The sequence below is a fragment of the Aethalodelphis obliquidens genome, unplaced genomic scaffold (assembly GCF_003676395.1).
Source record: "Aethalodelphis obliquidens isolate GAN/ISIS:26980383/991018 unplaced genomic scaffold, ASM367639v1 scaffold135, whole genome shotgun sequence".
In the NCBI taxonomy this organism is placed as follows: Eukaryota; Metazoa; Chordata; class Mammalia; order Artiodactyla; family Delphinidae; genus Aethalodelphis; species Aethalodelphis obliquidens.
In genome coordinates this window covers 476,751-548,119 of record NW_020838079.1, presented here as the reverse complement: position 1 = coordinate 548,119, position 71,369 = coordinate 476,751, and the positions used below count along the sequence as shown (strand labels likewise).

Here is a 71,369-nt window from a genome sequence, read left to right as displayed (position 1 = left end):
TAGGAATCATTTTCCATTTTTTACAATTAAAATTGAAATACCAAACAAAGGTGGTATTCCCAAAACAAGCAAGAGAGATCAAGAGTTGCTCCGGTCGGTCTAAACTCATCAAATTGTACACAGTAAATATGTGCAGCTTTTGGTCTATCAATTACACCCTCAGTAAAGCTGTAAAAAAAAAGAAAGAAAAGAAAAGAAATACACCAAGATATTAACTGAGGTGGGCTTCTGTGGAGGAAGAAGGTATAAAGATGGTTTAATTTTGGTTCTTTCTACTTTTCAATATTTTCCCAATTTTCTCTAGTAAGCAGGGTCTAGTTTTGTAATTGGAAAAATAAATACATAAACTTTTTATTAAAAGAATTGATCTGCAGATAAAGTTACAGATCAAAGTAAATTCAAGACACCCACTGAGGAAGAGTTTGTGCTCAGGCCCTGGGACTGTTCTAACCACCCAGGAGGTTCTGAGCTGGCAAGGAAGACTGATCCGGCTAGAGGGTTCCTGATTTACAATTCACTCAGCTGGAGAGGGTCTTTTTAGATAAGGTGGCTTGAGGGCGGGGCAACTTTGTACCCAGTGTGAGCCTGCCTTCCCTTCAGGAAACAGACGCCTTTGTGCCCGCAAGGACCAGCCATCATAACCATAATAATAATGCAAAGCAAGCATTGGAATATGCCCCATTTTAAAAATCGCTTTTATTTAGAGTATGTCACTATCCACCCTGCTGGGTGGGTATTATCTTCTCTACTTTATAGATTAGCAAACTGAGGCCACAAACTGTGAAGTAACTTGCCCAGTTGTCAGTGGCAGAGCCAGGAAGCCAACCCACCTGGAACTACAAGTTCCCTTTTCCCCCTGCCCACACCGCATGCCGCTGAAATATTTTTAAACTGTGACTTTGGAGTAAACAACTTTCTTTTTGCTTCCAAAGTCCAAGCTGGACCAAGCCTCATGCTGCTCTCCGGCCCTCCCCACACAACGACAACAGTATGTAGTTGTGTGCTTCTCAGCAAGTTACTCGACCTTTCTGGGTCTGTTACCTTATCCCTGTAAAGTGGGGCACATACATAAAAAGAAACAAAATTGAGTTATTTGTAGTGAGGTGGATGGACCTAGAGTCTGTCATACAGAGTGAAGTAAGTCAGAAAGAGGAAAACAAATACCGTATGCTAACACATATATATGGAATCTAAAAAAGAAAAAAAAATGGTTCTGACGAACCTAGGAGCAGGACAGGAATAAAGATGCAGACGCAGAGAATGGACTTGAGGACACGGGGAGGGGGAAGGGTAAGCTGGGACGAAGTGAGAGAGTGGCATGGATTTATATATACTACCAAATGTAAAATAGATAGCCAGTGGGAAGCAGCCGCATAGCACAGGGAGATCAGCTCGGTGCTTTGTGACCACCTAGAGGAGTGGGATAGGGAGGGTGGGAGGGAGACGCAAGAGGGGGGATTTGGGGATATATGTATAGAGATAGCTGATTCACTTTGTTATATAGCAGAAACTAACACACCATTGTAAAGCAATTATACTCCAATAAAGATGTTTAAAAAAACAAAAACAAACAAACAAAACCAAAAAGAATATATATATTGGACATGCCTATATTTGCATAAAACACCTTTGGAAAGATACACAAGAAACTGGGACACCTCAGTTCCCTCCAAGCAGGGGAACCGGGTGGCAGGTGGCAAGGGAGTAAGGAAGACTTGCACTGTGTTCCTTTTTGTACCTTTTGAGTTTTGAACCATGTGAATGTATTACCTGATCAAAAAAAGTAAATAAATATATTTTTTGAAAGCCAATGGAAAAATCCCAAGCCAGTTTCCCTTTGGGGAGGTGGATCTGCCTCTGTTGCCTTCAGTGTGAGTGGTCTCAGAAAGAGGGGTATATTTCCACTTCTATATTTAAAAGACTCTTTCTAAGGCAGAAAGACTTCTTTATAAGAAAATCAACTATTGTCATTCAACAAAAAAGGAAGAAGGAGGAAGAAGAGGAAGACAAGGAGGAGGAAGAGAAAGAAGAAAAGCAAACAGCCATCAGGCCGAGCAGGTTTTGACATCTCTAAGCCCCTGCACAGAAAGCTCCAGCAACTCCTCCTCACCTGTCTTTGCTAAGGACGAGTCTCCAAACCTTCTCAGTGCTGGGCCCCAAGCTGACCAGCAGCACATATGCACTTTGGCCTCAGACTGTCTGGGTCTGACTCCCCTCCCTGTCACTCACTAGCTTTGTGACATTGGCCAAGTAAGTTACTTTCTCTGAGCCTTAGCCTCCTCATCGATCAAATGGAGATAATCCCTGTACTTACTTCATGGGGTGGTTTTGAGGGATCAAAGAGATCATGAAAGGAAGCACATAGTAGTGTACATATTAGCTGTCAGTATTAGACACTGTTCCTGCCCTAAATGAGAGCCCAGTCTAGGCAAGGAAGCTTCCTGACATTCTCTGGCTTCAGGAATTAGGGGAATAATATACAAATTCATGTGGCTGTGCATTGGTATGTTGTTCTGGGGCAAGGAACCATAGCCATTATCAGATTCTCAACACTCAAAGGGGTTTTCATGATTCCTCGAAAGGATGAGAGCTACAAATGTAGAGGTAAAGACAGACATATATAGAGCCTTCGAAGATGGGGGCCTTCTAAGACCCTCACCTTTTAGAGTCTCTGCACAGGCTAGTACTTCCACCTGGAATGCTCAGATCTTCCCCAGACTGGCTCCTTCTAGCCGTGCCATCTAAAGTAGCCACCTTGCTCTCTTTATTCCAAAACACCATTTATTTTTATACCATTTATCATTATCTTATTTTTATTCCTACACACACACATACACACACACACACAACCCCTAGGAGGGGGGAATTTGGGCAGTTTAATTGTTGTACCCCAGTGCCTGGCATGGTACCTGGCACCTGTAATTCTCCATACATACCTAAGGAATGGTGAAACTACACACTCAGACAAAGCAACGCCTCACGCTCTGGGTATTATGGGACACAGAGGCGGGACAGGCAATCTAGACTGGGGGCAGACATTCCTGGCAAAGGCACATGAAATTTAGGGAAGTGACAAGCAGTTTGGTGCTGCTGGAACACAGAATATTAGAAAGTATTCAAGCAAACCAACTATAAAAAGATATTTTTCAGACAATAGGACAAATTTGGACAGGGACTAGGTGATGTTAAGAAATTATTGATAATTTTGTTAAGTATGATAACAGCATGGTAGTTATATATTTATCTAAGTCCTCAGTTGTTAAAGATGCAAAGTGAAGTATTTACAGGTGAAATAATATATCTGGGGTTTATTTTAAAATACTCCAGAGGGGGACAGTGTATGGGGGTGGAGATAACTGAAACAAAATTTGAAAAATGTTGATCATTGTTGAAGCTCGTTTGATGGACACATGGAGGTTGAATGTACTATTCTCTCTACTTTTGTGTGCTTTTAAATTTCCATAAGAAAAAGTTGTGATATACATTAGTGAATGACAGGAAGAACAATAGCAGGGGCCAGATCACAAAGGGCTTCCTGTGCCAGGTAGAGGAGGCTAGACTTAATCCTGCAGGTAAGGAGCCATCAAAGACTTTTTTTTTTTTTCTTTTTGCGGTATGCGGGCCTCTCACTGTTGTGGCCTCTCCCGTTGCGAAGCACAGGCTCCGGACGCTCAGGCTCAGCGGCCATGGCTCACGGGCCCAGCCGCTCCGCGGCATGTGGGATCTTCCCGGACAGGGGCACGAACCCGTGTCCCCCGCATCGACAGGCGGACTCTCAACCACTGTGCCACCAGGGAAGCCCCATCAAAGACTTTTTAGCCAAAGAGTGGCTTGATCAGATTTGCATTTTAAAAACATCGTTGTAGCCGCTGGGACAACAGAAATGAGCCTGCTGAGGCCCAGCTCCAAAGTGGCTGACAAGCCTCTGTTTACTCCTGATGGATTGAGTCCTAGTGCCTTCCTCTCTCAGCCTGCCCACAGTGCCTTTCTTACTTGGTGGGGGGGGGGGGGGGGGGGGAGGTAATGGAAAGACTTTACTTTTTTTTTTGGCAATAGACGCTTGAAGTACAAACATTCAAACAATAAGATAATGGTTCCCTCATAACCCCATACTCAGCAATCACCACTGTTAGCAGTTTGGAGTTTATATCTCCAGACTTTTTTCATTTAGTCCATAAATTTTTATTGAGCACCTACTATGTACCATGCAGCATGCCAGGCACTGGGGTTATATCTGTGGACAAAACAGACAACAATCCCTGACCCCAGGGAGCTGGCATTATGCATATATGACCATTTGACTTTTTTTTTTACATGAATGAAATCATCCTTTCTGTTAACCTGACTTTTCTCACTTTGTTATATGCCATGGACAGCTTTCCATATCAATCCACAAAGAACTACCATATTATCTTTTATGACATATTTCAGACATACCAAAAAATCTGGATACCATAAAGTGGTCACATTATATGGATGCTCCAAAATTTGTTTAACTTGTCCCCTAATGCTGAACATTCAGAATGCTCTCATTTTTCCTTACAAATAAAAACACTGCACAACAAAAAAACTACTAGAGCTAATAAACAAATTCAGCAAAGTTGCAGGGTACAAGGTAAACGAGCAAAAATCAGTGTGTTTCTATATCCGGGAACAACCTGAAAAGGAAATTAAGAAAATTCTATTTACAATAGCATCCAAAAGAATAAAATAGTTAGAAATAAACCTAGCCAAAGAGGTGAAAGACTTGTATATTGAAAACTACAAAATGTTACTGAAAGAAAATGACACAAGTAAATGAAAGACATATGTGTTCATATTGGAAGACTTAATTTTGCTACAGTGTCACTACTACCCAGAGTTATCCACAGATTCAATGTAATCACAATGACCTTTTTGCAGAAATAGAAAAATCCATCCTGAAATTTATATGGAATCTCAAGCAACCACAAATAGCCAAAACAATCTTGAAAAAGAAGAACAAAGTTGGGGCGTCCCTGGTGGCACAGTGGTTAAGAATCGGCCTGCCAATGCAGGGGACACGGGTTCAAGCCCTGGTCCGGGAAGATCCCACATGCCACGGAGCAACTAAGCCTGTGCGCCACAACTACTGAGTCTGCGTACCACAACTACTGAAACCCCTGCACCTAGAGCCCATGCTCCACAACGAGAGAAGCCACCTCAATGAGAAGCCGGTGCACCACAATGAAGAGTAGCCCCCGCTTACCACAACTAGAGAAAGCCCACGCACAGCAACAAACACCCAACACAGCCAAAGATAAAAATAAATAAATTAATTAATTTTAAAAAAGAACAGGACTCACTGTTCCTGATTTCAAAGCTTACTACAAAGCTACAGTAATCAAAACAGTACGTTAATGGCACGAGTATAGACATACAGACCACTGGAACAGAATTGAAAGTAGAGAAATAAACCCACACATTTATGGCCAACTGATTTTGGACAAAGGTGCCAAATCTATTCAATGGGGAAAGAATAGTCTCTTCAACAAAGGGTACTGCAAAAAATTAAAATATTAAAAAATAAACCACAAAGTTGGACCTCTACCTCACACCATAAATAAAGATCAACTCCAACTGGATCATAGGGGACTTCCCTGGTCGTGCAGTGGTTGGGAATCCGCCTGCCAATTCAGCGGACATGGGTTCGATCCCTGGTCCGGGAGGATCCCACATGCCACGGAGCAACTAAGCCCGTGCACCACAACTACTTAGCCTGCACTCTAGAGCCCACGAACCACAACTGCTGAAGCCTGCATGCCTGGAGCCCGTGCTCTGCAACAAGAGAGGCCACCGCAGTGAGAAGTTCGCACACCACAATGAAGAGTAGCCCCCGCTCGCAGCAACTAGAGAAAGCCCACGAGCAGCTACAAAGACCCAACACAGCCATAAAAAAATTAATTTATTTTCTTTTTAAAAGTAGATCATAGACCTAAATGTAAGAGCTAAAACCATGAAACTCTTAGAAGAGAACATAGGGGTAAGTCTTCATGACCTTGGGTTTGGCAATGGATTCTTAGATATGACACCAAATGCAGAAGCAGCAAGAGGAAAAATAGATAAATTGGACTTTTTCGAAATTAAATACTTTTGCTGCTGCAAAGGACGTTATCAAGAAAGTGAGAAGACAACCCACAGAATGGGTTAAGATATTTTCAAATCATATATCTGATAAAGATCTAGTATCCAGAATGTATAAAAAACTCAGCAGCAAAAAGACACACAGCCCCGTTTAAAAATGGGCAAATAACTTGTTTAACCATTTCTCCAAAGACACAAAAATGGACAATGAGCAGATGAAAAGATGTTCAAATCATTAGTCATTAGGGAAATGCAAATCGAAACCACAATGAGTTGCCAGTTTATTCCTATTTGGATGGCTATAATAAAAATAAAACAGAAAATAAAAAGAGTCTATGAAGATATGGAGAAATTGGAACCCTCATATATTGCTATGGGAATGAAAAATGGTGCAGCCACTGTGGAAAACTGTTTGGCAGTCCCTCAACCAGTTAAACATAAAATTACCATATGACCCACCAATTCTAGTCCTAGGTATATGCCCCAAAAGAATTGAAAATGGATGTTCAAATACTTGTACATGAATATTCATAGAAGCAGTCTTCATAATAGCCAAAAGGTGGAAATGACTAAAGCGTCCATCAATAGATGAATGAATGAAAATATTGTGGCATATGCATACAGTGGAATATATTCAGCTGTAAAAAAGGAATGAAGTACAGATACATGTTACAGTACTCGAAAACATCATGCTAAGTAAAAGAAGCCAGACACCAAAAGTTGCATAGTGTATGATTCCATTTATATGAAACATCCAGAATAAGCAAAAGCATAAAGACAGAAAGCAGATTGGTTGTTGTCTGGGCAGAGGGGGAAATGGGGAGTAACTGTTTAATGGGCATGGATTTTATTTTGAGGTAATAAAAGTGTTTTGAAACTAGGCAGGGGTGATGATTGCACAACATTGTGAATATACCAAATGCCATTGAGTTATTGACTTAAAAATGGCTAATTTTATGTTATGTGAATTTTGCCTCAAAGAAAAATTATTGCAATGAAGATCGTCTCACTTACACCCTTGCATATTTGTTGTATTATTTCCTTATGATACCTTTGTTGAAATGGAACTGCTGGATCAAAGGGCGTGGACATTGGGCTTCCCTGGTGGCGCAGTGGTTGAGAATCTGCCTGCTAATGCAGGGGACACGGGTTTGAGCCCTGGTCTGGGAAGATCCCACATGCCGCGGAGCAACTAGGCCTGTGAGCCGCAACTACTGAGCCTGCGCATCTGGAGCCTGTGCTCCGCAACAAGAGAGGCCGCAGTAGTGAGAGGCCCGCGCACTGCGATGAAGAGTGGCCCCCGCTTGCCACAACTAGAGAAAGCCCTCGCACAGAAATGAAGACCCAACACAGCAAAAATAAATTAATTAATTAATAAACTCCTACCCCCAATATCTAAAAAAAAACACGTGGACATTAAAAACAAACAAAACAGATGATGGATTTTGATCCCCAGAAGTGTTCATTGTTTGAATTTTGGTTGCTGTGATTTTATTAGTGAGATTGGACAAGTTTTTATATGCTTAGCAGTAAGTTATTAACTATCTGTCTCTTCCATTACACTCAAGACCTTTCCCACCTGTTCATGTCAGCACTCCTGACTGGCACATGGTAGGACTTTAGTCGTAGTGGTGAGGAGCTGAAGGGAAAGCAGTGACTGTCAGCTCTTCCTGGTTCCCCCAGGTGCCAAGGCTAGCTCTCGACGTCCAGTGCAGTTCTAACACACATTCCCCCAGAAGTCACCTAAACGCTGTTGGGATTCACACTGTGAGTGGCATGGAGGGCATGGGTTTGTATTAGTTGGAAATGGAGATAAAGACAGAATAAGGGTGAGAATGAGGGTTAAACTGCGAGGTGGGAATAATGTTTACATGTGTCTGTGAATGGAGACAAACAGAAGAGAAACCACCAAAATCACAGCTATATACTGGGGGCAGGGGGTGTCATTTGTCAAGGCCTTCTCCAGTCTTCCCTGGCTGGCTTCTCTGCCAGGCTTGTGGCCGCTGCCCTGAAGCTTTCCTGCCAGACTGGACTTCCTCCTCTGAAGGCACCTGTCAGCTCCATGGCGTGGTCCTGGGGTCACCAGCCTAGAAGGCGGGAGAGAGGGGCAAATGCCATCCTTCCAACCCTACCCACTCTGTCCCTGAGTTACTGGGCTCTCCTCTACCAGCCTTCATCTGATTTTCACTCATATTCTTTTCTCCTTTGAGGAATATTCTGCAGAATCTGTTTCATATTCCACTCCTGAGCCCATGTGGCTAATCTCTGCCCCATCTCACTTCTGACTCTCCTGCCACTTCTCTCTCCCACACCCAGAAGTTGGACTCTCCAGCTCAGCCATTCCTTCATTCAGCAGATATTTATTGATAGCCTGCTATGTGCCAGGCAGTATACTAGTCATCAGAGATACAGAAGTGAACAAAACACAAAAATCCCTACCCTTGTGGAATGTGCATGGTAGCTGGACAGACAGAACAAATATAATATGGCAAGTGGTGATGAGTCCTATGCAGAAAAATAAAGCAAGGTAAGAGTTGAGAGTGACAGGATTGCTGTTTTAGATAGGGTGCCCAGGGAAGGCCCATGTGAAGAGGTGACATTGAGCCAAGACCTGAATGCAGTGAGGTGACAAGCCATGTGGCTCCCCTGTAAAGTGTTCCAGGCAGAGGGAACGGCAAATGCAAAGTGCCTGAGACAGGAACCACCTTGTCACATGTGGAAAACATCAAGGCCAGTGCTCCGGAAGCGAAGGGGATTTGGGGGAGGAAAGAGTGCAGAGAAGTAGGAGGGCCCAGGTCCTACAGGCGCTGTAAGGACCTCGACCTTTGCCCCTGGGGGAGATGGAGCACTGTTTGAGCCTCCTGAGTAGAGAAGGACAGGATCCCTCTGGCTGCTGCGTGGAGAACAGACTGGAGGGCATGGGGGAGCAAAGAGACCAGTCAGGAAGCTGCAGCAGTGATCTAGGTAAGAGATGACAGTGGCTATATATGTATAACTGAATCACTTTGGTGTGCACTTGAAATTAACACAGCACTGTAAATTAACTCTACTTCAGTTTTTTTTAATTAAAAATGAGAGACAGAGAGAGAGAGATGACAGTGGCTTGGACCAGAGTGGTGGCTGTGGAAGTGGTGAGAAGTGGTTTGGCTCCTGGATGTACTTTAAAGAGACAGCTGACAATCTGCTTATCAGCTGAACATAGGGTGAGAGAGAAAGACAAGGTTTAGGGCCTGAGAAACTGAGTGAACAGTGGTGCCATTTACTGAGCTTGGGAAGCTGGTGTGGGTGGGGGTGGGATGGGGGACGGGGGATCAAGTGCCTTACTGGCCTGAGTTCAGGAGAAAGGACTGGGATCTCTCCTGGAAGCTTAGGGCTCAGCTCAATTGCTTGCTGGTGGGGGTGGAGGGTGGATGGAGAAAATGGAGGCAATGCACATGGTTTACTGAGTAACAAACTGTACCAGGCTCCACGTATAATCTGCCCGCGCCACCTTCAGTGAGCACATCAAGGCTGAATTTCTTAACGTGGCATCCTTACTGACCCCATCCTGTGCTGCTCTCCTAGTTCCCATTAATGCCTTTGCACATGCTGTCCCCAGCACCTGGTGAATGCTGGCCCTCTGCTCAGATGTCATCTCTTCTTATCTCCCGCTTGATTTGATCTGTCTGCTTTTCTATCTCCCCCACTGTATTGGGAACTCCTTGAGGGCCAAATTGGCACCGTGGTCCCCTCTGAGGCCTTGGTGACCAAAACGGGGACGAGCAGGGGCTCAGCTCATGTCTGTGGCCTGAAGGAACAACTATGTAGGAATAGCAGCAGCCCTGAGCCCACCCCGATGGGTCGGGAGGCTTGACTTCCCACACAGGCATATGTGACAATGAGGAAAACAGGGCCAAGGAGGTGAAGTCAAGCTTGGAACTGGACTTGGATTGGAAGTCTGACTCCATCCCCCAAGCAGCAGGGAACAGGGGTCAGAGAAGAGTAATTACTCACATGTGTACAGCACTTGAGAGTTTATAGCCACAGACATTATCTCATTCAACCCTGGCACAGCCTCATGAGGTAGGTATTCTTACTTTTCCCACTTTACATGGAAGGAAACTGAGGCTCAACGAGCTAAAGTCACTTGCCCAAGGTCACACAGCTAGGAAGTGGCAGCCTCAGTTCTTGAACAAAGGTCAATCTGATGGCAGAGCCCCGGGCTCTGGACCTCAGACTAAGTCAGGCCTCGAGCTGGCTGGGAAGGTGACCAGTCGGGTCTGCACAGCCGTTTCCCCCTCCCTATCTGTCCCTCCTGTGTACCAAGCTGGTGGCAGTATGAATTGGCATTTACCCATCCCCTCAGACCAGGCGAGGCCAGGGCCAGACAGCCTGGGATTCAGATGCAGCAGGGATCATCCAGAGTCGAGACTCCAAAGGTATCACTTGGTAGAAGTTTGAAGAAAATGCAAAGAGGCTATGGGAACCTTCCTTCCTCTTCCCAAGGAAGGCTTCAGGGGTGAGCCCCATCAGGCTGGCTGAGAGTCTGTCCCAGCCCAAAGCCCCTTCTTTCTGGTTGGGTGCGGGGCCCAGAGAGTTCTTGGCTGGCAGCAGCTGGGCCCTTGCACCTGTGGGTCTGGCTCCCCTGCTTCACAAACACACGCCCCCACCAAGCTCGGTGCTGCTTCCAGATGGCCGGTCACTTATGCCTTCACCCCACTTTGGGCCTTTCTCTTTCTCATTTGATTTCTTTTCCTTGCCTTGTTTTTTTCCCAGGCATTCACCCTCTTGCTCTTTTGCTCTCTCCTTCTCTCTCCGCTGAATACATTTCTTTCTGCTCAGTCTGTCTGTCTCTTTTCCTCTGACTCTAACCAGGTAGCAATGCAGTGCTAGCTTCCTCCTCTGTAACAGTGTGAGGTTCAGATGAGGTCATCTTTCCAGGCCCCACTGGCTCTGACATTCAGTTTTGAGGAAAGGCAAGAACCTTGGGGTGGGGGGTAGCTAGAGAGCAAGAAAGGGAGATAGAAGCAGGCAGAACTGGATTCAAATCCCAACATCCTCATTTGCTAGCTGTGTGACCTCAGTAAGGTTGCCTCATCTCTCTGAGCCTCCTTCTGTAAAATGGGATTGATAATAATAGCGATGAGTCAGTGGGGGAGAAGGGGCTGTGAATCGACCCTGCTCACGGGTGGGAAAGTCCTTTAGGAACTATAAGGGGCAGGTCCCAGCAGACATTACGTTACTTAGCAGAGAGTGAGGCCCACTGGTCCCTAGCAGAGGCTCTGGGGCCTGGTTTGAATCTTCAGGCCAAAACTAACAGGGTGTAGGACACAGGCAAGCTGCCTAACATCTCTGTGCCTCAATTTTCCTATCAGAAAAATAGAGATGAGGTAACAATAGTAGTCGCCCAGCACCTCAGGTTGTTGCGGGGATTCGAGGAGAGAATAAATATGGAACACTAAGAACAGTGAGGGTCTGTCACCTAGTAAGTGCCCAGGAAACGTTACCATTGATGTTTTTCATCAGAGCTGGGAGGGATAAAACTCTCCTGAGGTGGCATTCTTTTTTTTTTTTTTTTTTTGCGGTATGCAGGCCTCTCACTGTTGTGGCCTCTCCCGTTGTGGAGCACAGGCTCCGGACGCGCAGGCTCAGTGGCCATGGCCCACGGGCCCAACCGCTCCGCGGCACGTGGGATCTTCCAGGACCGGGGCACGAACCCGCGTCCCCTGCATCGGCAGGCGGACTCTCAACCGCTGCGCCACCAGGGAAGCCCCTGAGGTGGCATTCTTAGGGGTGCTAGGCCACTGCAGGAACATCAGCCATGTGCTCATCCAGGCTCATCCCTTTGCAGGGCTTCCGAATATGTTTGTTCAGATCATACCCCACACAGGGATCCCTGAAATTCAGCCTGTGTTCCTCCTGCAAAGCCGCGTGCCCCGGGGTGAGGGTTGTGTAAATCCCAGAGGGAGCAGCACCTGTTACTAATTGGTCCTCCCAGAGGAGGTGCCTTTTTGTGATTGGCACAAGGAGCCTGGATGTGCTGGCAGAGGGCATTGTCTCAGTGTGGAGCCAGCAGAGGGACCTTGGGTCACTGGGCCTGTGGTCCTCTCCTCGTGGCTGGCAGCAGAGTCTGCACCCTGACCCCCTGAGCTACCTTAGATCCTCCATCTGTCTCCAGCTCTGATTGCTGATCTCCAAAAGGATAAGCGTCTGTGGCTGTGGGGATCCAGGGAAACCTTTCCAGTCCCCCAGGTTGTACATGTGAGATGCACCCTAACCACATTCACACAGCCATGTTTGTCTGAGCCAACCCCAGAGGCAATCAGGGAAGTCACCCAAGCTGGGAGACTTCTCCATGCCAGCAGGGCTCTGACTAGAGGAATAGTGGGGTCCATGATGGATCATGAGTGGAAGTCTGAGGTCTCAGATGCGATTGAATGTTGGGAGGCTGGGAAGGCAGGACCCCAGAGCCCAAGAGAGACAAGGGCAGGGTAGTACTCCCAGCACAGACATGAGATTGGGGGCCAAGGGGCTGCCACATCACTTCAGGGCTCAGGTGAGGGGAGCAGTTTCAGCCTGATGCTGCAGGAATCAAGGCCAGACTAAAATGGCCTCACCTTCTGAAGGATGAAGTCAGCTGTGCTGACCTAAAAGTGGCGGGTGGCAGAAAAGAGAGAGTACACAAGACCCCAAAGACTTGTGTTCTAGAAGCTGAAGTGAATTGAGGGAAGGCCTGGTATGTTGAGGCCCAGCCAAAATGTATTTAGCAAAGTAAGATGAGGCCCCTGTCACTCCGTGGCATGGGGAAATTTATGGACTGAGATCCCTTCACAGCGCCCTTTAGGGATTTGAAGCCTGTAGCACGACTGTGCTGGGCTCTAGGGTCTGCGGTGAGCAGAGGAAAGGAGCACTGAAGTGAAGCACCAGTGTCCTGCGCCTGAGGAGAAAGCCCCTCTCTGTGCTTGCGGAGAGACGCAGGGGAACGTTCCCCCCAGTTTGGCCGAAAGTCATCCTGCCAATTGCTCTTTCTGACACAACCTCACACTTTCTTTCCAGTCCTATATTCCTGGCTGTGTGCAAGCTATTTCCACTTGGATGTTCTGCCAACAGCTTAAACCAAACATGCTTAAAGCAGAGTTTCTCTTCCCCCACAAAAACCTCACACCTTCCCAAGGCCTCCAGCTTCACTGCTGTCACCCAAACAGCCCAGGGCCTGGCTGGCCCAGCTGTGTCTCTTTCTCCCCGACATCAGCACCTTTCTCCCTCCCTGCCTTTGAACCTTGTGCTTTTCCCTAGATAATATTTTTCAGAGTCGTCTTTGCCATCCTCGGGCTGCAGCCCTCTCCCAACCCACACCTCATCCCTGGAGACTGTTGCCGCAGACCCTAACTGGGCTCCCCCCTCAAGGGTCTCTCCCTCAAGCTGGGCCACGAATACCTTCTGCCCCACACACATTGACCACCAACTGCAGTGGGAGAGGCCGAGCATCCGTTCTAGAAGCAAGAAGAGCATAGACACCGATAACAGAGGAGCAGGGATCCTAGAGGGAGAGTTTGGCCTTAGGGGTGAGTCCCACTCTGTTGTGCATCTCAGCTCCGCTGCTTACTAGTTTTGCAATCTTGGGCCTGTTATTTCACCTCTCTGGGCTCAGTGCCTTTCTCTCTAAAATGGGGTGATAGTGCTGACTTCCTAGGCCTCTTGTGAAGTTAAATGCCAAGAGGGAGCACAGAGAAGGGGCATGTACTGGAATGACATCCCCAAAGCCTGAAGTGGGCGGAGCCATGAAGGATGTGAGAGGCTGGGTGGCCGAAGCTGTTTGCATATATTTGAGGTTTTCCCATTATGTACAAATAACAGGAAATCAAGTAGGGAATCAATTCGACTGGCCCCAGTTGTTGGCCCTTTCCAAACTTCCCCCACCCCCCTGTGTAAACAGGAAACCAAGGCTACAATCTCTGAAGCTGACTGGAGTGCCCAAGGATGCCCTGTTATCTCCCTGCTCTCTTCTGTTTTCTGTTTCTCAAGGCCATTTCCCCAGGACTAATCTTGTTCCCTGTTCCCCTCTTCTTCTTCATCTTCTCTTCTTTTCAATTCTCCTCCTTTTTTTTTCTTTTAACACAGGAGCAGAAGCGAGTGCGGGTCCAAGCCCGCTGGCCTGGGGCAGAGGAATGCGACCGCTCCCTCGGCGCGGGGCAGCCAGGCCCAGGCGCTCACTCAGGCTGGCAGCGGCAGGCGAGGCGCTGGGGAGGCTCCGGCACCTTGCTCCGAGGGGCTGGAAAGCGCTACAGACGTTAGCTCATCACTCCCTGGCAGAGGCTAACCGGTCTGCTATTCTCACTAGCATCTTCCAGATGGGGAAATGGAGGCACAACCGCACTCGGTGTGGTTGCAGACTTGCAGGATCCCAAGGGGGCTTCTGGGCAGGATCTCCAGATGAAATAAGGGGAGAGAGGCCACCCTGACTTCCCAAATGGACTTGTAGTCCTTGAGATCCTACAGGAGAAGGAAGAATACAGGAAAGAACTGTGATCCAGACTGCAGTATCTGGAGGGGGCACGAAGGAAGGATGGGAGGCGGTGGCTAGGACTCATCATCTCCTGAGCCCCTCACACATGATGGGGTCCCCAAACAGCTGCAGCTTCACTCACTAGCCCATTAGGAATGACTCACCACTCCTACTGCATTTACGATGTTTGCCCCACCCATTACCTCTGGAGTAAGAGACAGCAGGGATAAAGTCTGCATGACCAGACACCAAAGGGTCTTTCTATGATGCCGGTGGGTTATGATGTTTTCCTCCTGGTGCTTTTCTGTTATTTCCAATTTCTGTGCAGGGAACAATTATGACATTTATCGCCAGACGAAATGTTAATTTTTTTAAATTGTTATAAAGAAGCAGCAACTGGGATGTGGTGGGGAGCCCTGGGCTTGCAGTGAGGAGCCCCAAGTCAAGCCTACTGTCTCACTTCCCAACTGTGTGACGGGTTGGGCAAGTGACTTCACCTCTTGAAAACCTCTGGTTTTCTACAAAATGGAGATAATCAACCCCACAGGGTTGGCATAAGATTATAAGATAATGGATGTGAAAATGCTTTTTAAAAAGTATTTATGGAACTTTTCAAACATAATCACAAGTAAACATTATAATGAAGGCCCATGTACCCCTCTTCAACAATTATCATCGCATTTTTTTCTATATCCCCATCCACTTTTCTCCCATCCCCACTGGAATATTTTAAAGCAAATCCCAGACATGCCCTTTTTTCCCATAAATACTTCAGTATTGAATTCTTTTTTACATTTTTCATAACTAAAAGATAATACATGATAGCTGTAAAAAATTTGGAAAATGAAGAAATCCTGTATAAAAGACAAAACAGTACAGCTGAAACTAACACAACATTGTAAATCAACTATACTCCAATAAAATTTTTTTTAAAAAGAGAGAAAACAAAAATCACCCATAACCCTACCACCCGGAGACAACCACATTTTGGAGTAGTCTATTATTTATTCTATGCACACCCACATATATATACATTTTTAACAAAAGTGGGATCCTACTGTATACGCCATTCATAAGTATTCATTTTATTTTAACTATAAAAGTAATAAAATCATATTAAAGAAGAATCATAATCCTTTACCACTTAATATAAAAACTGTTAATATTTTAATACATTTCCTTCCCATTTTTTTCAATTTACAGCCATACTGTTAACACCAGCGGGATTGTACTGATTACGCACTTTTCAAATTATGAACCTGTTTTAATTGTAAGAAAATAATATAATCTTATAGCAGAAAAATAAAGGAAAAGAAAAATATCATCCATAATCCCACCATTCAATTATAATCACTGTTAACATTTTGGTGTTCTGTTTGTTTTTTTCTAGGTTTTTTTTTTTCCTTAAGATACTTTTTTGGGGGGGGGTGGGCCACACCCCGCAGCATGTGGGATCTTAGTTCCCCAACCAGGGATCAAACCTGTGCCCCCTGCATTGGAAGTGTGGAGTCTTAACCACTGGACCACCAGGGAAGTCCCTATTTTGGTGTATATTCTTTCAATATTTTTTCTATGCACAAATAATTTTAACAATAGTAGAAGCATACTGTTTACACAGTCCATTAACTATAAACTTATAGTAAATTATAAGAATAATATAATCATATTGCATAACAGAGAAAAGAGAAAAAAAATGCCTCACAATCCTACCACCCGCCTGACACTGTTGTTTTCCTGACCATTGCTTCATTACCCATATTCATACATGGTTGGAAACAGTGAGTACTTAATTTTCTGCTCTTTGTGCCCTTTGCAACTTGGCATCATATTTATGCAACTTTGTACCCTGTGTCTTTTTTTTAGTTAATATTTTGTTGTGAACATTTTCCCATGAATAAAAGAGTTTTTGAAATCAGGATTTAAAAACAATGTTTTTTAGTATCAAGGTACCAAGGGCCGCTCCTTCACCATGGACATTTAAATTGCTTTCCATTTTTCACTATTACAAACAATTCTGCTCCAAACATTCTTAAACAAAGACCTGTGCTTTTATGGGAGATCCCTGGTGGCCTAGTGGTTAGGACTCCAGCCTCTCACTGCTGTTGTCCGGGGTTTGATCCCTGGTCGGGGTTTGAACTGAGATCCTGCAAGCCACGTGGCAATGTGTGCTTTTTAACTTTTCTACACACTTATTGTATATGTTTCTAGAGACCACTCTGTATGCATACGGGCTGTCCTGTAAAAAGTCATGGTCTTTTTTTGCTCCCTAATTTGCTCCCATCATAAGGCTCAGACAGCCCTTGGTTCTGGAAGGTGGGATTTTGAGAACAAACCTGCATTTTCCTCTTTCTCCCCTTCCTGAGTTTATAGACCTGCTTCATCCCCTCACAGCCTGGTTTTTAAATTAATCAGTCAGCAAGTATTATTGAACCTGAAGTGTGTAAGCTGAGGCAGGACTAGGAGGCAAAAGGAAAAGAATCAGAAGGCACAGCATTTGTGGACCACTTACTACACAGCAGGCATCAACCCAAGCTTTTCCTTTGATCCTTGCAACAAGCCCACGGAGTTGCTCCCATTATAATCCCCATTTAACAGATGGGAAAACTGAGGCCTGAAGAATGAAGCCATTTGGCTTAAGATCACAGAGCTAGTAAATGGCAGAGTAGGGATTTAAACCCAGGAGGACTGACCCCTGAACCTGTACTCTTGACCACAGTTTAGATGCCCCCTTACCCTCCCAGGCAGCAAGGTGCAGGGGTGAGGGTGAGGACTCTACACTCAGCCTAACCTGGATTCAAACACCGGACCTCCTGGCTGTGTGAACTTGAACAATCTCTGGGACTCCTTTTCACCTTTGGTAAACCCTACCTCACAGGGCGTGGGAATTAAGTGAGATGATGGTTGGGAACATGCCAGGTCCAATGCTGGAGCACAGAAGGTTCTTGCTGGGTGATCATCCCTGTCCTCTCCTTGGTTTGCGAGCTCGCAGTCTAGTTGCCAAGTTAGAGATAAGAGTTCAGCGGAGAGCTCTGAGCTCTGCTGGAACCGACTGGGAAGTCAGTGATCCAGGGCATATTTGCAGAGAAATGCAAATGTCTCCTTTGCTCTCTCCCTGCCTCTGAGACTAACCTCCCCTTCCATCTGCCCCCCAAAGGAAAAGGGTGGCTTTTGTGCTCCAAAGCTGAGTGCCCGTAGCCCCTCTCTTTCCTGCTCCCAAGGAGGTGGACAGTGGAGATGACAGGAAGTTACCAGTGGGGAGACCCTTTCTGGCATGTGGGCAAAGAGAAATGTGGCGGAGGGCGCTCCTTTTTCTGCCCTTCAATGGTCCGGATGGGGGAGGGGGCTGGCTGTTGAGCAACTGCTCCGGAGACACTCCAGAAGCCGAGATGAACATATGCCTCTTTCTAACAATTGGCCTGGGAGCCATCCAATAGATGGAGGGCGGATCCGCCACCTCCCGGATCCGGAGCCTTCCGCAGAGACGCTGTCGCGGTTTCCAGACCCTCTCCCGAGCGGGGGCTGAGGGGGAGGGTAGGTCGGAGGTCCAAATTAGCAAAACACAATTCGAAAGCCCGGGGTCGCTCACGTCAGGCAAACACCAAGATGGCTTGAGGGTGTATTTCACAAGCAAACTTTGTAGGGTTTTAGGGTCCCGATAGATCCCGCCTTTTATCAGAAGGAAACTGGGCACGACCTACAATCTTTGTGCAAAGTGAGAAAGTGCAAGGATGGTGTGTGGGATGTGATTGTTACTGGGGTTTGTGTTGAGGCAGGGTGAGGGGAAGGAAGGGAGACAGGCAAGATAGCTTTGGGGGCTGGGGAATGGGTTTACCTGGCGTCCAGAGCACTGGCCCCAGCTTACTCCAGGCGTCAAGGAAGGGCCTTGATCTGTCCCTCTGTTTGCTCCTCATCTTTACGTCAGTAAGCCAGTCAGTCCATCGACAAACAGAACTTTGTTCAAAGAGCAAATGCAGGGCACTTTGGGGTACTAAAGAAAAAGAATAAGAAAGAAAGAAAAGAAGAGAAAAAGTGGGAAAGAAAGAAGAAAAGGAAAAGACCTTTAGGTCTTCAAATCCAATTAAGAAGACAGAACACATACACAGTGAAAATGACTTCATGACATTCCCTCCCCCCTTTTTTCTTAACATCAGGACTTTTAAAAAAGAGCATGTTTTATAAACACTGTAAACTGAGTAGTTATTGCTGAAAGGGGCCAAGAAAAGAGAGTTTGGTAGAAGGGTAGTCCTGGTGGCCTTCCTGTAAGAGGCGAGATGGGAGCTTGTTGGCCAGGAGGAGCATGACTGAAATGAAGCAGAAGACCCGGACCGAGGAGATTTGTAAGATAACATCCTAACCCGAGAAAGATGTGCTCCTAATGCAAAATGTTATTCTTATTACCTGGAATGATTATATAATGATAATAAAATAACTTGGCATACTGGGAACGCAGGAGTCGTCCCCGCGAGCCCCGGGGCAAGCTCTTCATACCCTGCTGCCTGCTCTTGGCCTTTCGGCTGTGCCTCGTGAGCTGCACCTGGCCCCACGATCCGTGACTTATCTCCACGTCGCAACCCGCCAGCCTCCTTCAGCCCTGGATAACCACAAGAGAGAATCCCTTGAACCCAATCCCAGCTCAGGTCTTCGAAGGAAGCCACCGCTGCGGGACGGATAGGCCCTCCAAGAAGCTCTGCCTGGAATCTGGCGACTTTAAGGGGAAAGGGACCCCCAGCCTCGGCCCTTCAACCAGGGAGATGGTGCAGCCCAAAGGGAGCAGACAGACTCCGAGAAAGCCCTGCAGAAAACCCAAATCGTGCCCCTTGGACCCCGTCCCTTGTTCGTCCTCCTCCCCCAGGTCATTTCCTGAGCCCATAGCTCTCCCCCCAACTCCCTGAAGCCCGCTCTGACCACCCTCTAGATTTAGGTCAGAAAACAGACACTAACAGCTCTCCCTCGCCTCAGCGAAATTACTAAGTGGAATTTATTGGGCAAGTCCATGCAGGGCGGTGGGGAGAGACTGTGCCCGGGGCCCGGGCCCCCGCCCGCTTTAGAAGCGCAGGCGTCGGCCGGGGGCTCGGGGCTCGGGGCGACCACGGCCTGGGCCCGCCAGCCGCACCCCGGGAGCCGTGGCCGGTCCCCGGCGCCGCCGGACCCGCGGAGCCGCTCGGACTCCGTTCCCCAGCCGGCCCTTCGCTTTCACACGATCCGCGGTGACTGCACCAGCTCGAGCGCCTTTAAAGGGCCACACACGCCAGCCGCCGCTATAAAATGTTCCCAGCGGCACAGCTGCAGAAGGGGCACCGCTGAGCTGCCGAGAAGAGGCTCGCTCCGCCCGGCTGCCCGCCCACAGCCCGCCGGAGAAGGGTCGTTCCTGGCGAGGAGGAAGAGGGCTGAGGAAGGCGCAGCACCCGCTCTGGCCCTCGGTGAGTATCCAGTTCAGATTTTGCCACCAACTCGCCCACGAGCCAGGACATGTGCTAATAATGCCCTAAGCCGGTTATAAAGACGTGGAAATTGGGAGGGGGGGAGAGAAAAAGGGGGAAAAGGGTCTGTCCTTCCTGGGATTCCTAGCCGAGGCCAGCCTGCTCCCGTGTGCGTGTGCGTCAGGGCTCTCCGGGCGGCAATGGGGGCTTGAGACCCGGTTCCCCCGCGCCGGGAAGGGAGCGCGGTGGCTGCTACCGCCACCGCCACCGCCACCGCCCCGGAGTCAGGCGCCGAAGCTGCGGGCGGGCGGGCGGGCACGGGCGCGGGCCGGGGCTGCTTGGCGCGGCACGGTGAGGTGCGGCGGCGGCGCGGCGCGGTGGTGCGGGCTTTTCCCAGGCGCCCCGGGGTCGGGTGGCCCTGAGCGCGACCGGCTCGCGGCGGCGGTGGCGGCGTGCGTGCCAGGGGCTGGGGGCTCCGCCGCTGCGCCCGCGGCTCACCAGGCTCCGCGCTTCCCTCTCTCCAGGGCAGGCGGCTTCGCGGAGGTAAGCCGGGCCGCCCGGTAGGGCGGTGGGCTGGGCGGCTGGGCCGGGGACTCCAGCGGAGCGGGCGCAGGGAGCGGGCGGGGGCCGGGCGGGCCGGGGGTCTTTGGGGGACTTGTTTTCTGTTTGAAAGCTGCTCTGCTGGGGGGGCGGAGGGGCCGCCGCCCGCCCGCCCGCCAGCCAGCGAACCGGCTCGCTCGCCAGCGCGCCCGCCTGCCGGCCGGCCGGGCCAAGCGCCCGCTTCTCCTGGGGAGACAGCAGCACCTTTTCTCCCCGCGCCCGCGCTTTCTCCAGCTTGGCTTCCACCGACTTTGCTAATCGCCCGGACCGCATGTGGACGCTCCGGCTCTGGGGCTGCACAAAGCTCAGGTTTCCTTCGGGGTCTGAAGGCGAGAGGGGCTTTTCGGACCGAGTTCAGCGGAATTGAGGGATGGAAGTTAGAGAATTTGGGCAACTTGCCTCTACTGCCTGGTCGACCTCTGCTCTCCCCCACACTCACGCCCCCCTCCCCTACGCACACACACGCACACACCCCTCTGCCTATAAACGCCGGCGGCGGGGCCGGGCCGCGCACGGACTCCCTGCCTCGCCAAGCGCCGGACTTGGAGGCAGACAGACCTGGCTGCGAATCCCGGCTCCGCCACTTTCTAGCGCTGTGACCTTGGGCAAGTTACCGAACCTCTCCGAGCCTCTCACTCTTCTCGTAGCGGAGTGATAGCACTGACCACAGGCGACTTGGCTAGGGGGTAGGCTCAGCCCGCGGCCGCGTCGGGTGCTCTGCGGGCGCTCAGTAAGTGTTGGTGAGGCGCGGGAGTGGCCGCAGCCGGCGCCGGAGTGCGCCCCCGCGCGCGGTAGCACCGCGGGGCCCCAAACTCGCCGGGGAGGCCGAGACCCCGGGCCCCTCCCCGCCTGTCTATCCTGTCTCCACGATCGGTTCCTGATACGGCACTCGCGGGATCGGACGCTCGGGGCCCTGGCGGCCTGGGTGCTCGCGGTCCACCGTTCAGGGATGCTCCCGGCCGCCCCCAGCTCCAGCGGCTCCACCTGGGATGTGGCGAGGAGGGCGGCCGAGCTGTCCGCAAACAACGGGCCTTTAGTTTTCAGGTGGCGAAACTGACTGGTCTGGTTAGAGCGCATCCAAGCCAAGCCGCAGTACTGTTTGGATTTTTAAATTTCTCCTGAGTGAGAAAATAGCAATCGAGATGGAGCCATCCGGTTGGTGCCATTTTAACTTTTGGTCCCCCAACAGGTCAAAGACGCGACCCCCCTACCTGCCTCTCCCTTCTCTCTTCTTCCTCTCCCTTTCCCACCCTCATCTAGGCGATAGGGGGCTGCCGGCCCACGGGACGGTCTGTGAAGGAGGGCGGGCTGCGGGACCGGGAACTGGTGGCCCGGGCCCGCGAGGCACCCGCAGGAGACGAGGCACTTGTTGCTCTGGGTTGCCCAGCCGTCTCTCGCAGCTGTTTCGCAGTGGTCGGCTCGAGGCTTGGAGAGAGAGCTGGGACGTTTCTGTGCTGCCACGTTTTGCCTTCGAATGGGCTGGGTGGCAGAGGGGAGACGAAATCGGGGAAGCAGGGGCAAGGATTCCGATCGAGATGCGGTTGCCTCTTCAGACGGATACAACAACACTTACTGAGCGCCTATGGAGCACAGACCCAGGCCGGGGGTCGGGGCTGGTGGAGGGGGAAGCGGCGATGGGAGGCAACAGATCTGAATGGAAACAGGGTCCTGCCTAGGGGAGCTCACAGCCTGAAGGGGGAGACGTGGTAAAATGGTCTTCCCCAGGAACTGATATCAGAACAGAGATACTTTTCTCTTGCACTCCCTCTCTCTTTTTTCCTTTTTCTTTTTTTCCTCCTCTTTCTGTTTCTTTTTGTTGTTGCTGCTGTTTGTTTGTTTTTTTCTTATGCACATTCGGGTACTTGGTAGCATAAAGAAAGAAGAAAGGCTGGATAGGAACAGGAAAGGATGGACAGCCACCCCCCTCCCGACATTTTTCTTAGGACATGAAAATTGCTTGATACTGAAGGTGCTGGGCTCTTGAAGACGACATGGATTAGATTCCTTGTCTTGTAATCACTGGCTTGAAATATTCTCTGGTTGCCTCAGAGAAGAAACAGGGCTCCAATCAAGCAGTGGTGGCAGACCCAGCAACCGATTGTTTTCTTGTGTTTTCTGCCCCCCTTCCTTTTTCTATTTTTCTTGCCTCCCTCCCCTACAAGTAAGCGGTGCAGAGATGATAAAGAGGGGTAGTAAGTGCCCACTTTCTAGAAGGGTCTGAGCAGATTCTTAATGACCACTGGGGGAGGGAGGTGTCACAGAGAATTCTAGCCTTGTTGGAAAGATTAGAGACTTTTGAAGATGCTGAAGATTCTTTGGGCCAGGAGGTATTTATAAATATGACATTCTACATCTCTAATTCATCATGAAGGCTAGAATATATGGGGCTTTAAAAAAAAGCTTCTGGGAAAATAACTTTAGAGTCTTCAGAGATTGTTTATTATTATTATTTTCTGGTTTGGGGAGATTCTTTTCCCTTCATCCCCTTATCTTATCCCTTTGGCATTTGACCTAGGGGATCATTTCTTCAGGAGCCATTTGAATCATTCTAGGTATGATGATTTGGCCAGCGGTCAGATGAGGCATGTGGGCACAGGAGTGCTGGCTCCTGCTCCCTTAGCCACTGCCACCTGATGGGAAAGCTGTTGAACCTCTGTACCTCAGTTTCCCTCCGGGAAGAATTATGCCCACCTGTCACTACAGATGAGTGTGTCTGGGCTCAGAGCAGGTGTCCTGGGAAAACCAAGTGCTGCTGCCAGGTCTGTCTTGGAGGGGGCTTGTGGTGTGGAGGAAATTGAGACATCTCTAGCTGCTCTCTGGCTACTTCAGAGCCCCCAGACTACCCTGATCATCCCAGCTTCTCTCACACGAAACCATGGCTGAGGCAGGACTTTGGAGCCCCATGACATTTGCTTTGGGGACCTATTCCTTCTCTGGGTAGCAGCCCCCAGCTTTCTAGGTCTTCCTCGCCCTGACGCCTTCCTACTTTCTCCCAGTTCTGGTGGAGACCTAAATGCCTCCAATCTGAATGCCTGTGGCCCTTTGAGACAGTGTGCTACTTACTCAGGGACATTGCTGTCCTCAGAATCAGGAAGAGTGCACCCCACTTGGGGCTCTGACATCACTGGCATGAGGAAACGGTCATATGTGTCCCCTCTTGGTGATGTGGGTAGCTGGCTGTCTGGGCAGCACCTGGCCAAATCTAGCACCTTTCCTGCCTCAGGCAAAAGTTCCAACTGGATCTCCTCCCTCTGCTCAGGTGGTCTCTGGTCTTGGGTCTAACCCGTCACCATCCTTGCCTTGTAGCTGTGTGGAATGGCCCAGCTTTGGGCTTTGCTAGTACCTGCTTGGTCAATAAAGCCTTTGCCCTTATTACCTCTTCTCCCTCACATACAGCACAACAGCTCCAGCTGGCAGCATCACCTCCCACCAATTTATCCAACTTCTGCCAAGGCTCTGAAATGCCAACTATGTCGAGGCCTGCACTTGATGTCAAGGGTGGCACCTCACCTATGAAGGAGGTAACTTTTGCCATTTTACAGTCGGAGACACTGGAGCCGGAAAGACAACCAGGCCAGGGCCGCGGCCATGTGGTAGGCCCTCCTGGCTGGGGTATCTGGTGTCCTTTAGCAGACTGGAGACAGCAGGGCTTTCTTGGGAGAGAATGAAAATAGCTTCTACTTAAACATGGTCACTTTGAACCCACTAGGGGTATTGAAAGATGGCAGAGAATGGAGCAGAGAAGCAGAATTTGAAAAAAACTGCTCCATTGTCTCAATGGATTAAAGTGAGGCTGAGAAGAGGGACAATGAGATCCCATTTGTAGAATGGCGAGCTGAAGGCAGAGTCGGGGGACGGAGACGAAAGCAGTGAACTCATTTAGGATGACGGGTGCCCAGCATGAGGACTTAGGCCTGAGCACAGTGCTCGGAGCCAAGGTGGCAGGAGGATACTTGAGCCTAACTCAAGCTAGGAAAGGAGCCTACCTTTCCAGGGGGCCTTCTTGCTACTTCCCCACCACTAGCCCCTGATGAAGCACTTTTTGGGCCTGATGAATGGTGAGGAACAAAGCCTGGAGCAGGGGTACCATACTCTGCCTTTCTCTGTCTTCTAGGATGCCAACCCAGAGATGAGCTCTCTGGCCTACTCTAACCTGGCGGTGAAAGATCGCAAAGCAGTGGCCATCCTGCACTACCCCGGGGTAACCTCGAATGGAACCAAGGCCAATGGGGCTTCTGCTAGTTCCTCGGGATCTCCATCTCCAATAAGCTCTCCTACTGCCGCCCCTCCCACTAAACCCCCACCCTTCAACCTGAACCCCGCCCCTCACCTGCTGGCCAGTATGCAGCTGCAGAAACTTAATAGCCAGTATCATGGGATGGCCGCCGCCACTCCGGGCCAACCTGGAGAGGCAGGGCCCCTGCCAAACTGGGGCTTCGGGGCTCAGGCGGGAGGGGCGGGGTCACTCTCTCCTTCTGCTGGTGCCCAGAGCTCTGCCATCATCGATTCAGACCCGGTGGATGAGGAGGTGCTGATGTCACTGGTGGTGGAACTGGGACTGGACCGAGCCAATGAGCTTCCGGAGCTGTGGCTGGGACAGAATGAGTTTGACTTCACTGCAGACTTTCCATCTGGCTGCTGATGCCAACTGTTCCTAAAGATGGAGGAATAAAGCCACCAATTCTGTTGTAAATAAAAATAAAAGTTACTTACAAGAGATGGTCCAACTGGAGGTGCTCTTCATTGAGGTCTAATGGGGTGTGGCATGGTCTGACATTCTTTTAGCAATTCTGAGACCCATGGTGTGGTTGCCTGAGACCCATGGTGGGGTTGCTGGTGAATAGCTGGGAGGGAGCTGGGCTGGATGGGAGGAATGGGGAAGACCGAGGTGGGGTCGGGGGGTGGGGAGGGGAGGCTCCTCACTGAATTCCTGCTGCCACTGCCATCACCACTGCCATTATATCTCCAGGAGTCCAAGTACCTAGCCTCACTGCCTTAAGACCCCAGGAACACTGTCCTATTCGAGGTTGATGACAGGGGCTGGTTGGGAGCATTCTTGGAAGAAAGGCTGATCCAGACCCTTCTATAGCATCCTGGCCACTTGTGCATCCAAGTCTAAAGGGTTGCCCTAGCCACGTGGCACATGCTTCACCAACTCTAAAAGGCACCCCCACCCCATCTCTAGAACCAATCCAGATGATGCAGTAAGGCCACTCCTTGCCTTTTTGCCCTTGGGCAATAAGTATGACCCAAGAAGGATCCTATGACCTGGGAGCTCAGATTTCTCTGGAAAATTGCAAAAGCTACAGACCGTTAAACTGAGATTTTAGATGCCTTCAAGTCCTTCAGACAGTTGCTCAAGCCCCACCTCCATGCCTGGGACATGTGTCCCCTAACTCTGGCCCACACTGTATGGGGACAGCCCATTTCTCTGAGCTGGCCTCCATTTTAGAGACATAGATCGGAGCTGGGCTCGACAAGGTCAACATTTGGGGATATATCTGTTGCCCTTAGATTAACTGCTGAGGAGGCAGTAGCTTTAGAAGCATGCCAAGTGACAGGACGGCAGCATTGAACTGGATCCCCGCCTTGAGGTGGAAGGGGGCAGGTGGGGGCATGGGGCTGGTGTGGAATCCAGCCCTGTCCTCATTGACACAACCGAAGAGCCTAGAGGCTCCTCTACCCACATTTCAGACTCCCAGAGACATTCTTCCTTGGACACTGTGAAAACTAATCAGCTTTTCAGGACTAGCATGGGGCCTGTCCCCTAGAAAATGCTTTCGAAGGAGCCCACCGAAAGAGGCAAGGCATTGGACTGAGCATTCCCTGAGCATCTGCTCTGGGCCAGGCACTCTGCTAAGTATCAGGAGCATAAATTAAGGTTTGTACCACTGAGGGAGTCCCCCATCTAGAAGGAGGAAGGCATCAACAAATTACAATAAAACAGTATTTCCTATAACACAGGCGGAAGGTCCTATTCGATCCCAGAAAAGGAAACAGCTCCATCTGCCTGGGAAGTCTGGGGAAAGCTTCCTGGTATTGAACTGGTTCATTTGTTTGTTTTGATATCTCACAAGTAATAAATACATGATCCAATCTCTTTGTGAAAAGTAGAAACTCTACAGATAAAGCGAAAATACCCTTTGACCAGCTCTCTCCCTCAATCCTGATCGCCTCTTGCCCTCCACTGAGGTAGCAACTGTTTATCTGTTTGTGGTGCATCCTCGCTGGCCTTGCTCTGTGCCTTTACACAAAGACTTATCTACCCACAAAAACAATTGGGTTTAAAAACAAGACCAGAGTCAGCCAAAGAAAGAATGAGTGAGGGGTAAAGCTGTTATGTAAGTGCATGTTCATGAAAGGGTCTGTACTAGCTACACAACTGGAGCTTAGCAAGCAGGGTCATAGGGCTGGGACGGGGTGTGAGAGGAGGGGACTAGAAAGAAGTTTGCAAGAGGCTGGGCTCAAAGGGCCTTCTAGGCCAAGCTGGGAGTGCGCCTTTATCCTTGGTACCACCAGCCCTGTGGCTTGTGGAGCCTCTCTGGAAATTTGCAGGAAAGCAAAGAATTAACCAACTTTGATTTTTAGAATGATCCTGCTGAAGGTGTATGGTTAGATTTGTCTAAGGCTGTGAACAGGAAGACATGGGGTCCTAAGGGATCTGGGGAGGCAGGGTGAGCGTGTAGGGTGGTAATCGTTTATTGCTGGAGAAGGGGCATGATGGGGGGGGGCGGACATCACAGAGTACAGTTGGGGGAAGGCAAGGAAGCCTCTGCCCCTGCCCCACCATTTCATGTTCAGGCCTCTCACAACAAGACCAGGCACGTTCATTAGGTCTCCAGGAAATTCCTGAGCCAACTCCAAGCCTCACCCTGGGCCAGGTCCTAGGGGCTAGGAAGCAAGGTTCCCAGATACACACAGGTAAGGAACGTTGCCTACCCACAAGGAGCTTGTAGCCTGGGAGCAGGTGAGGATGTGTAAGCAAGAGTGCCTCCTAGAGGCCAGGAGCTGTGCTGCTCCCTGGGGACAAATGTGGGGGACCCTGTTCCAGCTCTCAAGGAACTCACAGTCCAGTGGCAGAGACAGCCATGGTCTCGAAGGATACATTGTATTTCCATAAGGCAGCAATTGTGTTAGGGGACTGAGGGGAGGGCATGGCCTTCAGGCACAGGGAACAACTAGAGCACAAACTAAAAGATAAATCAGGACATGGTGTAAACCAGAACCAACCGTTAGGAAGCCCATGGCTTTTTCAAGGAAGGGCAGAAAGTGCAGCAGCTTGACTTCCTTGAAGGGCAGAAGGCTGAGAGAAGGTAAGTTAGGATCAGATTTTGCAGTTGCTTCTACTTTATTCCACAAGCAAGGGGAGTATCATTCCACAAACATGGACTGAGCACCTACTATATACCAGGCATGCACAAAGCATCTGGGCATAGGCGACGAGCACATTGCCCTTGCTCTCATGAAGCTTGAAGTTTAGCAAGGAGATCAACAACAGTCAAATAATCATGCAGATCATTAAAACCATAAATCCTGAGAAGTGACAGGAACAAAAGGTATAGGTGCTACGAAAGAGTGCAATGGGGAATTTAATTTCTTTTTAAAAAAATTTTATTGAAATATAGTTGATTTACAATGTGTTAATTTCAGTTGTACAGCAAAGTGATTCAGTTACATATGTAACTTTTTCAGATTCTTTTCCGCTATAGGTTATTACAAGATACTGAGTATAGTTCCCTGTGCTATACAGTAGGTCCTTGTTGGTTACCCATTTTATACATACATAGTACTGTGTATATGTTAATCCCAAACTCCTAATTTATCCCTCCCACCCCTTTCCCCTTTGTTAACCCTAAGTTTGTTTTGTATGTCTGTGGGTCTGTTTCTGTTTTGTATATACATTCATTTGTATCATATTTTTTTAGATTCTACATATAAGCGATATCATACGATATTTGTCTTTCCTTGTCTGACTTACTTCACTTAGTATAATAATCTCTAGATCCATCCATGTTGCTGCAAATGGGGGACTTAATTTCAATTGCAGTATCCAAGAGGGCTTCTGAAGATTTTGAATAAAGGAGTGTTGTGGTCAGAGCTTGCATGAGGAAAATGAATCAGGCTACAGTGTGCATGAAAGATTGGAATTATGGTGATGCTAGAAAGCTGTTACAATGGTCCAGGCAAAAAATAACAAAGACAGGAAATTAGTCTATGATGAAAAAGTAGCATTTCAATGGGAAGTTGTTGTTCAATGATTAGAGAGCTTCACTTTTGATTTTTTTTTTGGGGGGGGCGCTGTGTTGGGTCTTTGTTGCTGCGCAAGGGCTTTCTCTAGTTGTGGCGAGCAGGGGCTACTCTTCATTGCAGCACATGGCCTTTTCATTGCAGTGGCTTCTCTCGTTGCGGAGCACGGGATCTAGGCGTATGGGCCCAGTAGTTGTGGCGCACGGGCTCAGCTGCTCCGTGCCATGTGGGACCTTCCGGGGCCAGGGCTCAAACCTGTGTCCCCTGCATTGGCAGGTGGATTCTTAACCACTGCACCATCAGGGAAGTCCCTAGAGGTTCACTTTTGTAAGATAAAAAAGTTCTAGAACTCTGTTGCACAACAATGTGATAACACTACTGAACTACACACTTAAAAGTGGTTAAGATGGGAATTCCCTGGCGGTCCAGTGGTTAAGACTTGGCATTTTCATTGCTGTGGGCCCAGGTTTGATCCCCAGTCGGGGAACTAAGATCCTGCAAGCTGCGCAGTGCAGCCAAAAAAAAAAAACAAAAGGTTAAGATGGTCAATCCTTTATGTGTTTTTTTACCACAATTTTTAAGTTAGCATTTCAAAGTAGAGAGGAAATGAGGAACTATTCAATAAATGCTTTGGGATGACTGGATGCACTAGCTCATACTGGACACCAAAATTATTTCCAGATGGACCAAAGATTTAAAAATAAAAAATGAGGGACTTCCCTGGTGGTCCAGTGGCTAAGACTCCACGCTCCCAATGCAGGGGGCCCGGGCTCAATCCCTGGTCAGGGAACTAGATCTCACATGCCACAGCTAAGGGTTTACATGCCAGCCACTAAAGATAATGCATGCCACAACTAAAGATTCCAGTTGCCGCAACTAAAAGATCCTTCATGCCGCAACTAAAATAATGATCTTGCATGCCACAAGGAAGACCCCACACACGGCAATGAAGATCCCGCGTGCTGCAACTAAGACCCGGCATGGCCAAATAAATAAATATATATTTTTTAAAAAATGAAACCATAAAAGTACTAGAAGAAAATATGAGGGGATTTAAAAAGAAAATCTTGATATGAGGAGACCTTTCCAAGAATGACACAAAACCCTACATCGAAAAAAAAAGTTTATGGCAAAAAAAAAGAAACAAAAAAAAGTTAAAATCAAAAGGTAAGTGACAGGCTTGAGAAAATATATGCAACTCATAATGAATATGAAAACAACTCTTACAAAGCAAGACGTCAAAGACCTTCAACCCAATATAAAAATGAGCAAATAATAGCAAATAATAGCAAAGTGAAATACAGAAAAAGAAATTTAAATGACTTTAAAACTTATCAAAAGATGCTCAAATTCACTCATACTAAAAGAAATGTATTTTAAAACTACACTAGGGGACTTCTGGTTCCAGAGCAAGATGATGTAGACTCACTTTTCTCTGTTCCTCTTCTTCAAATAGAACTGTACATGCTAGAAATTATTCAACAGACAATGACGAAAAGGCTCTGAAAGCAGGAAAGCAGGCTAGAAACTTCAGGACTTGAGGAATGACAACATGGTGAGTTTCCTCAGTTGTTTTTTTAATCTTCCACATACTGGGTGCCAAAGAGGCCTGCAATGGCAAACCACCAACAGCAACCCCCCCCCCACAAACACACACACACACACGCGCACACACACACACACACACACACACAGGAATTGGGAAAGGAGAAGCCCAACAGAGACCTAGTTGGGGGACCTAAGCTCTGCTCCACAACCAGAGCTCCAGGTGGTGGTCTGATCTGCTTGCAGCAGCAAAGCTTTGGACTGTCTCAGTCCCCACTCCAGAACTGGGAAACCAGCAGGAAGCCTGATTTGCGTGCAGTGGTAGCAGTAGCCCTGTATCTTCCTACCCTCCACTGAATCAGTGGCATAAGGAGACGCAGGTACAGTGGCTTCAGCAACTTCCTCTTCCCTCAGAAGATCACCCAGCAAAAACAAGCAGCTCAGGGAAGTGCCTTCTGCCACTGCAGATAGCACCAGCAAGGATGGAGCAGGAGCCCCACAGACAACAGAAGAATGAAGTAGACAAAAATAGCATTGCAAGGGCTTGGAAAACTAAACTGTCACTTGAACTACAACCCACAGAAGTAGACTAAAACATACATACTAAACCTAAACAGGTAACTGCCTACTAAAATAGAAGATTGAAATGGGATCAAGAGTCTCCTAACATAACCAAAATGTTCAGGATACAATAGAAAGTCACTCATCATAGCAAAAGACAGGAAAACCACAATTCGAATGAGAAAAGACAATCAACTGACACCAATACCAAGATGAATCAGATGTTGGCATTACCTGACAAGGATTTTAAGGCAGCCATCATAAAACTCACTGGATAGACTCAATAATGGAGTGGAAATGACAGATGGTAGAATCAGTGACCTTGAAGACAGATCAATAGAACTTAGTCAATCTGAACCCACTAAAACAGCAGTAAGCTATGATAAGTTATGTGTGTTTATGATACTACCTAGAGCAAGTACTAAGAAAACTAAACAAAGCACTATACAGATTCAGAATCATTATAAGTAAATCCAAATAGAACTCTAAACTATGTTCAAGTAACTCACAGGAATGCAAGCAAAAATAAACAAAAGATATTGTAAGTCAACTACACTTCAATTTAATAAATAAATTACTTGAATAAACAAAAGAATGAGACACGGAAAACAAAATGTCTGACTTAAGCCCTGACATACCAATAATCACTTAAATGTAAGTAGACTAAATATACCAATTAAGAGAAAGAGAAAAGTAGAGTGGAAAACCACACCATCCCACAACCCAACTATATGCTGTCTAGAAGAAACATAGCAACATATGTAGGTTGAAAGTAAAAGGATGGGGCTTCCCTGGTGGCGCAGTGGTTGAGAGTCCGCCTGCCGATGCAGGGGACGCGGGTTCGTGCCCCGGTCTGGGAAGATCCCACATGCCGTCGAGCGGCTGGGCCCGTGAGCCATGGCCGCTGAGCCTGCACGTCCGGAGCCTGTGCTCCACAACAGGAGAGGCCACAACAGTAAGAGGCCCGCGTACTGCAAAAAAAAAAAAAAAAGTAAAAGGATGAAAAACAAGATATATCACGCAAACATTAATTTTTTTTGGCTGCACGGCTTGTGGGATCTTAGCTCCCCACCCAGGGATTGAACCCGGACACTCGGCAGTGAGAACATGAAGTCCTAACCACTGGACTGCCAGGGAATTCCCAACATTAATTTTTTAAAAAGCAGAAGTGGCTATATTAATATCATATAAAGTAGACTTCAGGGCAAAGAAAATTACTAAGGACAAAGAGAGACACTATGTTATGTTAAATGGGTCAATCCACCAAGAAGACATAGGAATCCTAAATGTGTATGCACTGGCAACAAAGCTTCAAAATACATGAAGCAAAAACTGGGAGCTCTGCAATGCAAGAGACAGATCTGCAACTAGAGTATGTTCTCCAGCTACAGTGGACTCAATCTAGAAATCAATAACAAAGATAACAGAAAATCTCCAAACACATGGAAACTAAACAACGTACTTCTAAATAATCTATGGGTCAAAAAGGAAGTCTCAAAGGAAAATTTTAAAAGACGTATTGAGCTGAATGAAAATGAGAATATGACATATCAAGATTTGTGGAGGGACTTCCCTGGTGGTGTAGCGTTTAAGAATCCACCTGCCAATGCCGGGGACACGGGTTCAAGCCCTGGTCTGGGAAGATCCCACATGCCGCAGAGCAACTGAGGCCGTGCACCGCAACTACTGAGCCTGCATGCCACAACTACTGAAGCCCGTGTGCCTAGAGCCCATGCTCCACAACAAGAGAAGCCACCACAATGAGAAGCCCATGCACCACAACGAAGAGTAGCCCCCACTTGCCGCAACTAGAGAAAGCCTGCGTGCAGCAACGAAGACCCAACACAGCCAAAAAATAAATAAATAAATTTATATAAAAAATAAAAATTTGTGGAGTGTAGCTAAAGCCAAGAGGGAAATTTATAACACTAAATGCTTGCATTAGAAAAAGAGGGAAGGTTTCAAACCAATAGTCTATTCTTACCTCAAGAACCAAGAAAAACTAGAGCAAAATAAACCCAAACCAAGCAAAAGAAGGAAATAATAAAGTTAAGAGAAGAAATCAATGAAATTGAAAATGGAAAAACAATGGAGAAAATCAATGAAACAAAAAGCTAGTTCTTCAGAAAAAAAATCAATAAAATTGACAAACCTCTAGCAAGACTGACACAAATAAAAAGAGAGAAAACATAAATTACCAATATCAGGAATGAAACAGGGGCTATCACTGCTGATTCTGAAGCTATTAAAGGGATAATAAGGGAATACTACAAACAACTTCATGCTCATGAATTCAATGTAGAAGAAAAGGACTAATTCCTCAAAACCCAAAGCTACCAAAACTTGACCAAGATGAAATAGATAATCTTAATAGTCCTATAACCACTAAAGAGATTGCATTTGATTAATTAAAGAGCTCCTGGAAAAGAAATCTCTAGACCCAGATTTTTTTCACTGAACAACTTTATGAAATATTCAAAGAAGAATTAACACCAATTTTACACAATGTCTTCCAGAAAATAAGAGGAGGAAATACCTCCCAAGTACTACCATGATCCCAAAACCAGACAAGGACAACACACACAAGAAGAAAACTGCAGACCAATATCTCTCCTGAACTTAGTTGCAAAATTTCTAAACAAAAATTTAACAAATCCAATCCAATAATATATAAAAAATATAATACACCATGACCAAGTGAGACTTATTCCAGGTAAGCAAGGTTGGTTCATCATTCAAAATTCAATCAATGTAATTTACCATATCAGCACACTAAAGAAGAAAAAACATATGACCATATCAGTTAATGCAGAAAAAGCATTTGACAAAATCCAACACCAAATCATGATTTAAAAAGAGAAAATTACCTCTCAGTACACTAGGAATAGAGTAGAATTTTCTCAACCTCATAAAGAGCATCTCATAAAAAAACATAAAAACCCTACAGCTAGCATTATACTTAACGGAGAAAAACTAAATGATTTCTCTCTAAGATCAGGAACAAGACAAGGATATACATTCATCGTTCTTATTCAACATAACACTGGAAGTAAGGCAAGTGCAGTTAAGCAAGAAAAAGAAATAAAAAGCATACAGATAGAAAGAAGGAAAGAAAGAAAAGAGAAAGGAAGAAAGAAAGAAAGAAAGAAAAAATTTCCCTATTTGCTAATGGTATGATTGGCTATGTAGAGAATCCCAAGCAATCTACAAAAACACTCCTAGAACTAATAAGTGAGTTCAGCAAGCTCAAAAGATACAAGATCAACACAAAAAAGGCAACTGCATTTTTATATATTAGTGATGAACACATGGAAGCCGAAATTTAGGGCGTGACAGTACCATTTACAATTACTATCTACTATGTATGAAACCTGGTCAGGATCTGTATGCTGAAAATTAAAATATATTGGTGAAAGAAATCAAAGAAGATCTAAATAGGTTTACAAATTTCATGCAATTTCTATCAAAATCTCAGCAAGTTTTTTTTTGTAGTATTTTTTCATACTTATTCCAAAATTTATAGAGAAAGGCAAAGGAACTAGAGCGGCTAAAACAATTTTGTTAAAGAAGAATAAAGTGGGGAATTTTCCGGCAGTCCAGTGGTTGGGACTCCGCCCTTTCACTGCCGAGGGCCCGGGTTTGATCCCTGGTTGGGGAGCTAGGATCCCACAAGCCGCGCGGTGCGGCCAAAAGAATAATAACAACAATAATAATAATTAAAGAAGAAGAAAGTGGGAAGAATCACTTTAATCGATGTTAAGACTTACTATATAGCTACAGTAATTAAGACAGTGTGATACTGGTGGAAAGAGAGACACATAGAAAGATCAATAGAACAGAATAGAGAACCCAGAAATAGACTCACACAAATATAACCAAATGATTTTTGACAAAGGTGCAAAAGCAGTTGAAAGGAGGAGGGATAGCCTTTTCAAAGAATGCTGCTGGAGCAATTGGATATCATATACAAAAATTAACTCAAGTTGGTAACTGATTAGATTGTAAAACATACTGCACAATTTTAGGAAAAAAAACATAGAAAATAATCCTCAAAACTTAAGGTTAGGTGAAGAATTCTTACTTGACACCAAAAGCACAATCCATAAAAGGAAAAATTGATAATTTCAATCTTGCCCAAAGTAAAAACTTTTGCTCTGTGAAATCTATGTGAAGAGGATGAAAAGACAAGCTATAGACTGGGAGAATATACCTCTAAACCACTTTTGACAAATGACTAGCACCTAGACTACATAAAGCACCCTCAAAATTAGCATATGTAAAGAATCCCCCAAATTTGACAATAAAAAAACAAACAATCCAATTAGAAAATGGGCAAAAGACTTGCACAGATATTTCACTGAAGAGGATATACAGATGGCAAATAAGCACACGAAAAGATGTTCAGTATCAGCCATTAAGGAAATGTAAATTAAAACTACAGAAATATAGATCAATGGAACAGGATAGAAAGCCCAGAGGTAAACCCACGCACATATGGTCACCTTATCTTTGATAAAGGAGGCAGGAATGTACAGTGGAGAAAGGACAGCCCCTTCAATAAGTGTTGCTGGGAAAACTGGACAGGTACATGTAAAAGTATGAGATTAGATCACTCCCTAACACCATACACAAAAGTAAACTCAAAATGGATTAAAGACCTAAATGTAAGGCCGGACACTATAAAACTCTAAGAGGAAAACACAGGCAGAACACTCTATGTCATAAATCACAGCAAGATCCTTTCTGACCCACCTCCTAGAATAAGGGACATAAAAACAAAAATAAACAAGTGGGACCTAATGAAACATAAAAGCTTTTGCACAGCAAAGGAAACCATAAACAAGACGAAAAGACGACCCTCAGAATGGGAGAAGATATTTGCAAACGAATCAATGGACAAAGGATTAATCTCCAAAATATACAAGCAGCTCATGTAGCTCAATATGAAAAAACCAAACACCCCAATCCAAAAATGGACAGAAGACCTAAATAGACATTTCTCCAAAGAAGATATACAGATTGCCAACAAAAACAACAAAACAAAAACTAACAAAACAAACAAAGATGCTCAACATCACAAATCATTAGAGAAATGCAAATCAAAACTACAATGAGGTATCATCTCACAGTGGTCAGAATGGCCATCATCAAAAAATCTACAAACAATAAATGCTGGAGAGGGTGTGGACAAAATGGAACCCTCTTGCACTGTTGATGGGAATGTAAATTGATACAGCCACTATGGAGAACAGTATGGAGTTTCCTTAAAAAACTAAAAATAGAACTACCATATGACCCAGCAATCCCACTACTGGGCATATACCCTGAAAAAACTTTAATTCATAAAAAGACATGTACCACAATATTCATTGCAGCACTATTTACAATAGCCAGGACATGGAAGCAACCTAAGTGTCCATCGACAGATGAATGGATAAAGAAGATATGGCACGTATATACAATGGAATATTACTCAGCCATAAAAAGAGACGAAATTGAGTTATTTGTAGTGAGGTGGGTGGACCTAGAGTCTGTCATACAGAGTGAAGTAAGTCAGAAAGAGAAAAATAAATACCGTATGCTAACACACATATGTGGAATCTAAAAAAGAAAAATAATGGTTCTCACGAACCTAGGAGCAGGACAGGAATAAAGACGCAGACGTAGAGAATGGACTTGAGGGTACGGGGAGGGGGAAGGGTAAACTGGGACGAAGTGAAAGAGTGGCATAAACTTATATATACACTACCAAATGTAAAATAGATAGCCAGTGGGAAGCAGCCGCATAGCACAGGGAGATCAGCTTGGTGCTTTGTGACCACCTAGAGGGGTGGGATAGGGAGGATGGGAGGGAGACACAAGAGGGAGGGGATATGGGGATATGTGTATACGTATAACTGACTCACTTTGTTATACAGCAGAAACTAACACACCATTATAAAGCAATTATACTCCAATTAAGATGTTTTAAAAAAAACTACAATGAGATATTACTACTCACCTGCCAGAATGGTTAAAATAAAAATTAGTGGGCATCCCTGGTGGCGCAGTGGTTAAGAGTCCACCTGCCAATGCAGGGGACACGGGTTCGAGCCCTGGTCCGGGAAGACCCCACATGCCACGGAGCAGCTAAGCCCGTGCGCCACAACTACTGAAGGCCATGCACCTAGAGCTGGTGCTCTGCAACAAGAGAAGCCACGGCAGTGAGAAGCCCGTGCACCACAATGAAGAGTAGCCCCCACTCACCACAACTAGAGAAAGCCCGCACACAGCAACGAAGACCCAACACAGCCAAAAGTAAAATAAATAAATTTATTTAAAAAATAAAATAAAAAATAAAAATTAGTGACAACCCCAGATGCTGAAAAGGATGCAGAGAAACTGGATCACTCACACATTGTTGGTGGGAATGTTAACTGGTACAACCACTATGACATAGAATATGGCAGGTTTGGGGTTTTTTTTAATTAATTAATTTATTTTTGGCTGCGTTGGGTCTTCGTTGCTGTGCATGGGCTTCCTCTAGTTGCAGTGAGCGGGGGCTAGTCTTCGCTGCAGTGCACGGGCTTCTCATTGTGGTGGCTTTTCTTGTTGAGGAGCACAGGCTCTAGGCACCCAGGCTTCAGTAGTTGTGGCACATGGGCTCAGTAGTTGTGGCTTGCAGGCTCTAGAGCACAGGCTCAGTAGTTGTGGTGCACAGGCTTAGTTACCGGACCAGGGCTCGAACTTGTGTCCCCTGCATTGGCCGGTGGATTCTTAACCACTGCGCCAACAGTGAAGTCCCGAATAGGGCAGTTTTAATCAAAGTAAACATGCCCTTACCATACAACCCAGCACTTGCAGTCTTGGACATTTGTCTCAGAGATATGAAAATTTATGTCCACACAAAAACCTGTACACAAATGTTTGTAGCAGCTTTATTCCTAAAAGCCCCAAACTGGAAACCACTAAGATATGCTTCCCTGGGTTAAACAAACAGTGGTACATCCATACCATGGAATACTATTCAGCAATAAAAGGGAATGAACAACTTGGATGAACATCAAGGAAATTATGCTGAAGGAAATACAGCCAATATCTAAAGGATACATACTGCATGATTCCATGTATATAACATCCATGAAATAACATAATTATAGAAATGGAAATGGAAAACAGATTCCAGGAGGCTAAACAAGAGCACAGACAAACACTGGAATTAGACTGGCTTCTAAATCCAGCTCCACCGTGAGCTAGTGGAAGTTTGGGTGAATTACTTAATCTCTTTGAGTCTTGATTTCCACGTTCATAAAATGGTTTGGGTTTTGTTGTTGTTGTTGTTAGGCCCAAACACTTAGTAAGTATTTATTTCCTAAAAAATTAGTAGCTGTTTTGTTAAATACACACAAAAATATCATATATAAACTTTTTTTTTTTTGGCCGTGCAGCACTGCATGCAGGATCTTGGTTCCCTGACCAAGGATGAACCCAGGCCCCCTGCAATGGAAACATAGAGGGTTAACCACTGGACTGCCAGGGAAGTCCCCATAAAATTGTTTTCATTCATTTATTCAGTCAGTCAACAAATACTTAGTTCCAGGTGTTGAGGAAAGCAATGAACAAGACAGACAAAAATCTTTGCCCTCATGGAGGTGACACTAGTGGGGAGAGAAAGGCAATAAACAAACATACTAATTAATACATATCAGCAGAGAGGATACTATCAGGAAAACTAAAGCAAAGTGAGGTGAAGAGAAAGCATATGGAGTGCTTAGCAGAATGCTAGAACATATTAAATATTCAATAAATATTAGTTGTTACACACTGTTATTAATAATCAGTAAAAATGCTATTTTTAAAGTTTTACATGTTAGTAAGGGTGAAGGGAAATGAATACTCTCATACACTGCTGATGGGTGTGCAATTCATACAGCCTCTTTGGAGGCCAATTTGGCAGGTCTTTAAAAATACCCATGCCCTATGACCCAGCAAACTGAACTCTGGAACCAAACTATCTGAGTTCAAATTCTGGCCCTGCTATTGACCAGCTGTGTGACCTTTGGTAAATTGTTTAACCTCTCTGTGCCTTGGTTTCCTAATCTGTAAAACGAGGATAAAAACATGGGCTTGTTGTGAGGATTAACTGAATTCATATATGTAAAGCATTTAGAAGAGAACTTAGCATACAGTAAGTGTTATATATGTATTTGTTGCATAAATTCCCCTTCTCGATATCTACCTAGGGAAACACACATGTGCGCCAAAAGCAGGTTCAGGGATGCTCATCTACAGCATTGTTTGTAGCAGTAGAAAAAAATGAAAACTACCTAAATATTCATCAATAAGGCGATGGTGAAACAAAGGAAGGTATAGTGGTACTATGGAATCCTATGAAACAGCTTAAAAAAATGAAGTAAATCGCTATGTTCTAACATGGAAAGATCTGTGACAAGTGTTTTTATGTACCAAAAAGCTAAATTCAGAATGATACATATAGGATGATCCTATCTAAACATACAATACTGCATATATATATACACATATACATATACAGAAATTTATCTCCATACATAGAAAAAGACCTGGAAGGATACACTTCAAATTGATGTCATTAGAGCTGTTACCTGGTGGGGAGTGTTGGGGGGAGCCTGATTGGATATAAAAGTGGTCAAAAATGATTTTATATTTTACAAGGAGAATATATTCATCTGTGACTTATGTGATTAAAAAGAACTGTTTTACGTAAGGTGGATAGCTGGTGGGAAGCAGCCGCATAGCACAGGGAGATGCTTTGTGACCACCTGGAGGGGTGGGATAGAGAGGATGGGAGGGAGAGAGATGCAAGAGGGAAGAGATATGGAGACATATGTATATGCATAACTGATTCACTTTGTTATAGGGCAGAAACTAACACACCACTGTAAAGCAATTATACTCCAATAAAGATGTTAAAAAAAAAAGAAAGAACTGTTTTAAAGTTTAATGAAGAAGTAACCAAAAGTAACCAAAGGGAATTATCTTTTCAACAAATAGTTCTGGAACAATTGGATATCCATAAGAATAAAATGAACCTCTATCCATATCTTGTTTCATATTAAAAAGTTAACACAGGGCTTCCCTGGTGGCGCAGTGGTTGAGAGTCCGCCTGCCGATGCAGGGGACACGGGTTCGTGCCCTGGTCCGGGAGGATCCCACATTGCCGCGGAGCGGCTGGGCCCGTGAGCCATGGCCGTTGAGCCTGCGCGTCCGGAGCCTGTGCTCCGCAACGGGAGAGGCCACAACAGTGAGAGGTCCGCGTACCGCAATGTTCACAGCAGCACTGTTTTAAAAAATTTAAAAAAAATTTAAAAAAATTAAAAAATTGGGGATCAAAGAACTCCAGGCAGTGAAAAACAACCCACAGAATGGGAGAAAATATTTGCAAATCATATATCTGATAAGGAATTAGTATCCAGAATATTTAAAGAACTCTTACAACTCAACAATTTTAAAAAACAGACAACCCAATTCAGAAATAGGCAATGGACTTGAATTAGATATTTCTCTAAGAAGATATACAAATGGCTAATAAACACATGAAAAGATGCTCAACATCACTAATCATTACGGAAATGCAAATCAAAATCACAATGAGGTATAATTTCTCATCCATTAGGGTGGCTATTTTTTTTTTTTAATGGAAAATAACAAGTGTTGGTGAAGACGTGGAGAAATCTGGAACTCTTGTGCATTGCTGATGGGAGTGTAAATGCCATTATGGAAAACAATTTGGCAGTTCCTCAAAAACTTAAACATAGAATTACCATATGATCCAGCAATTCTGCTTCTAGGTATAGACCCAAAAGAAATGAGAGAAGCAACTCAGATACTTGTACACCAATGTTTATTGCAGCAGTATTCATAATATCCAAAAGGTGGAAACAATCCGTGTCCATCAACAGAGAATGGACAAACTGCAGTGTATACAAGCAATGGAATATTATTCAGACTTAAAAAGCAGTGAATGTGGGATAGGGAGGGTGGGAGGGAGGGAGACGCAAGAGGGAAGAGATATGGGAACATGTGTATATGTATAACTGATTCACTTTGTTATAAAGCAGAAACTAACGCACCATTGTGAAGCAATTATACTCCAATAAAGATGTAAAAAAAAAAAAGCAGTGAAATTCTGAAACATGCTACAATACGGATGAACCTTGAAAACTTTTTTTTTTTTTTCAGAATACTCAGACTTGTTTTATTATAGTACATGGGCTGGGAATGATGGGAGGGGGTGGATGTTGTGGGCAACCACTGCCCTGATTAGCACCGGATGCCCATCCCAATGGCCATGAATGTGCCAAAGGTGCCGCCACTCTGCATCATGGTTTTCCCGATGCCGCCCATCAGCTCCCGACCCCGCATTCTGATCCTGAGACAGGAAAAGGTGCTGAAGAGCGCCCCGGCTGCCATGCCCATGGCGCAACCCATCACAAAGCCCATCTTCACGCGGTCGAAGCAGCTTGGCTGTGACTGTCCATAGGGGCCCACGGCCACCGGCATCTTATTCGCGGCCTCAGTCGCTCAGCTCTGCGTCTCGAACCTTGAAAACTTTATGCTAAGTGAAATAAGCCAGATACAAAAGGACAAATATTTTATGATTCCACTTATATAAGATACTTAGAATAGGCAGATTCACATAGAAAAAGTAGAATAGAGGTTACAAGGAGTTTAGGAGAAGGGGGGAAAGGGGAACTACTGCTTAAGGGGTACAGAGTTTCTGTCTGGAAAGATGAAAAGGTTCTGAAAATGAATAATGGTGATGATTTCACAACATGGTGAATGTATTTTTTTAAAAAACCTATTCAAGTATAGTTGATTTACAATGTTGTGTTAGTTTCTGGTGTACAGTAAAGTGATTCAGTTATATATATATATATATATTCCTTTTCATATTCTTTTCCATTATAGGTTATTACAAGATTTTGAATATATTTCCCTGTGCTATACAATAGGACCTTGTTGTTTATCTATTTTATATATAGTAGTTTGTATCTGCTAATCCCAAACTCCTAATTTATCCCTCCTCCCACTTTTCCCCTTTGGTAACCATAAGTTTCTTTTTAATGTCTCTGAGTCTGTTTCTGTTTCAGAAATAAGTTCATTTGTATCATATTTTAGATTCCACATATAAGTGATATGATATGATAGTTGACTTTCTCTGTCTGACTTACTGCACTTAGTATGATAATCTCTATCTAGGTCCATCCATGTTGCTGCAAATGCTATTATTTCATACTTTTTTTTATAGGTGAGTAATATTACATTGTCTATATGCACCACATCTTCTTTATCCATTCATCTGTTGATGGACATTTAGGTTGCTTCCATGTCTTGGCTATTGTAAATAGTGCTGCTGTGAACATTGGGGTGCATGTATCTTTTCGATGTGAATGTATTTAATACCACTTAAATGTACATTTTATTTTTGTTTGTTTGTTTTTATGTTTTCACCGCGCGCTGAGCAGCATGCGGGATCTTAGTTCCCTGACCAGAGATCAAACCCATGCCCCCTGCAGTAGAAGCATGGAGTCTTAACAACTAGACCACCAGGGAAGTCCCCTAAAAGTACATTTTAAAATGGTCAAGGTGGTAAATCTTATGTATAGTTTACCCCAATAAAAAAAATAAATTAAAGACTGATCTTAACATATGTTGGTGAGGATATGGAGTAACTGAAACACTGTTAATGGGAATGTAAAATAATAAACCTCTTTGGAAAACAGTTTGGCAATTTTTTCAAAAAGTTAAACATACATCTACCATATGACCTAGCCATTCCACCTGTAGGTATTCACCAAGAGAAATAAAAACATTTGTTCATAAAAAGACTTGTATAGAAATGTTCATAGCAGCTTTATCTGTAATTGCCCCAAACTGGGAACAACCCAAATGTCTATCCAAAGGTGAATGGATAAATTAATTGTGGTATACACACATATATCCGTGTGTATATGTATATATACATAAATGTACTATATGACATATACAATGAGGTACTATTCAGCAATAAAAAGAATAAACTATTGATGCATGCAACAACATGGATGAATTTCAAAATAATTATGCTGAGTGAAAGATGCTAGACAGGGCTTCCCTGGTGGCACAGTGGTTGAGAGTCCGCCTGCCGATGCAGGGGACACGGATTTGTGCCCCGGTCTGGGAGGATCCCACATGCCGCGGAGCGGCTGGGCCCGTGAGCCATGGCCGCTGAACCTGCGCATCCAGAGCCTGTGCTCCGTAGCAGGAGAGGCCACAACAGTGAGAGGCCCGCGTACGGCAAAAAAATAAAAATAATAAATAATAATAAATAAAAAAGATGCTAGACAAAAAAAATAGAGTACAGACTAGAAGATTTCCATTTATGCAAAATTCTAGAAAATGCAAATTAATCAATAGTGACAGAAAGCAGATCAGCAGTTGCCTGGGAGTGCAGGGGGAGGAGCTGGAGTGAGGGGTTACAATGAGACGTGAGGAAACTTGGGGCTGATGGAATTTCACTATCTTAGTTGTGATGATGGTTGCATTGGGTGTATACGCACATCAAAATTTGTCAAACTGTATACTTTAAATATGTGCCATTTATTGTATGTCAATTATTCCTCAATAAAGCTGTTGAAAAAAAATAAGTTTCAGAAGGAAGTAGCCAGAAGTGGTCAGGAGGGAATTGGAGCACTAATTCATGGACTGAGTCACTATGTTCTATGCATTTGACACATCATCTCTGATTCTTACAACAAACTGAGAAGTAAGTATGGTTATCCCTATTTTCCAGATAAGGCATCTGTGGTTCAGAGAGATTAAGCCATTTGCTCAAGGGCACACAGAGATAGATTTAAACTGTGCTCTTTCCATTCTGCCTCACTGTCTCCCAGCAATGTGAGAAAGTGAGGAGAAGCCTGTGCTGGTTCATCGATTGCTGACAGTAAGTTGATCAGGGAATCTGAGGCATGAAACGTTACTCTTTAAGATGGAGAGTGAAGGGCTTGGACCGCTCCACTCTTGGTGTGACTTATGAACATGAACCACTCATACACATAACTTCCCTCTGGCAATCTGGGACAGGATGCTGGGGATGTACATCTCAGTTCCCTACTCACCATGCACTACATGATTTCATTTATGAAATGCTAAAGCAGTTCTTACAAAACAACAGAGAAAACAAAGATCATTCAATATATTACAGTGAGAAAATTGATTCGGCATTTGGGGAAAAACTAGATTTTTTTCAGTTTATCTTTTATTCTATTTATCTTTATCAACCCCAAGTTGATAAAGAATTAAATACATGTTATTAAATAGAATTGAGTATTTAGCAGATCTTTGAACTGAGGGTAACCTTCTAAGCTTTGAAATGACGAGAAGAAATTACAAGAGAAAAGATCAACAGATCTGGCTATATAAAACTTTGAAACTTTGTACATAGAAAAATATAACCAAAAGGAAAGTAACTAATTGGTAAAAATATCTGCCTCAAATATGACAAAAGATGAATTTCTGTGATCTATAAAGCACTCATGCAAATTGATCAGAAAAACACATCCCTCAGGGACTTCCCTGGTGGTCCAGTGGTTAAGACTCCAAGCTCCCAATGCAGGGGGCCTGGGTTCCATCCCACATGCCACATCTAAAGATCCCGCATGCCTCAACTAAAGATCCCGCATGCCGCAACTAAGACACAGTGCAGCCAAATAAATACATAAATATTTTTTAAAAAACACGTCCCCCAAAGATTAATGGGCAGAGATACTTCACACAAGGGGTAATGGAACGAGTAAAGAAGTGTATGGCAAAATGTTTAACCTCACTAGTGATTTTTTGAAGTGCAAATTAAAACAATTACGTTAGTAAAAGTTAAAAATAAGTGATTACCAGGCTGACACGAGTATAGTAAAATTGCAAGGATGCTCTGAGGAAGGTTTTTGGCAATACACATACACCACTATCAAAGTGTTCAGACTCTTAACACAGTGCTGCCTTTCCAACAGCTACTGCCAACCGCTCCCATGGACTAAGCACAGATGTACCAGTTCTCCCAAACGGGAGTCTCCAGCCCAGACCATATACCTGAGCTCAGACTTGTGTCTATAAAACATCTCCAGCTGGTGCCCCCTCCCCCTCAGTAGTTCCCAGTGAATGTACCACTGAGTCACCAAGCCAGAAACCTGGGAATCATCCTAATTACCTCCTTGTCCCTCACCCCTGCACAAACGTCATTTCCCAGTCAGATCCTGCCAATACTCCATCTGCAATGTCTTTTGAATTTCCCCCCTCCTCCTCCTCCTCCTCCCCACAATCACAGACCTGGGTCCCACCCTTCTGTTTCTTGCTTGTGTTGTTGAAACAGCCCTGGCCCATCTCCTCCAAGCCACTCACACTTCCTTCAAACCATTCTACAAGGAGCAGTCAGAGTTATCTTTCTAAAGCACAAAGCTGATCCCGTCCTCTTTAAAATCTTTCAGCGGCTCCCCATTGTCTACCCACAGGTTAAAGTCCAAATTCTTAAGCTTTAACAGCCCTTCGTGTTCCAAACTGCCTCGCCACCATCTTTCCTCTGAAGATCTTCTCCTGGCTTTCCGTCCCCTCCTCCCAGCCTGCCTCTCCCATTGTAATGTGAATTCCTTGAGAGCAGGAACTAGATCTTAATTATCTCTATTTCCCTGGCTCATAATACAGAGCTTGACACAGAGTAGGCACTCAATAAATGTTGGGTGAAGGAATGGTTTTATTCTAAGGTAATCATTCCACTGAAGGAAAAAGCCATATAAAGGAAACTGTTCTCTGTAGCAACATTCATAATAAAGAAAAGGTACAAAAAACTAAATGTTCAACAATAAAGAACTTTTATTAATTATGGGATATCCATTTAATGGAATATGATGCAGCTGTTAAAATACTCATTATGAAGATTATGTAGCAACTCAGAAAGTTTTTATAATATAATAAAAGCAGAATACAAAATAGTCTGTACGCTAGGCCTAAAATTATGTAAAAGTATGCATGCACACAAACTGATCAGAATGAGAACAGGAACAGGAACAAATGAATACAGATGATGTGTTTAGGGTGTTTGGGGATGTACTGTTTTGTGATTTTCTTAGCTCTTTCCCAATTCCCTTTATTATTGTTAGAATGTCATTTGTCCATAAATACAAATTGACAGAGAAAAAAATATACTGAAAATGCTTTGATTCCATCAAGTCCTTTGACAAGCTGTGGTACAAAAACAAACCAACCACTGACCTGGGAGGTAAGAGACCAGCCTCCCTACCCCATCCCCCAGTCCCAGCTAGCTGCGTGATCTTAAGTAAGATCTTCAGCTCTAACCAGACATTTTTCCTATCCTCTCAAGCTGGAAGTCCCATGGTCTTTCCTCACTCCCAAGTGAACCCCCATCATATCTGTTGGCTGCACCACCATCTTCCCAATGCCCTCAGACTGAATACCTCAAAATGCACCTTCTATTGTCTCATCATCTTCTCTCTCTCTAATCCCCACCTCCAATCAATTGCCCCTTCTTGCTAATAATCATCTATAGCATGCTTTACTATGGATCTGGTTTTAGACAAAGAGGAGTCCCTGCCCTCCTAGTGAATACTGTCTGATTGAAAAGAGCCAACCATTTTTTTCTCTCTTGCTCCTCTGCAGACTGCTGGGGGATGAAGTGGAGGGCAGAGACAGAGACATGTAAAATGGAACCTCCTCAGTTAGGAGCTTGACCCATGGTGGGAGGAGGTCAGGCAGAGGCTGGATGCTCTCAGGGATAGTACAGTGAGACTTGGCACAATGAGTGGGATGTTGACTCAGTTTGTTCATTCAACAAGTATTTACCAAGTGCTGGACATAGCGCTAAGCTCTCTGTTAGGTGGCAAAGGTGAATTAGGCAGGCTCTTTCATGGAGATACTCACAGTCTAGTGGAGGACAGACGAGGAGTTTGAACTGAGGGCTCTGGGACAGAAGAATGTGGGATTCACCCTGCCTGAGGGGACCCGGGGCTCACAGAGCCAGAGGGACCTGAGCTGTATGCATCTCCAAGGCTGACAAGTGGGATTAGGTGCCCAGGAAGGGGGTTGGGCTATTCATGGCAGTTCCAAGCTGAGGGATCATCGGGTCCACAGGCAGGAGGCTTGAAAGAGGCGGCTTTGTCAAAGCAGTAATACCTTGGAGTGGCTTAAGCTTTGAGGTTTGGGATAGGGTAAGGGAGCAATGGGTGTCTGGGTGCAGGAGACAGGAGGTGACGGGCAGAGGGACCTGAGGGGCTAGGCAGGAGGCCCAAGGGCAGTTTCAAAGTAGGGAAATCACAGGATCGGATCTAAGTTTTAGTTAGATAACTGGATGGTCTCTAATGTTCCCTCTCGTCCCTGAGACTTTATGGTAAGTGCTAAATGCGTTGTACAGAAATCGAGGGGCAGAGTTCAAGCAGAGATCCTACCCTCCCACCCCTTACACTCCACCCCCTCGGTAATCTGCAGAGAAGGGAGAGAAAAAAATATTGATTCTTCCTAATTTACAGTATGGGCAGGTTGACTGGCTTGAAGGAACTTGGAAGAAGAAGCAGACAACATATATGTTTAAGAAATAATATTAGATATTCATTTCAATGCATTCTTTTTTAAATTTTATTTATTTATTTGAAGTATAGTAGATTTACAAAATTGTGTTAGTTTCTGGAGTACAGCAAAGTGATTCAGATATATATATACACACATATATGTATATGTGTATATATATATATATATATATATATATATATTCCTTTTCAGATTCTTTTCCGTTACAGTTTGTTACAAGATATTGAACTTAGTTCCCTGTGCTATACAGTAGGACCTTATTCATGTCAATGTATTCTATTGATTATATGATCATGTATATGTGGACCTTAAGTAGCCTCACTTTGCCCTCTCCTTAAAGACAGGGAGCTTGTCTAGCTCATCTTTGTTTGTCCAGCACCTCACACAGAATCAGGCGCCCCAGAGGCGCTCGGGAAACACTGGACGGGGGAGGGCGGAAAGGGAGGGAGGAACTCGCCCTTGGGAGACACCCCTTTTTCGGCAGCTGTTCCCAAGCCCCGGACCTCTGACCTCCCACCAGCAGGTGGCAAGATAGCGTCCCCGCGCGCCGCGAAAAGGCGGAGCTAGGCGGAGCTGGGCGGAGCGTCCGAAGCCCCGGCGCGCGCAGCCGTGCAACCTCTTTTCTCGGCGCTCCGGAAGTAGGTGGGCCTCTTTCCGTGCCTAGCGCAGCCATGGTAAGGCAGCTTCTTTGCGAGCTCTTGGGACTCATCAGCCTCCATCCACCAAGGGCTGGGGCTACCAGGGGCTGCGGGGCTCCCGCAGGGGGTGGTCAGGCGGAGGCGAAGGGAGAGCGATTGGTGGGGTGGGCCCAGGGGTGCTCGAGGGCTAGGGCGAACACCGGCTGTTGGCGATGGGTGGTTGGGGGATGATCGGTTCGGCTGGCGAGAAGGCCTCGGTCTCCCGGCCGGCCACACCCGATCACGCATCATGCGGCCCTGGGAGGAGCGTCTTGCTTACCAGGCTGGAGCCCCGGGTGGGCCCAGAGGACAGACGTCGGGCCCGGGGAGGGTGGAGAGTTTTTCCGTCGTGTTTTTGGCACGGCCTGACTTTACGTAGTGTGGCCAGTAAGCCTCTGTATACGGCATTAAAAAGGTTTCCTTCTGCATTTTAAGGTGAAAAGTGATCTCACCTTTAGAGTTTGAGTAAGCCACTGTTGGCACGTGGTTGTGCTGAGGTCAGATTAAGTCTCGCATCTAACACTTTAAAACCTGACATATTTCGAGAAATTGTCTGTTTGATAAGTAGAAGCACAGATTCTGTTGCTGGCTGGCTGTGTGCCAGGAGGTCCAACCCCCGGCTATTTCACCAGCATAATGTCCTAGTAAAAACAGCCTCTAGAAGCATATGCACTTTTAAGTGGTAACATAAATAATTGGAAAAATCGTTTTTAAAGACAGTTAACGTTCTCTGTACAATGAGAATGCTGGTTGCAGTTTGTGAAACCTACAGTATTTTGCTGTATGCTATGTATACATTTGCTTCTCCGCCTTTAATCACGGCCCTGTGCTTTTTACATTGTCCACATTTTGCTGAAGAGGAAACAGATGCTGGTCTTTAGAGAATAGTTGTAGTTGTGTAAACTGTTCTTGAAAAGACCTGAAACTGTTTAACAGTATTAAAATCGAAAACTCCTTCAGGCTCGTGGTCCCAAGAAGCACCTGAAGCGCGTAGCAGCTCCAAAGCATTGGATGCTGGATAAACTGACTGGTGTGTTTGTAAGTATCATTATATTGTAAGCATGTTTTTTGTGTTGTAAATATCTTAAGGGACGTGTCTTTTACAGTTTTATCCAGATATGATTGATGTATTTAAGGGACACACTCTATACTGCTCCTTTATGTGTCAGGCATCCCTGATTACTGTATCCTGAGTTACTCTCTTCTTAAGGGCCCTGTGTTATCTAGCTGTGCCCCACCTCTTACCTAATAATTCTGTGCCTCATTTCTTCCACATACCACATGTATGCAGGACCTCAAATGTTCTTAACGGGCCTGGTCCTCTGAAAGGAAAATGCTGTAAAACTTTAAAGGTCTGGAATAGTTTTGCACACTTTGAATACCTCTTGTTTACCCCAGTTGGGGGGGGGCGGGTGATAGTCTGGTGAATCTCAGGACTTGAGGGGTAGTTTGAGTGAATCCCACCAATAGTTTAAGATAACTTTTTTTTTTTCTGCACTGTGTCTTCGTGGCTGTGCGTGGGCTTTTTCTAGTTGCAGCGAGCGGGGACTACTCTTGGTTGCAGTGCGTGGGCCTCTCATTGTGGTGGCCTCTCTTGTTGCAGAGCGCGGGCCCAATAGTTGTGGCTCGTGGGCTCCAGAGCACAGGCCCAGCAGCTGTGGTGCACGGGCCCAGTTGCTCCACGGCACATGGGATCCTCCCAGACCAGGGCTCGAACCCATGTCCCCCTCATTGGCAGGCGGACTCTCAACCACTGCGCCACCAGGGAAGCCCTAAGATAACTTTTAAAATCATTTTACAGGCTCCTCGTCCATCTACCGGTCCTCACAAGCTGAGGGAATGTCTCCCCCTAATTATTTTCCTAAGGAACAGACTTAAATATGCCCTAACAGGAGATGAAGTAAAGAAGATCTGCATGCAGCGTTTCATTAAGATTGATGGCAAGGTCCGCACCGACATAACCTACCCTGCTGGTTTTATGGGTAAGTGGTTAATGGTGGGCACTTGGTGCTCCTTGATTTTTTTTTCCTTGATCTCCCTCTCTAAAGTGGTGGGCTTTTTCAGTCTCAGAAATAAAGCATGACTTTCCCTCTGAAGAGTTTTACTTCCATATTGTAGGGCTGCAAATCATAAATCATTTCTCAAAACCAAATTTCAATTCACTTCAGATTTTACGGGTCATAAAAACAGGGTTTTGAAAATTAAAGATTAGCTAGCCATCACTGATCTTAGGAATCCTTGTTAATATTCGAAATGGGAAGCATACGGGGTTTTTTTCCCCTTATAGTGTGGTTATTGTTCAGCATGGGGTTACTGGGGGTCACTATAGTAACCTTAGTTATTACCATTTGATATCAGATGTCATCAGCATTGACAAGACTGGAGAGAATTTTCGTCTGATCTATGACACCAAGGGTCGCTTTGCTGTTCATCGTATTACACCTGAGGAGGCCAAGGTGAGTGTTGCAAGCAGGCTGGGCCTTCGTTTAGTAAAAGTACTTGGTTCTAAGTTATTAAGTACATGGACCGATCCATTGTGGTGAGGTAGGTAGATTAGAATTACTCATAATCTTATACCTAGAAACAGCCAGTCAAGTTAACATCCTCAACAGAGTCCTTTTTTTTTTTTTTTTTTTTTTTGCGGTACGCGGGCCTCTCACTGTTGTGGCCTCTCCCGTTGTGGAACACAGGCTCCGGATGCGCAGGCTCAGCGGCCATGGCTCACGGGCCCAGCTGCTCTGCGGCATGTGGGATCTTCCCGGACCGGGACATGAACCCGTGTCCCCTGCATCGGCAGGTGGACTCTCAACCACTACGCCACCAGGGAAGCCCCAACAGAGTGCTTTTTATGGCAGAAACGAATTCTAGCTGAGCAGTGACTTCTGCTTGCCTTTTTTGAGGCAAGGAGAGTGATTCCTAGGAACGTTTGAGTATCTGAAGTATGGGTCCTTTAAGGATAAAGGGCCAGAAAACCAATATCTAGTTCAATCCTACTGGCCCTTTGTCTAGCTTTACTCTGGGGAGGGGAAAGGTATTAGTGGAGGGGACCAATAACCCTCGGGGCACTAGTTTGAGGTAACTCAAAAAAGGTTACAGACATTGATTATTTAATCCAGTTTGTTGTGATGGTTTTATGCAAAAGTTCATGGCTTCTTGAATTATTGGCTGTAAGTGAAGGTTAATTCAATTGGATGAATCAGCTAATTTCCTTAGCTACCTCGTTACCAGCAGGCTGGAGGGCACGTCCATTGGCATCAAGGTGATTTGATTTACTTAAAGGATGTCTTGGAGTGAAATGCTTTGTGAAATTGTTGATTAGATGAACTGGTAATACAATTGCAGTTTGTGAGACAAAACTCAATTGTGATGTAGAGGGAGCCATTAAGAGGCACTTGTTAGCTGTCTGGGTGAGTTGGAGGGAAGAATTCAGATGCCCCTTGAGACTTAAACGGCCTGGGGAAGGGGAGGTGATTTGCATTGGCCGGGGGGAATGGTGGTGATCATCCCTCCACCTGGGAGTTTGAGGTTGTGAGGCCTTAAGTGCTTTGAACTTTTAACCTTGGGGGTGATGCAGTACTACAGAGGAAATACATAATAAGAAATAAGAAGGCTAGCCTAGAAGGGGGCAGTGTGCAAGATGAATTTATGGGGGAGTGGGAAGAAAAGTCAGGGACCCCATTATTCAGCTGCAGCTCAGGAAACAGCCTGTTCTGTGTGGGGGCTGGTACCTTCAGCTGCTGGTTGCACCTTTAAGCTGGTGATTTGTGGCTTTGAAAGAACTGTACTCTGGAGCATAGTGCATGTGAGCTAGACTAATGTGGGTAACCCATGTGTTTCAGTATAAGTTATGCAAAGTGAGAAAGATCTTTGTGGGGACAAAAGGAATCCCTCATCTGGTGACCCATGATGCTCGCACCATCCGCTACCCTGATCCCCTCATCAAGGTGAATGACACCATTCAGATTGATTTGGAGACTGGCAAGATTACTGATTTCATCAAATTTGACACTGGTAAGCAGGCTGTGCTACTTAAGCATTCTCTTTAAAGGCCAGACATAAGAGCTGTTCTTTACTTTTATTTTTAAGTTAATTTAATCAAGCCCTATGACTTGCGCAGGGCCTGGGTACAGGGTTTTGTTTGGCGTTTGGGGGGCTCGAGGTGATTCTGATGTGCGCCTAGTTAGCAACAAAAGCTAGATGTCTTTTGTTGATGTAGTAACGGATTGGGAAGGAGGCAACTCTTAGTTTTAAGAAATGTTCAGAGAATCTGTAAACCCTTATGGTGTCTCATTTCGGCATGGCTTTGTGGTGGCAATGAGGGTTAGAGAGAGGAATATGTTCTGAATTGTGGGGAGGGAAGTCAGATAAGAATGTTTTCAGTGGGGAGTTGTGAGAAGCTGTGAACAGGTAACTGCTCCAATGCCCAGGTGTATGGTATTTTTACCTCAGGGATCCAAGTGCTTAGAATATTCTGTGTGGCAGAGATGAGGTCTTGTATAACACGTTCTCAGGCCTGCTCCAGATCTCAAAAGCCTCCCCATCCATGGAAGTGGCTTGAGGGCTGGGCAGGGAAGTCTAACAGAAAAGCAGAACAAACTTAATTGAGATAACAGCCCTTTGTAATGCTGTCATCACCCCCCATATCTGTTCACAACAGTAGCAGAGAATTGTGCCTTGGAGGAACAGCAGTAGTCCAGGCAAGACATGGTAAGGACCTAGTGAGGTGGGTGCAGTGGAGTTTATTACATTTATTAGCTGTACAGGAAAGATAGGGGAAATCTTAAAAGAGGGCCCTGAGAGTTCTAGCTTGGGTAACAGATCCATGGAAGTGAATTCAACTGGGAAAAAAAGATTAACTTTGTTGCAGACCTGTCTCTCATTCACTACACAAGGCACGGTTCCTTGCTCTGAGCAGATTGTCTGTTCCTTCCTGCCTAGGTAACCTGTGCATGGTGACTGGAGGTGCTAACCTGGGAAGAATTGGTGTGATCACTAACCGGGAGAGACATCCTGGTTCTTTTGATGTAGTTCATGTGAAAGATGCCAACGGCAATAGCTTTGCCACCCGGCTCTCCAACATTTTCGTTATTGGCAAAGTAAGTCTGGGTCTCTCTGTCTTCTGCCTAGTCCAGAGAAACCTGTACAATGCAGGTACTGGCTGGGATTGCAGTGCCTGGCTCCTGCTGGCGCTGCTGAACCTAGTGTAAAGCCTCCTCTGGGATAGGACTCACAACAGGGCTGAGGCAGATCTGTGCGTTTTCAGTGTCAGAGAATCAGCGGCGGACCAGTTCACACCTGGGTTGGTGGAAAGTGCCAGTAATGGGATGAATATGCCTTATAGTTAGGTTCTTTCATTTGTGCCTGTGTTGGGGCGGGGGGCGGTGCTTTTTGGAACTAATGCTTGGCCTTGGGCACTATTTCAGTACTTCTGAGACTAATTGTGAAGGGTATTGTAGTTTGCATCTACAGATACGGGCAACAAGTTTAAAGTGGGTATTTCTGATAAACCGGCATCAAAGTGTCTTAAGACTGCCTGACTGTTGCTGAGTGTTTTCACAGACAGGCTTCTATGTTCCTCTAGATGAGAAGACAAATGTAGCATGTGCCAACCTGTTGATGGTGTGTAGCAGGTTTTGATTCTCCTTGTTTTCTCCTCCAGGGCAACAAACCATGGATCTCTCTTCCTCGTGGAAAGGGTATCCGCCTTACCATTGCTGAGGAGAGAGACAAGAGACTGGCAGCCAAACAGAGCAGTGGATAAAATGATCTCTAAGTGATGTGATTGGGAAAGTCTGTACTTAGAAATAATGCTACATAATTAAAAGCCTTTTTAGTGTTTGTTGTGGTTTGGGTTTGGGTTTGTTCGTTTGCTTTGATTTACATTTTCCTTTCTACTTTATAACATGAAAAGTAGATTGAATTTTCAGGCAGGCTTGGGCATTCTGGGATGTGAATCTGTGTCTCCTATAGGCCGGACCTGGGTGGTGGTGGGAGGGAGAACACATCAAACTTGGCAAAGAAGGAGCAGCAAGTAACTGAAGAATGGAGAGAGCCAGGGAAGCCCATAAGGCCAAGCTCCCTTACTTGGCTGGGACCTCATTTACCCTGTTCTCTTAGCCTTTTTTAAAGAAATGATTGCCCTCTTTGGTCTTCATTACACTACGCATACACAAGCCTGGCTCATCTGTTTTTCCCACGTCTGTGTCCAGCTTTGGATACAGATCAGTATAGAGTTATGGGCTCTTGATGTTGCAAAGCAATGCACTTGCTTGGACTTAGTCCTCTATCATTCTCCAGCTGCCACAGCATTCAGTCCTCAGTTCCATTCCTTAGGACTGCAAAACCATGTTTGCTTGCCAGTCTCAAGAAGAGGTGCCCCTGATGCAAAGGGCCAGCTGTTTAGATCTGTTCCTCATTTTAAGCCCTGGGTCTCTTACAACAGTGTCAGTTACCCTGCAGTGTGATAACAACCAGCTCTCCTTCCTGTTGCCCTACAATGTGTGTCTTCCCGCTGAGAACCAAAACCGCCTTGGCCTCCTATAGCAGGGCTTTTCAATCTTCATACTATTGGGCCAGATAACTTATGGGTGGCTGCCCTGTGTATTGTGGGATGTTGAACAGCATCTCTGGCCTCTACCCACCAGATGTTAACAGCATGCCCTTCTGTTCTTCCCTGTTGTGATAACCAGAAACTGACGTGAGCCATAGCCAGATCCCCCATGGGAGCAAAATTGCCCTGTGTTAAGAACCACTGCCCTCTAGATCTCACCATCACCTTCATTTAACATCTTATTGCAGACCACTTAATCTCCCTTGCCCCTCATGGCAGGATTTGGAGTGAAAAACAGTTGTTTTGGACGTCTTCCTCCATCTGAGGCATGATGAACCTGTGAAATCATTGCATATTTAACTGGGCATGTCTAATGGTCATCTCTGGTGCCCAGGCCTGTGGTCCAGTGGATGAGGAAGCCTGTTGAGCTGTGGCTTGGGACAGCGTCTCCACTCCTGGCTGCGTCCTGGGCTTGGAGTCAAGCAGTAGAATACTGGTCTTGCCAAAGAACTGAGCAACATACAAACTAGTCAGCAAAAGTAGGATGCATGCCCAGGTGTCTCCCAAGCCCAGGTTTGACCCCACAGGGCATCTCTGCCTTCCATATTGCAGACTAAAGCACAATTGGCTGGGGCCACAGGACTGCTGCTTAAGCAGGAGAAAGGGAATTTCTGCAGAACTGGGTCCAGCCAAATCCAGTGGGAGACGGGTGTGGAAGTGCCAGACACGTTATTTCAGCCTAATTCTCTTGCCAGGAGTGGAGCTTATCCAGAAAGGTAATTACGATGAGGGGCCAGATCAGAAGTAATCTTTATGGTGCCCCTTGAGAAACAGGCAGGGAAGACTGAAAGGCTAGAGGGCAGGGGTCACTGAATGCTGGTGGATTCTTTTGCACTTTCTAGGTTTGTCCTGAGTCTCAGCAGATGATGTAAATGATTTGAATTTTAGCTAAGGAACCAAAGCAAATATGGGGGATGAAAGGCCTCCAAGTTGGTTCTTTCCACAAGTGCAGTGGTTTCCTAGATGCTGACTGGCCAGCCATCTTTTCCAAATGCGGAATTGGTGTATTTGGCTGCATTCTCTTCACATCACCAGAATTTTTTAAACATTTTAAGTTTATTTTGGTTATTTCTTAAGCTAGCATGCGGATTTTTTTTTTAAGGAACTAGTCCCAATGTGGGTGAAGATTTCCATCCTCATACCAAGTTGTATCGGTGGACTTAGCGAAAGCAGCCTGTATCATTAGAATGAGCTGCAGTTTCCAAATATATGGCTTGAGTCTTTGTAGGCTTAAGAAGGCTTCCAGTTTGATTCATAAAATCTTAGAGCTAGAGGGAATCTTAGAGATCATCTCAGCAGAAAGGCAGACAAATGGTCCCAAGATAAAACTGACTGAAGCAAGCAGAACTTTATTGGGTTTGGTTTACTTCCCTTGTTCCTTTAGCAGGCTGGGCCTCATGCTCCACTCGGGGCAGCACAGCACAGATTTGAATGAGAACGAGAATACAAACAGCTAGGACTTGTGTAGAACCTTATAGTTCTACAAGAGCCCTCTTGATTCTTTGAGATCCAAATCCTGTGTTGTTTCTAAACCAGATGTTAAAAAAGGGCCATAACCACCCCTCTGCCCCCTGACTCATGCCAATCAGCTCTGTACAAAGTCTTTGCCATCTCTTTTCACAGCAAATGCTGTCTTACCAGCTACTCAAGTCAAACACTTTGGACTTGTCCTTGATTCTACTCCTTTTCTTATGTTCCACACATAATTTTATTAGAAAATTCTGTTGGTTCTACCTTCAAAATATATCCAGAGTCCACATTGGGTGATATTTAGGAATTACTGGTCATTTTTTACATGATAATCATAAAGAGTCCTTATCTTTCTGTGACACATAATGAAGGGTTTGCAGAAGAAATGACAAGCAATCTGGAATTTGCTTTAAAATAATCTAGTGGGTGAGGAATATCAAACAGGATTGACCATGTACTGATAATGTTGAAGCTGGGTGATGAGTACATGGGGTTCATTACACCAGTCACAACACTTCTGTATATGTTTCTTTTTTTCTTTTTCTTTTTTTTGACTGCATTGGATCTTCATTGCTGTGCACGTGGTTTCTCTGGTTGCGAAAAGCAGGGGCTACTCTTCATTGCGGAGCACGGGCTTCTCATTGTGGTGGCTTCTCTTGTTGCGGAGCACGGGCTTCAGTAGTTGCAGCACGTGGGCTCAGTAGTTGTGGGGCATGGGCTTAGTTGCTCCGCAGCATGTGGGATCTTCCCGGACCAGGGATTTATCTTTGGCTGTGTTGTGTCTTTGGTGCTGCGTGCGGGCTTTCTCTAGTTGCAGTGAGTAGGGGCTACTCTTTGTTGTGGTGCACGGGCTTCTCATTGCGGTGGCTTCTCTTGTAGCAGAGCACGGGCTCTAGGCGTGCAGACTTCAGTAGTTGTGGCTCACAGGCTCAGTAGTTGTGGCACATGCGTTTAGTTGCTCCACAGCATGTGGGATCTTCCCGGACCAGGGCTCAAACCCGCGTCCCCTGCATTGGCAGGCAGATTCTTAACCACTGCGCCACCAGGGCAGTCCCCTCTGTATCCCCTCTGTATATGTTTGACATTTTTCACAATAAACTTACAAAGGGACAAAAAAATGGTAAGGTGTCTGCCCTCCCCCAGCCCCCAAACAATATCAGACCACTTCTCATCACCTGCATTGCTACTACCCTGGTCTGAGCCACCAACAGCTCTGGCCTACATTATAGATTATAGCATTAACCCCTGACTGGCTTCCTGGCTTCCATCCTTACCTCCCTACAGTCTCAACCCAGCAGCCAGAGGAACCCTGTTTAAAGTGTGTAAGTTAGGTCACTCCTCTGCTCAGAGGCCCCAGTGGCTCCCATCTCACTGAGACTAAAATCCACCGTCATCACAAGGCCCCATGAGGCCCCCTACAATCTGGCCTCTGACTTCTTCTCCTGACTTCTTCTCCTACTACTCTCCCCCTGGATCAATCTGTGCCAGCCACTCTGGCCTCCTGCTGTTTATTTTTTGTTTGTTTCATTTTTGTTTTGTTTTGTTTAGTGTTTTGTTTCTCCTGCTGTTTCTTGAACAAGAGAGGTACTCTCCTGTCTTAGCACCTTGCATGGACTCTATACAGCTAGTTTATATTATGAACTTTCAAATATATAGGAAAAGCCAAAAGAGTAGTACAGTGATCACCTGTATAGACACTAGCTAGATTCAATAATAGTTAACGTTTTGTCACATTTGCTTTATTTCTCTGTGTAGACATGTACACACACATACACACACACCTATTTTTCGAACCCTTCGAAAGTCAGTTGAAGACATCATGACCTTGAGTTCCTGGTGCCAAGAAATGTCAAGTGCTGGCTCTCAGGGGCTCCACTCAAGGAGTTAATTTCCACGTTACCTTGGGTAACTGGACACCCAAGAGAGATGCTGTCTTTTCAGGGAGGACTTATCCATCCTAAATCAGGGAAATCCGCTCATCTGCCCCAGGTTGTTGGGCCTGGAAAATTCCCCAAACCCAAAGATCAATCCTAAAGGCCAAAGAGAGAATGAAAAATGAAAAGGTTTGATTTGCTCAGGCAGGAGTTTGTGGGCCAATTTTTTTTCTCTACCATTTTGATTTCTGAGGATGTGGTACTGTTTGGACAATAAATAACAATAATAAAGAATATTCCCAAGAGACAACAAATAGCCCTTATTAATAATAATAACAACAACAGAAAGAAGAAACTTCTCAAGAGCCAACAGCTTTTCAGCTTATTCCAGGGACTTTCGTAGGGATATGCTCATGTGTTTTTCTTAGCTTTTCTAGCAATGGTGAACATGTATAATTAGTGGTGTGCTGGTAAATCTTAAACATCTAGCTCTCTGGAAAAAATGTGTGTGTGTGTGTGTGCGTATCTACATAGGTTTATTGTACATTTTACTGATATAAAGGATGTATAGGGCTTCCCTGGTGGCGCAGTGGTTAAGAATCCGCCTGCCAATGCAGGGGACACGGGTTCGAGCCCTGGTCCGGGAAGATCCCACATGCCGCAGAGCAACTAAGCCCGTGCGCCACAACTACCGAGCCTGTGCTCTAGAGCCCGTGAGCCACAACTACTAAGCCTGCATGCCACAACTACTGAAGCCTGCATGCCTAGAGCCCATGCTCAGCAACAAGAGAAGCCACGGCAGTGAGAAGCCCGTGCACCGCAATGAAGAGTAGCCCCTGCTCACCACAACTAGAGAAACGCTGCGCGCAGCAACGAAGACCCAACGCTGCCAAAAATAAATAAATAATAAATAAATAAAAGGATGTATAACACAATTTGCAAGTAAGAAAGTAGGCAAGACTCTTTACTGTGAATTCCATATAGCCAGTTGATTCTCACAGAATGTTTTCATTGATTTTTGCCAAACTCTTGTATCCATATCAACCTATCATCATGGTTGCAATTGACAAAGAAATGTAGTTCTGACAAGTGTTGATATTTTTGTTTGCATTAACAAATAAGACAAAAGTGAAACAACCAAGACATATGTTAGAACTTCACTCATTTGTCAGTGACATGAACAACTTATTTGCTGAATCAAATAATACTTTTCAAATACTGAGAGAATGTTTCCGTATTTTTTTGTACAATTTACAGTGTAATGGCTACAAGACACAGCACGTTTCTAAGTTTTATCAGCATTTTAACATTTTTCTCCATTAGTTCCTTAACTCTAGACAATCAACAAAACAGTAATCAAGTCCTGATTTGTAGTGTTTACCAATTTCCATAGCCGATTTCAAGCTACCACCATGAACAGGCAGCTGGGAAGAAGTTAGCAGTAGCACACCATTATATAGCATTCCCACCATGAGGATACAGCAGGCGCAAATAACCTCAAGATTATAGATAATAGTAAAATGTAGTAAAATAATTAGGAAGTGATGAGTTTTTAGTATTTATTTATTACCTCTATTGAATATAAGTTACTTGTCAGTTTATATATTAACATTTAGAATTTTTTCTAATTGATATTTTTTTATTGGAGTATAATTGATTTAAAATGTTGTGTTTGGGCTTCCCTGGTGGCGCAGTGGTTGAGAGTCCGCCTGCCGACGCAGGGGACGCGGGTTCGTGCCCTGGTCCGGGAAGATCCCACATGCTGCAGAGCGGCTGGGCCCGTGAGCCATGGCCGCTGAGCCTGCGCGTCCGGAGCCTGTGCTCCTCAACGGGAGAGGCCCCAACGGTGAGAGGCTCGCGTACCACACACAAAAAAAATAATAAATAATAAATAAATAAAATGTTGTGTTTGGGCTTCCCTGGTGGCGCAGCGGTTGAGAGTCCGCCTGCCGGTGCAGGGGACACGGGTTCGTGCCCCGGTCCGGGAAGATCCCACATGCCGCGGAGCAGCTGGGCCCATGAGCCACGGCTGAGCCTGAGCATCCGGAGCCTGTGCTCCGCAACGGGAGAGGCCACAACAGTGAGAGGCCCAGGTACCGCAAAAATAAATAAATAAATAAATAAATAAAATAAAATGTTGTGTTAGTTTCTGCTGTACAACGAAGCGAATCAGCTATATGTATACATATATCCCCTCCCTCTTGGACCTCCCTACACTGCCCCCATCCCACCCATCTAGGTCACCACAGAGCACCGAGCTGAGATCCCTGTGCTATTCAGCAGGTTCCCACTAGCTACCTATGTTACACATGGTAGTGTATACTTCTGTCAAACCTAATCTCCCAATTCATCCCACCCTCCCCTTCACCCCCTGTGTCCACATGTCTGTTTTCTATGTCTGCATCTCTATTCCTGCCCTGCAAATATGTTCATCTGTACCATTTTTCTAGATTCCACATATATGCGTTAATATGCGATATTCCTCTCTTTCTGACTTCATTCTGTATGACAGACTCTAAGTCCATCCACCCACATCTCTACAAATGACCCAATTTCCTTCCTTTTTATGGCTGAGTAATATTCCATTATATATATGTACCACATCTTCTTTATCCATTCATCAGTTGATGGACATTTAGGTTGCTTCCATGTCCTGGCTATTGTAAATAGTGCTGCAATGAACATTGGGGTACATGTGACCTTTTTTTTTAAATTTATTTTTGGCTGCATTGGGTCTTTGTTGCTGCGCATGGGCTTTCTCTAGTTGTGGCGTGCAGGCTTCTCATTGCGTGGCTTCTCTTGTTGCGGAGCACAGGCTCTAGGTGTGCGGGCTTCAGTAGTTGTGGCTTGCGGGCTCTAGAGCACAGGCTCAGTAGTTGTGGCACACGGGCTTAGTTGCTCCGTGGCATGTGGGATCTTCCCAGACCAGGGCTCAAACCCATGTCCCCTGCATTGGCAGGCGGATTCTTAACCACTGTACCACCAGGGAAGTCCACATGTGACGTTTTGAATTATGGTTTTCTCAGGGTATATGCCCAATAGTGGGATTGCTGGGTCATATGGTAATTCTATTTTTAGTTTATTAAGGAACCTCCATACTGTTCTCCATAGTGGCTGTATCAATTTACATTTCCACCAGCAGTGCGAGAGGGTTCCCTTTTCTCCACACCCTCTCCAGCATTTATTGTTTGTAGATTTTTTAAATTGTGTCACTTCCTCTTCAAAGCTTTTTGTTCAAACACACTGCCTGTAGAATCAGGTCCAAATGCCTGGGCTACCCTTGCAAGCCCTCCCCAATGTGGTCCTGAGCTATTTTCTCAATAGGGGAAAACACGCTAGCTCCCGATTCCCAGGTTTCTATTCCCCGCAACTTCTTTGTTGGAGTCAGACCCACATAGTCACCTGCCACCCGGAGTCTCCTCTTGGACATCTCCTCAGCATATCCCAAGTAGAATGCATCCTTTTCCTCTCCCTCCTGCCCCCACAGTGCTTCTATTCCTATAGTCAATGATTTTCTTTTTGGCCCTCAAATTTACCCCGTTCTTGTCTCTCTTCATATTATTTGGACACTTTTTTCTTCCAGGAACATTTTTTTTTCATTCCATTCTCCTGCACTCCCCTCCCCTATCTGTTTTTTTCTGGCGGACTCTCACCCATCCTTCCAGTCTCAGCTGAGATGTTGCTTCCTCTGGGAAACCTCTGGGAAGAGTAGGGGCCCACGGCCCACCATTTCCCTGTTCTTCTCATCATGGAATTTACCGCACTGTATTATAATTGTCTATTTAATTGTCTGTCTTTTCCAGGAGACTGTGAGATCCTAAAGGCTAATCTTGCTCACTGCTGTATCCCGAGTATCTAGCCCAGTAACTGGCACATTGTGGGTGCTGAATGAATGAATGAATGAGAGGTATATCCTGCAGTTCCCCTACAAATCCTTCCCTCCATCTGTCTTGTATCCTTACTGCACACCTTGTACTTTTTCATTTTCAAAAAACAAAAGCCACTGTTTTTGCTTGTGCTTAAGGGGACAAGGTCAGAAAATGTCACCTTCTCAAATTGGAACTAATACAATCAACAATAAATAGATGAGATCAGCCATCTGCAAAATAATCCACTTTAAGGGTTGGTTTGTAAATGTGGTACCAATGAGACAAGGGTGCTTCTCAGGTCTCTATGGTGACCAGCATGTTGCCACAGGCTGGGAATCTGCCAAATATAAAGAAAGCAATAATGTCAATCAATTGTAACCTGATTGCTGGAGATAATGCTGTATAAGCAGGAGGGCCCTTGTCTACATGAGGTCTTGAAAAGAGTTGAGCCAAAGAGTGACCCATTTTCTGTGTTTGATTGTCATCAAGTGCTACATGCAGTCCTTTGCAGTTTACAAAGCACCTCTGTGTGTTACCTCAGTGAATCTCCATGATGACCCTGCAAAGTGGGCCTTATTCATCATTTTACAGATGACAAAAATAAAGTTCAGGGAGGTGAGTCAGCTTGCCCTAAATCACTCCCTACCACTAACATCCACACCTTTACTAAGCCCTCAGGGAGTGAGAGGTTTATGAACCCAAGGACAGAAATACCTCTAGGGCAGAGACAGAAAGTTCTTGCCTGACCAGGTGGTCAACCCACCCACTTGGGTTCAGTCTGATTCTGTGCTCAGTTAACAGCTGTTGGCTTTGAAGAGGTTTGGCTCAGGGCCTTGGGAGGTGGGTAGGAGTGGTGTGGGGGAGGATTGCTGCCAGGCCAGTCTTTTGTTCACTCAGCAAACATTTACTGGACAACTACTATGAACACAACAGTGCTAAGAGATTGGAATATAGTGGTGAATGAGACACAGAACTCCTCCCCAAACTGACGGCCTAATTCCAGGAGCCTGACAAGTAAATGTTTATAAATATGGTGTGATGGACGCTTTGAGAAGGGAAGCACAGGGTGCTCTGGGGACCCATAGAAAAGCCATCTACAGTGGTCTGGGGGAGGGTCTAGGAAGGCTTCCCAGGGGAATCGATGCCTGAGCTGATAACGGAAGGAACTTAGCAATAGAAAAAGGGGCTCGAGGAACCAGAGGATGGGAAGAAAAGAACTTTCCAGGGTTAGGTAAGCAACAGGGACCTACTGTATACCACAGGGAACTAAACTCGATATTACGTAATAACGTATAATGGAAAAGATTCTGAAAAAGAATATATATATATTTATATATATAACTGAATCGCTGTGCTGTACACCTGAAACTTATAGAATATTGTAAATCAACTATACTTCAATATAATTTTTTTTAAAAGAATAACTTTCCAGGGAGAGAGTGAAAAAGCTGGGAGGCAGGGTGTGGTGAGAGTTTGTGGCAATGAAAAGAAGGGAAAAGATGTGGTGGGGGAGGATTGTGAGAGGTGAGCCTGGAGAGAGAATCATAAAATCCAAAATCATATAATAATAACCTCATAATAATAATGTATAATACAATATAAGAAGATCCACGATGTTATTAATTGTAATTATTAATCATTAGTTGATTCAATCAATAATAGTTTATATGACTGATACTGCTAAGTTTATAATCATAAGATCTCACTTGCAGTGAATGATTAAAGCACATCTTCTCAGGGCACGGAGCTCAGTGCGTTCCACACACTACCTTCTGTCAGTCTCACAACAAGCCTACCAGGTAGGTGCTGCTATTGTCCTACTTTACAAATGAGAAAACTGCAGGTCAGAGAGTTTAAGAAGTGTACTGAAAGTCACATTCGCTATTAGGTGGCTGGTCTGACATCAGGATCGAGGTTTAATGTCGACTCCAGAAGGCATAAATTATGAATTTGGGATTAACATATACACACTACTATATATAAAATAGAAAAACAACAAGGATCTACTGTATAGCACAGAGAACTATACCCGATATTTTATAATATAACCTATAAGGGAAAAGAATCTGAAAAAGAATATATAATTATATGTGTATATATATATATGCATATATATATATATATATACAAATATATATATCACTGTACTGTCTACCTGAAACTAACACAACATTGTAAATCAACTGTACGTCAATTAAAAACATGTATATAGGGGCTTCCCTGGTGGCGCAGTGGTTAAGAATCCGCCTGCCAATGCAGGGGACATGGGTTCGAGCCCTGGGCCAGGAGGATCCCACATGCCGCGGAGCAACTAAGCCCGTGTGCCACAACTACTGAGCCTGCGCTCTAGAGCCTGCGTGCCACAACTACTGAAGCCTGTGCGCCTAGAGCACGTGCTCCGCAACAAGAGAAGCCACCGCCATGAGAAGCCCGCACACCACAATGAAGAGTAGCCCCCACTCTCTGCAACCAGAGAAAGCCAGTGCGCAGTAATGAAGACCCAATGCAGCCAAAAATAAATAAATAAATTTATAAAAAAGAAAAAAAAGAAAACATGTATGTAGACTCCAGAACCTATCCTGGAAAATGGCTTGCCTAATAGCACAGTGCCTCATCACACATGTATAGGAATTTGGACTTAATCTTTTAATTAATTAATTTATTTATTTATTATTTTAGGCGGCATCAGGTCTTCATTGCTGTGTGCGGGCTTTCTCTAGTTGCAGCGAGCGGGGACTCGCTGAGGTGCAGTGGCTTCTCATTGTGGTGGCTTCTTTTGTTGCAGAGTATGGGTTCTAGGTGCGTGGGTTTCAGTAATTGTGACACGTGGGCTTAGAAGTTGTGGCTTGCAGGCTCTGTACTTGTGGCACACGGGCTTAGTTGCTCCGTGGCATGTGGGATCTTCCCGGACCAGGGCTCAAATCTGTGTCCCCTGCATTGGCAGGCGATTCTTAACCACTGCGCCACCAGGGAAGTCCTGGACTTAATCTTAAGAGAAAGTCATAGAAGAGTTTTGGGCAGAGAAGAGACACCCAGATTTTGTTTTCAAAATCTCACCCTGGCTTCGGGGTGGAAGATGGACTGGAAGGGAGGTAATAGAGGCAGAGAGGGCAGGGGAAGGCTTTGCCTTCTACTTCCTCTCTCAAATGGTGGTGGCTTGGACTGGGGAAGTGGTGGTGGGGATGGAGAGAAGGCAGTGGATTCATGAGATATGTAGGAGGTAACATTGACAGGCCCTGGTGCCTGATGGGATATGGGGAGTGAGGGCAAGAAAACTTTGAGGATGCCTCCTGGGGCTCTGGCTTAAGCAAATGGATAAATGGAGGAGCCATTCCTCAAGAAGAGGAGCACGAGAGGAGGAAGAGGTTTCAGGGAAGAAGACACCCATGCAGTTCACACTGCAGGGAGAGCACCAAGTGGTCCAAGAGGCAGCTGGAGAGATGGTTCTACAGGCCAGAGAAGAGGTGTGGATCAGGCATCAGGAAAAAGAAGGCATCAGCCATGGAGGGATGAGGTCTTCCAGGTGCACACAGTGAGCAAGGCAAGGGCAGATGTACCCCACCCGTTTGTAGGAGAACCAAGGGTAAAGGGCCTGCAGGGAACAGCGAAGAGTTGGCTTGCTCCTCTGGGAGGAGACAGCGGGCAGACCTGAGGTAGATTAGAGACTTCAACTTCTTGAACTGAAAGGACCTTTGGAAGGTATTTAGTTCAAACCTCTCTCTCAATTATAGATGCCTCCACAAAGAGGGACACTGGGCAGCCCCATTGCCAATTTGAGCACTCATGTATTTTGTAGCAAGGATGAGGGCTGGGGGGGGCTGGGTCTTCAGCCATGGGGAGGGCTACTGAGAGCCAATCCCACTCCCTCAACCCATCCCAGTCCCCCTTGGGATACAAGGCTCTCACCTGTGTGACAAGGGTTTGATCCAACTGTTTGAAGAGACAGTATAGCATAGTGGTTTAGCATACGGCCTTTTTAAAAAAAAATTGCTCAGTCTCTCTCTTTTTTGTTTTTTAAATTAATTAATTAATTTATTTTTGGCTGCGTTGGGTCTTCGTTGCTGCGTGCAGTCTTTTTCTAGTTGTGGTGAGCGGGGGCTACTCTTCGTTGCGGTGTGCGGGCTTCTCGTTGCGGTGACTTCTCTTGTTGCGGAGCACGGGCTCTAGGTGTGCAGGCTTCAGTAGTTGTGGCACGTGGGCTCAGTAGTTGTGGCTTGCAGGCTCTAGAGCACAGGCTCAGTAGTTGTGGCACACGGGCTTAGTTGCTCCACGGCATGTGGGATCTTCCTGGACCAGAGCTTGAACCCGTGTCACCTGCACTGGCAGGCGGATTCTTAACCACTGTGCCACCAGGGAAGTCCCAGTCTCTCTTTTTAAAAATTTATTTTTATTATTTTTTAAATCTTTAATTCAAGTATAGTTGATTTACAGCGTTGTGTTAGTTTCTGGTGTACAGCAAAGTGATTCAGTTATACATATATACATATTTTTTCATATTCTTTTCCATTATGGTTTATTACAGGATACTGAATATAATTCCCTGTGCTATACAGTAGGACCTTGTTGTTAAGCATATGGCCTTTACAGCAAGACTGCCTGCGTTCAAAACCTCCACCAACATTCACTAGTTGTGTGACGTTGGGCAAGTCAGTTTACCTTCTAACGCGATTCTCAGCTTTCCCATCTGTAAAAGGGGATAATAATTGTACCAACCTCATAGCGTTTGTTGTGAGGATAAAATGAACTAGAACAGGGACTTCCCTGGTGGCACAGTGGTTAAGAATCTGCCTGCCAATGCAGGGGACATGGGTTCAAGCCCTGGCCCAGGAAGATCCCACATGCCGTGGAACAACTAAGCCCATGAGCCACAACTACTGAGCCTGTGCACCACAACTACTGAAGCCCATGTGCCTAGAGCCTGTGCTCCACAACAAGAGAAGCCACCGCAATGAGAAGCCTGCTCACCACAACGAAGAGTAGCGCCCACTCACCACAGCTAAAGAAAGCCCATGCGCAGTAACGAAGACCCAACACAGCCATAAATAAATAAATAAATTTATTTATTTTTTAAAAACTGAACTAGAACATTCCCTGGCAGGTAGTAAACTCTATTGAATGTTAGCTGATCCTGGCCAACAAGGATGTATCTGACCCATTACAGTTTCCAAATCCAAATTCTCCAGGGCCCAATTGCTCAATAAAAATGCTTAGGGCAGGACTTCCCTGGTGGTGCAGTGGTTAAGAATCTGCCTGCCAGTGCAAGGGACATGGGTTCGAACCCTGGTCCAGGAAGATCCCACATGCCGCAGAGCAACTAAGCCCGTGTGCCACAACTACTGAGCCTGCGCTCTAGAGCCTGCAAGCCACAACTACTGAAGCCCATGTGCCTAGATCCCGTGCTCTGCAACAAGAGAAGCCACCGCAATGAGAAGCCCGCGCACCGCAATGAAGAGGGTAGCCCCCCGCTCCTCGCAACTAGAGAAAGCCCGCACACAGCAACGAAGACCCAACGCAGCCAAAAATAAATTAATTTTTTAAAATGTTTAAAAAAATGCTTAGGGCATTCGTATAGCAGGAACAACAACAAAAGTGTTTGAGGAAACAATATGATAGCTGATATTTCAAGAGACTCCATCAAAGGAGTCATCACAGGAAAAATCCGAACTTGGTTGGACTTTCCCTTTTTACATTCTGTAATAAGTTCTACTCTGAATCACCTACTGATAGCAGTAGTATTGAGTGTAGATTTGGTGGGGGGGTGGTTTACAGGTAGAATCTACATCTTTTCAGTAGTTAGAGCCTCTGGATCATAGTCTCATATAATCCCATTTGAGCCTCTCCTCAAGCCTGCAAGGGAGGTGTCATTTATATCTTTCCTTGTAGAGCTAGAAAATAAGGCTCAGAGAAGTCAAGAACCTTGGCCCAAGTTCACACAATGAATAGGGATGGGGCTGGATGGAAACCCAGGCAGTCTGTTGCCTGAGCCTCCCATGAAGTGGAGGGTTGGTGTTTGTGGTTCTGGAGGGGGGTTCCTTGGCATGGGCCTATTGGTCCCACGTAAGGGGAATTCATGTTTTCATGCAAGGAGTAAGGGAGTAAGGAGGCCCTGGTGGTAGGCCCAAGGCCAGGGTGATTCAGGCAGAAGGCAAAGATGGCTCTTTAGGAAAGCCCCCTCCTTGGGGGCCATATGTTCACAATCAGTATGTGTACCACTGGGGTGGGAGGGGCGGGCTGTCCTGGTCAGTGGCCAAGCCAGATGTTTGTCATGTGACTCCCCACAGCGCAGAGCTCGCTACCCCTCACCATGTGGGAATTTGTGTGCCATAGCTCCAACCAGCTTCATCCCTTAATTCAGAAGGTTTCAAAGATCCTCTGGGCCAAGGCTGGCCCAAGGCAGAGCCAGGGAGGAAGAAGGTTGGCCTCCCATCCTCTCACAACTCCCTGTTGGGGCCCATTTCCTCGCACATGACTTTCTCTTCCTCACACTCTTTCTTTTTTTTTTTTTTAACATCTTTATTGGGGTATAGTTGCTTTACAATGGTGTGTTAGTTTCTGCTTTATAACAAAGTGAATCAGTTATACATATACATATGTTCCCATATCTCTTCCCTCTTGCATCTCCCTCCCTCCCACCCCTCCAGGTGGTCACAAAGCACCGAGCTGATCTCCCTGTGCTATGCGGCTGCTTCCCACTAGCTGTCTACCTTACCTTTGGTTGTGTATATATGTCCATGCCTCTCTCTCGCTTTGTCACAGCTCACCCTTCCCCCTCCCCATATCCTCAAGTCCGTTCTCCAGTAGGTCTGTGTCTTTATTCCTGTCTTACCCCTAGGTTCTTCATGACATTTTTTTTCTTAAATTCCGTATATATGTGTTAGCATACGGTATTTGTCTTTCTCTTTCTGACTTACTTCACTCTGTATGACAGACTCTAGGTCTATCCACCTCATTACAAATAGCTCAATTTCATTTCTTTGTATGGCTGAGTAATATTCCATTGTATATATGTGCCACATCTTTATCCCTTCATCCGATGATGGGCACTTAGGTTGTTTCCATCTCTGGGCTATTGTAAATAGAGCTGCAATGAACATTCCTCACACTCTTTCTATGCCCAGATGCTCCCTGTCCTCCTGCAGCTTTCCCCACCATAGGACGTCTACTAAGGCCTGCCTGGCCATTGGCTCCATTTCACCCTGCCTGTTGTGAAGGATGAATCCCTTTGCCCCTCTTTTCCTCCTAACAAAGCCCCACTCATCCTTACAGTCCCATCCAATGTTGGTTGGCCCTCCTATGAAGCTTCTTCAGCTTCCCCAGAAAGGGAAGGGCAGAGGGGCAAGTGCTCAGGGAGCACATACTCTGTGCCAGCTGTAGCCCTGGGGGTTTTACATACCTCACCTCATTCAATCTTCACAGCAGCCCCATGAGGTTCTACAGGTAAAGGAACCCGGGTTTGGTGATGGAAAGCAACCTGCCCAAGGTCCCACAGCCGAGAAGGGCAGGGATCTAGCTCAATTTAACTCCCAAGTCCCTATGAACTTGAACTCTCTCCGGATTATACCGCACTGCCTGTCCCAGGACATGTTCCTCCTTGATCACCTTCAACTCCTTTCTTTTTATCCTACCACATGTCCAATCCATCAGCAAATCCCATTGGCTCTACCTTCAAAGTATATCCAGAATCTACCACTTCACCATCTCCACAGGCACCACCCTGGTCTAAGCTCCCATCATCTTTCACCTGGATTACTACAGTGATACCCTAAGTGCTCCTTTGCCCCCCCCCACAGTGCTCCTAACTGCTTCACCCTTGCCCCTCACCACCCTCCACCTCAAAACACACACGGTCTATTTATCACACAGAAGCTAGAGGGAGCCCATTAAAACACAAGCCAAATCATGTGTCTTCAACTCAAAATCCTGCCCTGGCTCTTGTTTCACTTACAGTGTCCGTCCTTATGTTGGCCTACATGGCCTGTGTGCTCTGTTTCTGCCTCTCTCCTAACCCTCTCTCCCTTGCACACTCTGCTCTGCCTATTCTGAACTCACTCCTGCTCCTCCGGATACACCAGACATGCTCTTGTTTCAGGGCCTTTGTATATACTGTTTCTTCTGCCTGGAACATTCTTGGAAATCTGCACAGCTTGCTGCCTCACTTCTTTCAAGTCTTCATTCAAATGATACCTTCTCAGTGAGACTTTCGCCATCACCCTGTTTAAAATTTTCCACCCCGGCCCTACCAATGCTTCCTGGCTTCCTGTTCCTACTTGCCTGTTTCATTTTTCTCCCTTGTTTGCACTTATCGCCAACTGTGATGGCTCATTTTATGTGTCAACTTGACTGGACCATGGGGTGCCCAGATATTTGGCTAAACATTATCTCTGGGTGTGTCTGTGAGGGTGTTTCTGTATGAGATTAACATTTGAAACCGGTAGACCTGAGAAAAGCAGATTGCCCTCTCCAATGTGAATGGGCCTCACCCAATCCATTGAAAGCCTGAATATGATAAAAGGTTGAGGAAGAAAGAAATCCTTTCTCTCTGCGTGAGGGATATCAGTTCCCTCCTGCCTTTGGACTTGGACTGGAACTTATACTATCAGTTCTCCTGGCTCAGGCCTTTGGACTTGGACTGGAACTATCTATACCATTGGCTATCCTGGGGCTCCAGCTTGCCCACTGCACGTCTTGGACTTCTCAAGCCTCCAAAATTGCGTGAGCCAATTCCTTATAGTAAATCTCTTTATGTATATATACACATCCTATTGGTTCTGTTTCTCTGGAGAACCCAGACAAATACACCAACCAACAGTATACTTTCATTATTTGAGAAAAAAATTGTTGGTCTCCCTCCACGCCAACGTAAACTTCATGAAGGCAGGGATTTATGTCCGTTTTGTTCACTGCTGTATCCTCAGCACAATGCCTGCGTACTTAATAAATACATGTTGAATGAATAATGGCCCTTATAATTGTACCTTGTTTGTGTGTCTTGTGTATGTGCCTGGGGGTGTGTGTGTGTGTGTCTCCCAGGAGTCTGTGACGTACTCCACCACAGAATGGCCTTTGCAGCCCTAATGCCAGGCAAAGTGTCCACCACCAAAAGTGCCCAGTACATATTGAATGAAATGCCTTGATATGATCCATCCAGAATGTTGAGCTTCCAGAACTAAACAGGTGCGGACAAAGAATATTGCCTGCCATTCCAGTAAACATCAAATGTTGCCGCCATCAAGCGGTCAGCCACTGCAGCCTCCCCCCACATGCATCCCTTCAAGGTGCACCCTGAGGGGAATTCAAATGGAGAAAAACAGAAAACATT

At 45.6% G+C, this 71,369-nt stretch overlaps 2 protein-coding genes and 1 pseudogene across 5 annotated transcripts; 2 read left to right on the top strand and 1 right to left on the bottom strand.

Annotated features, from left to right (window-relative positions):
• Positions 1-19,553: 19,553 nt before the first annotated feature.
• Positions 19,554-25,330, top strand: CITED1 (Cbp/p300 interacting transactivator with ED-rich tail 1). 3 transcript variants are annotated; one of them, XM_027099630.1, is made up of 3 exons: positions 19,554-20,007; positions 24,004-24,128; positions 24,722-25,326. In XM_027099630.1, the coding sequence occupies exons 1-3, from the start codon at positions 19,581-19,583 to the stop codon at positions 25,247-25,249; spliced, it is 1,080 nt and encodes a 359-aa protein (XP_026955431.1). In that variant the 5' UTR covers positions 19,554-19,580; the 3' UTR covers positions 25,250-25,326. The 3 variants fall into 3 exon arrangements, with proteins under 3 accessions (XP_026955431.1, XP_026955434.1, XP_026955432.1); XM_027099633.1 differs by lacking the exon at positions 19,554-20,007 and adding an exon at positions 20,049-20,550 and having other exon boundaries at positions 24,722-25,330; XM_027099631.1 differs by lacking the exon at positions 19,554-20,007 and adding an exon at positions 21,564-21,762.
• A 15,813-nt stretch (positions 25,331-41,143) lies between these two features.
• LOC113616370 (reactive oxygen species modulator 1 pseudogene) lies at positions 41,144-41,524 on the bottom strand (annotated as a pseudogene). The gene has a single exon (XR_003431284.1). The product of XR_003431284.1 is annotated as a reactive oxygen species modulator 1 pseudogene (transcript).
• A 6,607-nt stretch (positions 41,525-48,131) lies between these two features.
• RPS4X (ribosomal protein S4 X-linked) lies at positions 48,132-54,065 on the top strand. The gene is made up of 7 exons (XM_027099625.1): positions 48,132-48,224; positions 49,188-49,265; positions 50,029-50,209; positions 50,586-50,683; positions 52,067-52,238; positions 53,166-53,323; positions 53,887-54,065. Exons 1-7 carry the CDS (start codon positions 48,222-48,224, stop codon positions 53,986-53,988), a joined length of 792 nt encoding a protein of 263 aa, XP_026955426.1. The 5' UTR covers positions 48,132-48,221; the 3' UTR covers positions 53,989-54,065.
• The last annotated feature ends 17,304 nt before the right edge of the window (positions 54,066-71,369 follow it).

Coding starts and splice junctions, on each gene's coding strand:
- RPS4X (XM_027099625.1), top strand. Junction 50,210..50,585: donor CTACCCTGCTGGTTTTATGG/GTAAGTGGTTAA, acceptor ATTTGATATCAG/ATGTCATCAGCATTGACAAG. Junction 50,684..52,066: donor TTACACCTGAGGAGGCCAAG/GTGAGTGTTGCA, acceptor CATGTGTTTCAG/TATAAGTTATGCAAAGTGAG.
- CITED1 (XM_027099630.1), top strand. CDS start 19,581: ATGCAGGGCGGTGGGGAGAGACTGTGCCCGGGGCCCGGGCCCCCGCCC. Junction 20,008..24,003: donor AGCACCCGCTCTGGCCCTCG/GTGAGTATCCAG, acceptor CCTCACATACAG/CACAACAGCTCCAGCTGGCA. Junction 24,129..24,721: donor GCACCTCACCTATGAAGGAG/GTAACTTTTGCC, acceptor TCTGTCTTCTAG/GATGCCAACCCAGAGATGAG.